This window comes from Cheilinus undulatus, linkage group 2 (genome assembly GCF_018320785.1).
Source record: "Cheilinus undulatus linkage group 2, ASM1832078v1, whole genome shotgun sequence".
In the NCBI taxonomy this organism is placed as follows: Eukaryota; Metazoa; Chordata; class Actinopteri; order Labriformes; family Labridae; genus Cheilinus; species Cheilinus undulatus.
The window spans coordinates 5,268,178-5,340,266 of NC_054866.1; the positions used below are offsets into that span (position 1 = coordinate 5,268,178).

The following is a 72,089-nucleotide window of genomic DNA, read 5'->3' on the forward strand; positions in this document are numbered from 1 at the left end:
TTTGGATAGCATCTTCGTGAGCAAGCTAATGTAACAGTGTAAAAAAAGTTAAGTTGTAATTATTGTGAAATTCCTGTTAAACTGGGACTCCAACTATGATATTACCATTTTGAATTTTATTTTGAAAATCCACAGCGGAAGTTTGCCTTGTGCTAAATGCGGTGCACTTTAGCTATCCCTCAGTAGCAAACCATCTTATGCTGTGGGTAAGTTGCTTCTCTGTTGGCTCAGATGTAAATTCTGCTTTACATGTGTTACGTGCGTCCTGGAGTGCTGCATGTCCTCTCTCTCCCTGGCTCTCTGGTCTCCCTCCTCCCTCTACCTGTGGGCTTCAGCACACCTGTGTGCTGTTAGCACTCAGGGTGGAGGAGGGGGAGTATTTAGAGTGGCAGGGGAGTAGAGCAGGAGAGCAGAGAGAGCAGAGCTGGGCCAGGCCCCCGTGACACTCTCATGGAGAAGCGCGTGAAGGAGGTTTGTTTCCTTGGTATTTGAGTATTTATTTTTTCGTTTAGTATTAATCGTTCGGTTTAACCAAGCGTTTTGTTTCCCGTTTCTCCTTTTCCTCCCTCCCCAGGCATGTTTAGATTGCTGGGTTTTGTTGTTTTAGTTTGGCTGTAGTCGTCGGTAGTCCTGTTTTCTCGTTGTGTTCTTTTCTTGATTAAATAGTTCTTTTGGTTAGGTAGTTTTAGTTAGGGGTGGTGGCTGGTCCAATGGCCCATTGCGAGGTTAGCCACGTCCACCACCCCTCTTTTGCTCTTTTTGGTCGGCGGCTGCTGCCCTTTTGATTTCGTTGATTTGATTAATGTTTAATTAATTAATTGACCTGTTTGTTAAAATATAGCTTGGATTATTTTTGGAACTCAAACCATTTGTCTGTGTCCTTTTATATATGTTATGGTCTCTTTAGATACGAGCCTTAATTTTCCTAGTTTAAATGAATACTTTTTAAGAGGCCGTAACACATGTAAATTCTGAGGATATAAAGCATAAAATCCATCAGTATTGTTGTTTACATGAATATCTAACAGAACGCTGGAATAAACTGTAGTTTTATTGCTCTGCTAGTGACTTTTGGTTCAGTTTGTAAGAGCTAATAATGTTAGCTAGCCGCTGCTGGCTCTAAAGAGTCAACGTGACAGGTACGTCTTTTAATATGGAACTTTCCTTTGTAGTCTGAGCGGGAACAGACGTCTGAGCGACTTGCTGTTAATTCTTCACACTGTGGTTGTATGTGCTGTCCCATGTTTACAGAGAGAATAAACCAGACCAAGTGCTTCATTCATCCTGCCTCCTGTCCACTATATCACACCAGCAACAGACCAAAATAGGAAAGGTCACACTAACGTGATGTAGCATATGGTTTATACAACATAAAACACTACATTGTATTTCATGGTCCAGAGTGATGCCTTACCTTTTCAACAGAAAGACGACCATCTCTGGATCGGTATTTATCCCGAACGCCGAGCCAAGCTCCCTCCATTTCTCAAACGCTCCACCGATATTTATCCTTGATTTCCCCCTGCGTCGGTCACACTCTCTTTTAGCTTGACGGGCTTCAGCAGATAAAACTGTCTTAGTTTTTTATGTTTTCGTGGAGTTTATGTGGGTGTTTGGGCTGAGCTAGCCAGTCGTTTACTTGCGGAGGCAGCCTTCTCCATCCAACATGCCGTTGTCAGGTATAAACAGAGCAAGGGGGCGCGCACATCACGTAGTACCGACATCACTTCCGTTGAGATTTCACGGAAAATTTGGCCCGAATTCTTCACAGAGAAATGACTCCACAGGCTTATACAGGCAAACAAGGAAGACATGAAGAGCCTCATTCTTCACATCGGGATAAAGTGCACACCATTATATAGTAGGAAAGTTATAAAGTAGGAAGTTTTAAAGCAAAAGTCTTACATAGAGCCCGTTTAAGATGAAATTCATCCTGTGAACAAACATTTTTGAGGAGTTATCTACTAAGTCAGTGGTTCTCAAATGGAGTACCTTGAACCAAGTCCTGGTGTGCCGTAGCAATTAGTCCAATCATACATAATTACTGCAACTCTACAATAACTTAAGTTCGGTCAGGACCACACTATTTACGACCACACGTTTTGTGGTCATAAATAGTTTTTCCTTATTAGCAGTTGTAAATTTGCACTTGCTCCTGTTATTCATACTGTATGTGGCTTTTCTTGGAGGGAGGAGCCGGGTAGAGGAGGGTTGTAAGAAGTGGCTTGGAGAGGGCGCAGCAAAGCATAGCCAGGTTATAGCAGTTTAAAAATGGCAGTGTGAGTGCTTTTAGCCAATAGCTTCTTAAAAGTAAATCAGCTGGCCACCAGCTGATGAGGGCTTGCATGAGATCAGCTGATGTCAATTATACAGCAGTGCTTGACTCCCTGGCCTGCTTGAACTAACGCTGCACGCTCGGTCTAGTTAGCAAAACTTTTTTTGTTTTTGTTTTTTTTTTTTAGTCAAACTAAATTTTTCATGTTTATGTTTTTATGAATGCTGTGTCTGAAAAATTAAGACATTTAAAAAATGTGCACACTTAGTAAGCTACAATATGAGACTAATCTGTCAGCATGAAGTTATCTCTAGACTGCCTGGATGATGTACTTTAGCTGAAATATCGGCAGTGCTGTTAGGTGAGCCACAGCCTCAACCCCTATCCTCCCTGCACTGTGGGTCAATGAAATACTGAACAGTTTCTCGGTTGTGTAAGGAGAATTACAGGACTTTAATTAGGACTCAAATTTTATCCTGGGTTAATCTTGATTTTTGTTCATCTGCCTGTGTGCAGCACTGACAACTAGGCCAGTCAGCATTAGCCCAGGTCTGCAGGAATTACAGTCAGTTTTATTCTTTTCTAACTTGATTTTGAAGTTGTTAACTTTATTTTCATTGATGCTAAGAGTAGCCTGGGTTTGTGAATATGGCAGTGAGTGTGTATACATGAACCTGAGTATCACAGTTATGAGTCATATCCTGGTTTTGATCATATTAAAGATACTGTGTTCACATGGGCACAGAGAAACCTGGTTAATCACGTCCCTGTAGACAAGAGAAACACGAGTATCCTGGTTTCTGATCACTGCAGCTTAAGCAGGCTTTATGCTGTTTCTTTTACAACACGAACCGTGGCCTTAGACAACTGTGACCTGTGTTTAACTTTGCACTATTAAATGCCACCATCACATTTAAGATATGGTATTCATCTTAGGCTTTTTTTTTTTTAGAGTTTTAAATCTGAAATGATTTTAAAACCATGTGAGACCACATACATGAGGACAATTTCAAAAGAATTCTCATCTTTAATCCTCTGAATGAACACACTAGACAACTCAGCCAGACTGTCAGATCACTGGAGAACACACACCTGCTGACCTGCCTATGACCTCAGTGATCACGTCACTTCAAAAAGAAAAGATAAAAACAAACACACAGGGATGTCTGTTGATACTCTCTTACTGTCTCTCCACAGCAGGCTGTCCTGGCATGCATTACAGGTGCAGCACCATAAAACATGGGAGCAAGACTCAGGATGAAATCCTGGCTGGAATTAAGTTAAAGTCGTGTTTATGGTTGTGAGCGGTGGAGGTATGTATGAGCCGGCTGTGACGCTACCCCGTCTGCTCGCTCTCATTGGTTGTTGTGGGGACTTTGTCAGAGGCACTAGGAGAGGCACTACAGAGTTTTTTGGAGGCTACAATGCGATTTGGAGCAGTAAAACAATTGTGTTGACACCACACACATGAGGATTATTCAGGCAAACAGTCGTCTGCGACGAGGCTCCTCTCAGGATACGCCCCCACGATCGTTGGGGGAGGCAAATGTTGCCCCAAATCGGGCTTAAAATCCTGTAGTGTGTGGCCAGCCTTACTCCAGCAATGCACCAATTCTTTTATCTTTTAAAAGATTTATTTTTGGGCTTTCGTGCCTTTATTCTATAGAGGACAGAACCAGAAACAGGAGAGAGTATGGGGAGAGACATGCAGCAAAGGGCCACAGGATGGACTCGAACCTGGGCCGCCCGCACACACGAGTAGAGCCTTAGACTGCTAGGCCATCTGAACGCCCCGCAATGCTCCAATTCTTACGAATATGAGGCGGTTATAAATATAATCAATCACTAACATAGTTTGGCTGAGACTCCAAGAAAGAGCTCAGCAATCCTGCAGGTGAATTTATTCACTAAATAACCTTCCTGGAAACAACTTCAGAATAAAAGCATGGTGTGAAAAAGCGAAAATAGCTCAAGCTTTTACTTTGAAAAGAACACTGGAAGAGCTATCGGGCCTGGGACGTATGACAAATTAAGCAGGATCTAAAAATGTGAAATCCTTGGCCCATTTATTAAATGCTATAAATTTAAACATGATTGTCTTCCCAAATTTGACATTTGTGGGTCCTACTGAGGAATACTGGCCTTTAAAGTTGTACATTAAGTCTCTAAATAAAACATTTAAGATGTCATTGTATACTGAATTTGTCTTGCTTTGCCAGAGTATTATAAAGGGTGAAAATTTTCAGTTTTAACAAAACATATTTTCTCCAAAAGCTCAGTTTACCCCTGAGCCTGGAAAGCACTTTTTTTTCTAGAGAGCCATGTTTTTAAAACAGTTTATTTTAGATCCAAACCAAATCTTCCCAAGGATGCCCCACATTTTTAAGTGTATGTCCAGGTTTTAATTACAGACATAACTGTAAAAACTGGCTCATCTTACCCCACTGACCTGATACAGCCTCAGGTGTAAAGGGAGAAATGCTCAGAGCGAATACTCACCAAGGAGAGCGTCTGACTGCTGTCACTAGAACCAGATGTTAATTATTGTTTAATGTCACACACAGAAAGAAGGAAAGAAGTTTGTTAACATTCATTAATGTAGATAAAAATGTGTGTCCAGTTTTGAGCCTCAACCTGTTAAAAATGAGGTTTCCTTGAATAATTTCCCATGATGAGAAAGCCTTTGGGGTTTTTTGCCTATCGTTTGACAGTAGTTTTTAGATGTGTGAGTAAAGATGATCTGTTTCCAGTTACTAACTGGAAGTCTTTTCTTCTTGTCAACTAAGAGAGGAGAGAAAAAGTCAAAGTTGCAGAAGGTGGTAGTATTTTTCCAAACAGAGAAGGCAAATTGACTCCACAGTTCTTTCTCTTGAGTCTGTTACCTTACAGAGACCTCTTACCTCAGATTCACCATAAAAGCAACAACAGTACAGCAGTGATTCACTCCTCTGCTGCTGCCTAGCAACCATGGAGGCCTCTTTACAGCAGCATCACTTCACTCTGCAGAGACACAGGAGAAAAAACATTAGGAGTCTGTTCACATGCCGTTCTCTAAAATGTTTCAGTTATGATTTAGAATGCATTTTATAATTGCTAAAATGTGTGAACCAGTCTGCAGCAGCGGCCATAATAAAAACGCTGTCTCAAACTAACTTTACATCAACCTAAGAGGTGGTCTTAAGCCTCCTGACAGACAACTACTACTGGCTTGTAGTCATATCAGCCCACATCTAGTTATGCAGAACTCACATCCTTCTTCAAACTAAAACAGACAAGTTATACAAGAATTCAGCATGCTTCATCATTATTAGAACACTTAAATGTTGACTCTCTTTTGTTGGCATCCCTCGCTCCAGTTCCACCAACTTTGGTCCACTATTTGGCAATAACATAGTGGAAAAAGGCCCTAACACCTTTGAAGATGATGTCATCCTTTAACCCTGTATACCATATATGGTCACTTCAGTCGACTTCCTTCAGCCTCCCCAAACCCTCTGTGATTAGAACCAGAATGATTTTTCTCAGCCAATCAGAGATGAGAAGTCAACATCACAAAAAGTGACATCACACCGTTGACCTATCAGCAGTAGCCCAGAGCATCTCAAACTTCCTGTTTCCTCCAGAACTCACAAAATGCAGTTTTACGTTTCTTTTGGTCCCTCACCAACAGCTCTAACTAACCATGGTAAGATGATGAAACTCACACAGGATAAAGGTGAGTAGTAGAGCTAAATGTCATGAAAAGTTTTGTTTGCATAAGATTTCTTACATTTACTGCAATTTTAGTGCGAGAAATGGAGGCACCATATCTGATCATCTCTGTGAAGAGATGTAAAGTGGTGTACATTTTAAGACATGATGATTCATCCAGCAACCATACTACGGGTATTTTCTTGAAAAATAATTTAGGATAATAGTTCTCTATAGTGTTGTTACATGTTTGCACAGGTTTATAAAATAAATATATAGTTAAAAGGGATTCAGTGGTATTTTTTTTTTTGAGTTTCATTACTGCTAAAATTCACCTAGGATCCAATATTTGTGATTTTTTTAAGGTTTCCGATGAGAATTATAAGATAAAACTGGTGGTGCCACCATTACTTAAACAGTAATCTGAAGCTAGTCAGGTCATTCATCTAAAAAAGGTCTAAAGACAACATCAGCTGTCTCAGATAGCTCTGCGTGGTTTACCCTGTGTGTGTTTCATGTCCTGATTTTTATGGAAAAGCAACATATTGAGTCATCCTTGAGGTTTCATTATGTATCTCAAAAATATCTGTGTTTAAAACCAATATTCTGTAGTAAGATCAGTTTTAAATGTGTAAGTAAAAACTAATTTGAGTTTATTTTTCCATAAATAACATTCTTATATGCATATAACTATCCTTTTTTTTTTTTTTTTTTTTTTTTTTTTTTTTTACCATGAACGTGGAAGGAACCATAGATGGTCACTTTTTGACCTTGATTCTCACAATAATAACACAAATATAGGGACACTTACGTTTTTTTAAGATCTTGGGATGTCCACAGTTTAAATTCTATGGCTTAAAATTTGAATTTCAAACTAGATCAAAATGCAATTTCAGCTGAAATTGCGTGGAGATGCTGAGAGCTGAATTGCAGGAAAACTGCTGAAATAGCCATAAAGCACAAAAATAGCTGAAAATATCATGAAATTGCTGAGAATAGCATAAAAATAACTGAAAATGACATTCAATAGCTAAAGAAGGGATAAATATAGCTGAAAGTAGATTAAAAAGCTTCAAAATAACTGAAAGTAGCATAAAATAGCTGGAAATAGCATAAAAACACCTCAAAGTAGCCTAAAAATAGATGGAAATAGCATAAAAATAGATGAAAATAGCCTAAAAATAGCTGACAGAAGCTTAAAAACATTTTAAGTTGCCTAAAAAAATAGTTGTAGGCAGCATAAGAATAGCTCAAAGTAGTCTAAGAATAGCTCAAAGTAGCAAATGAATAGCTCAAAGTAGCCTAAAAATAGCTGAAAATAGCATAAGATTAGCTGAAAGTAGCATGAGAATAGCTCAAAGTTGCCTAAAATAGCTTAAAGTAGCCTAAGAATAGATCAAAGTAGCCTGAAAATAGATGAAAGTAGCATAAAAATGGATGAAAATAGCCTAAAAATAGCTGACAGAAGCTTAAAAACATTTTAAGTCGCCTAAAAAAATAGTTGTAGGCAGCATAAGAATAGCACAAAGTAGTCTAAGAATAGCTGAAAGTAGCAAATGAATAGCTCAAAGTAGCCTAATAATTGCTGAAAATAGCATAAGATTAGCTGAAAGTAGCCTAAAATAGCTGAAAGTAGCATGAGAATAGCTCAAAGTTGCCTAAAATAGCTGAAAGTAGCCTAAGAATAGATCAAAGTAGCCTGAAAATAGATGAAAGTAGCATAAAAATAGCTGAAAAATAGCAGAAGATTAGCTGAAAGTAGCATGAGAATAACTCAAAGTTGCCTAAAAAAGCAGAAAGTAGCCTGAGAATAGATCAAAGTAGCCTAAAATAGATGAAAGTAGCATAAAAGTAGCTGGAAAATAGCATAAGATTAGCTAAAAGTAGCCTATAATAGCTCAAAGTTGCCTAAGAATAGCTCAAAGTAGCATAGAAATAGTTCAAAGAAACATCAGAATAGATCAAAGTAGCTTATAAATAGCTGAAAATAACATAAGACTAGCTCAAAGTAGCCTAAAAGTAGCTAACAGTAGCCTAAAAAAAGGTCAAGTAGTCTAAAAATAGCTAAAAGTAGCATAGGCACAGCTCAAAGTAGACTAAAATATCTGAAAGTAGCAAGAGAATAGCTCAAAGTAGCCTAAAAATAGTTGAAAACAGCATAAGAATAGCTCACAGTAGCCTACAAATAGCTGAAAATAGCATGAAAATAGTTCAAAGTTGCCTACAAATAGCTGAAAGTAGCATAAGAATAGTTGAAAATAGCATAAGATTAGCTGAAAGTAGTCTAAAATAGCTGAAAGTAGCATGAGAATAGATCAAAGTAGCATAAAATTAGCTAAAAGTAGCATAATAACAGCTGAAAATAGCAGAAAATTAGCTGAAAGTAGCATAAAGGAGCTCAAAGTAGCATAAGAATAGATCAAAGTAGTCTATATATAGCTGAAAGTAGCCAAAAATAGCATAAAAACAGCCCAAAGTAGCCTAAAATAGCTGAAAATAGCATGAAAATAGCTAAAAGTAGCCTAAATATAGCTTACAATAGCATAAGATTGGCTGAAACTAGCCTAAAATAGCTCAACGTAGCCTTAAGAATAGCTCAAAGTAGCCTTTAAAATGAAATGGGTTCAAAAGTAGGAAAAGGTGGTATTTAATGGCAAAAGGTAGCTTAAATAGGTGAAAGTGTCAAAAATGGTGGAAAAGGGGGCAAAAATGGGATATAGTGGCAAAAACAGGCAAGAAAAGAGGAAGCAAGTGGTATTTAATTGCAACAGGTAGCTTCAATGGGTGAGAAATGGCATCAAAAATGGTGAAAAGGAGCAATTATGGGAACTATGTGGAGCTACATGTATGTGATAGTTAAGGGGAGTAAATCTTTGTGTCTGTTTAGGGGCTCTGCGGTTGCTATGGTGATCAAAGCCTGCATGACATCATTGTTTAATCAAGGCTGAGATCAAAGCATAATTAGAAACACCTGTGACAGCTTCTGTTAAAACTGCTCAGAAAACTGAGTTAAGTGGCCAGCACATGCACTCAAACAAAGTCAATTTAAGCTGTTGTTGTGAAAGCTAGCAGAAAAACGAAGGTATCGTGAGAATCAGCAGAAGTTGACGAACGCAGTGATATGTTTTTTATGTGTGGGAAGTGAAAAATCATGCTACAAGAGCGAGTTAAAAACAGTGGTACCGAAAGCTCTCACTCAGGAGTCTTTGTTCAAAAATTGGATTGCTTCAGATTAGGAGCTGTAGTGGAGTTAGTCACACTTTGAAGATCACTGTGCCAAAATCGTTATTCCTACTGACCTCAAATCTTGTTTGTGAGCAAGAGGAGACGTGTAGCTACGTTTTGCTGTTAAAATTATTTCTTTAGAGCCAATATTTTTCTCAGGAGAGCAGTTTGTTCGCAGGGCTGCCTCTAGTTTTTAAGAGTCCAGCCACACTCTGGCGGTGATGTCATCACTCTAAGTCTCACTCTAAAATGTCTGAGAGACAAAATTTAGAAAAAGTTTGATCAGCAAAAAGCATGATAGTTCAAAAAGTATAAATAGTAGAAAAGAGTATTATAGTTCACAAAATTCTACACAAGAAGCTGAAGAGTATGAGAGTAAAATAGTGAAAATAGCCCAAGGAGTGCCAAAATTATGAGTAGTGGAAAAAAGGGCAGATTTAGTGAAATTTTGCCATCTGCTTAACATTGTTAAACAAAGTTAAATATTTTAAAAATTATAAAAGTTAGAAATGAGAAAAGTCATAGCAGTCGAATAGCGGAGAAAAGGGAATTTTTTGAAGTATGAAAGTATGAAGGAATAGCTAGCCGGCGCGGAGGAATAATAATAATAAAGTTCAAAATGGCCGACGTGGATATCAATAGTGTGGATGCTTATCAGCATCCCCACTAATTATTTAAAGCAGTGAGTGCTCTATAAAAGCTTATTGAATATTCCGTCCTTGCCTTTAAAGTTGATGCCATCCTTTTACACTCATTAAACATTAGTGGTGGGAATTTTGGGTCTTTTAAGTGATCTGGATCATTTTGTTCAGTTCAGCAAGAGGAGCCGCCTCTTTCGACTCCCAAACGGTTCTACATTTTCTACATTGGTATTTTAGTCCAATTATGCTCAGTTTTTTGAATCGATGAAAATATTGTGATCTAGAAATTTTTAAAAAATGTTATAATGATCTAAAAATGGCTCTCAAATGGGATCTGGCTCTTCTCATTCAAATAAAAGAGCTGGCTCTTTAAACCTGCTTGTTCAGGAATGAGCCATCACTATCAAACATTCCCTCCTTGCCTTTTGCGTTCAGACCAGTCTAAGCCCCGCCCTCTTTTACTGTGAAGCCATACTGTTGTAACATGTGTAGAATGTAGCTTGGCATTGTCTCACTAATTTAAGCAAAGGAACCAATGATCATGTCTAGAAAACTGACAAAGAGGGGGAGCTGAGACGGGTCTTAAGCCTTCTGACAAACAGCTACACGCCGACTTGTAGTCCTTCTTTTTTTATTATTATTATTATTTTAACCCTCCTGTTTAGTGTGGTATGACTTAATGCATGAACTAAAAATATTTCACCAAGTTTTCACTTGGAGTGTTTGTCATTATCCCAGGTTTCTGTTATGGAGTCCTAAGACTTGCCAAGCTCTCCACACTGAGCTGAATTCAGCACCACGGACAGCAACAAACTCCCAGTATACATGAACTGTATCTAAAGCTGAACCAGAAAAGGGAACTGGAGAAGGTAAACAACATCAAGAACCTTAGCCAAGCCAAGTAGTCTCTTTATAATCAAAACTTGGAAAATAATAACAGTAATTAATGAGATCCTACACAGAAACCATGAACCGAAGACTAAAGTTTACATTCAACAGAGAAGTGATGCAATCTATCACACCACTGTGTGCAGCCTTTACTTTACTTTTATCATGAAATGTTGATTGTTTTTCCCAGAACAGAGGTTATGAAATACAACCTCATTCCAAAAATGCTGGTTCACAGAATCTAAATAAAAACAGAATAAAATGATTGTGATTTTATTCACAATAGAACATAAACAAAATATCAGATGTTGAAACTGAGACATTCTATAATTCCATGAAAAATGTTAGCTAATTTTGAATTTGATGTAGCTACATATCTCAAATAAGTAGAAACAGAGCAACAAAGTGCTGGAAAAGTAACAGCTGAAAGAGTATTTTGCAACTAAATGGGTTAATTGGCAACATGACTGGGCATAAAGGGAGCATTTTAGTGAGGCAGAGTCTCTCAGAAGTAAAGATGGGCAGTGGGGCTAGGCTGAAGGCTGGTGATCACGGGGCCCTCAAGGGCCACTACTAAACACAGGCATGGTTCTGTACTGGAAATCACTGTATGGGCTCAGGAACACTTCCAGAAATCATTGTCAACACAGTTGGCCGTGCCATCCACAAATGCAAGTTAAAGCTGACTATACAAAGAAGGAGCCATATGTGAACAGGAGCCAGAAATGCTGCCATCTTCTCTGGGCCAAAGCTCATTTAAAATGGAGCAAAGCAAAATGGAAAACTGTTCTGTGGTCAAAATTTGAAAATCTTTTTGGAAACCAGGGGCGCCGTGTCCTGCAGACTAAAGAGGAGAGGCACCATCCAGCTTGTTATCAGTTCACAGTAAAAAGCTGCATCTCTGATGGTATAGAGTTAAAAAAAAATGCCTATGGCGTGGGCAGCTTACACATCTGTAAATGAACTATCAATGCTGAAAGTATAGAGGTTTTAGAGACAACATCTCTTTCAGGGAAGGCCTTGACTATTTCAGTAAGAAACATCTGTCACAACAGCATGGCTTCACAGTACAGTACAAGAGTCTGAGTGCTGAACTGGCCTGCCTGCAGTCCAGACCTTTCAATATAGAACACATTTGGAGCCTCAGAAAAGGAAAAATCCAGCAAAGAAGATCCAGGGCTGATGAGCAGCTAGAATCAGACAAGAATGGGACAACATTCGTCTCCCTGAAATCTAACAACTGGTCCTCACTTTCCAGACATTTAAAGACAGTTGTTAAAAGAAGAGGGGATGCTACACAATGGTTAGCTGTGTCCCTTCTTTTTTGAGATGTGTTGCTGCTTCAAATTAAAAGTGAGCTAATAATTTTCATTAAATGGTAAAAAGTCTCATTTTTAACATCTGATATGTTGTTTAATTTCTATAATGAATTAAATATGGGTTTATGAGATCTGACAATCGTTGCATTCTGTTTTTATTTATTTGGGCTGTAGAACTCTGGTATTGGGAAAAAGTCCTAGCTTTTCTCCATCTGACCAAGCCTTTACTCCTTCAAAATAAAACCATCATAATGATTATGGATTTATAAGGAACTATAAAGACCTTTTATTAGGAGATGCAGAGCCTCTGTAGTACTTCAGTGGTGCATATGGAGGTTGATTCTCGTTGCTGTCATAATGCTGACCACTAATAGTCGGCTACTCCACCTCTGCTCCTCCTAATGACCTCAGACCACTTTGCATCCCTCTCTTCCTGTCTCCTCATCTTCTTTAATGCTCCTTCCTCTCCTCATATCACTGCTGGTTGTTGATGCTGAGTTTTTCCGTCTCCTCCGTGGGAATTTTTCTCTCCTTCCCCCTTTCCTCACATCCCTAATCCTTCATATCTATCTGCCTCCTGTTAGACTCTAGTATCAAAATCAAGCTAACAGTGTCACTCCTACTGAGTGTTTCCCTCTGTTATTTCCCACCATCCTCTGCTTCTGCCTCCCACCCAGGAAAGATGGATGGAGGAAGGGACTGAAGAAGGGAGGTTGGGGTGGTCTCCTCTTAATATTTTGTTTGCCTGCACGGCTGCCTGGTTTTCCTTAGTAGAGACAACAAACAGACATTTTCTGGAGTATATTCCCTCTGTGGTGACTTACTGATGGAGACAGAGCGTGCTGACACTGCGCTCCACATTCTTCTGTTCTTGTGGGATTTCAGTGAGAGCAGCAGCACATGGAACTAGACTTCCTTCCAAACAACGCCACTATAATAGCAGAGTTTGGGCCTATTATTATTGGTAACAGTACGCAGGTGTTATTTATGACTTTTATCATTTATACATGATTTGTTCAGTCACAGATGAGCCCATCAGTGATACTTTAACACAGTCATTAACCGCCCTGGAGATTTTCTCTTTTCTACATAAAGACATCTGCAGGAACTGCACCCAAATCTCTGGATTACCCTCTCTACTCTTCCTGTTACTGTTGCCTTGGCTGGGCGAAGCTTTTCGAAACTGAAACTAATAAAGACAGACCTCACAAGAATGATTAAGTCAGTGTTATTCAACCCTGCTCAACCAAAGAGCCAAATTATTTTTAAAAAATATCTTTGCAAGAGCCACAATCTATGCAGTGAAGAATGGTGAAAATGGGTTAAAGTTGTGGCAATAAAAACAATTTAAAGTGGTAAAATGGTCCAAAAGCAGCAAAGAAGTGTCAAAAAATGGATGAAAGTTACCAAAAATGGGTAGAAAAAGTGGCAAAATGGATTAAAAAATGAGTAACAGGTGGTACAAATGGACAACAAAAGGTAAAAATGTGGCCAAAAAAAGAGTAAAACAAGAAAAAAGCAGGATAAAAGAGGCAAAAACTGGTGGAAAGTGGCAAAAATGGGGTCAAAAAAGTGTCAGAATTTATGTTAAAAAAATGAGTTACAGGTGGTAAAAAGAGCAGGATAAAAGAGGCAAAACCTGGTGGAAAGTGGCAAAAATTGGAAGAAAAAAGCATCAGAATTGATTCAAAAATAGGTTACATGTGGTAAAAATGGCCCCAAAAAAAAAGGGTAAAAAAAAAAAAAATAAAAAAAAAATTAAAAATAAAAAAATAAAATATTGTAACTCAAATGGGCAAAATTGGCAAAAATGGTCAAAAAGGCAGCTTAAATATGCAAAAAGGGGCAGAAAGGGGGAAATTTGAAAATAGCAAAAAGCGGGATACAAGAGGCAACTGGTGGTAAATGGCAAAAACTGATAAAAATGAGTTACAGGTGGCTAAATTGGTAAAAAATAAATAAATAAAGGTAAATATTTGGCAAAAAAATGAGTGAAAAGGGACTAAAATGGGAAAAAAAAGAGAAAAAAATGGCATTCAGTGGGAAAAAAGGCATCTTAAATGGGTGAGAAGGGGCAAAACAGCAAAAAAAAAGAGAAAATATATATTTTTTAATAAAAAAAGCAGGACAACGAAAGCAAAACCTAGCGAAAAGGGGCAAAGGAAGTGGCAAACTTGGGCTAAAAAGTTGTAATGATAGATGAAAAGTGGCAAAAAAAAGGAGAAAACAGTGCAAATAAGGGCAATGGAAATATACAAACAAAAATAAAGGCTCACAATTTAAGCCAACTGTACAAGAGTGGGAAAGAAACTGATTAAAGGATCATTTCTGAGCTTAAAGTTGACCTTTTTTAAGGTTTGCTGGGGGAAAATTTTCAAAATAAAACATAAAAGAGCCACAAATCATCATAAAAGAGCCACATGTGGCTCCAGAGCCACGCGTTGTGTATCACTGGTTTAAGTGGTCTGGCTGTCATCAGCATTAACTCTAAACTGACACAGCAGCTGTCATACGACAACCTTACTGACGACTTTGCATCTAGAAAACGCAGATCTATTAGGCAGCAGGGGTGGAAGTACCTGATTACATTTACTCAGATTACTGTAATTGAGTAATGTTTTGGGTACTTGTACTTAAACCACAGTAACTGTCTTCAGTGTTGGAGTTATCTGACAGGGTTGATTCACCAGCGTTAGCTTAATTCAGGGATGTCAAACTCAAACACAGAAGGGGCCGGATTCTGAATTAAGGTCTAACCTGAGGGCCAAACAGGGTCCACATTTCACCAAACTGCTAACCTCATTTTCACCAGTAAGAAAAAAATCTAGCACTAATAATAAATGATTTTGAGATTTAAAAAGTCAAAATAATTTGTTGAAAGGCTCATAATCTGAGATTAAAAGTCAAACTTATTAGTTCAAAAGGTCAAAACACAAAATTAGATGTTAAAATAATGCTTTTAAAAGGTAAATATATAAAAAAGAAACTCACAATCACTTTTTTAAACAAAAACATGACTTAAAATTGAAAATGGTGAACCTAAAAGGTCAAAATATGAGATAAAGGTCGAAATAATAAATTGAAACGGTCAAACAATTAGATAAAAAGTCAAAATTATAAATTGAAAAGGTCAAAATAGAAGATTAAAAGTCAAAATAGTAAATTAAAATGGTCAAAATGCAAGCTACAAAGCTAAAATAATAAATGTAAAAGGTCAAAATATGTGATAAAAGTCAAAACAATAAATTGAAGTCATAACTGTGTAATGCAAAGTTGAAAATTTGAAATGAAAACACAAATTCATTTCTTTTCCCACATTTCTTTTTATATAATTATTTTTACTCTTTATTTTTTAAACATTTTTATGATTTGAGGATATTTCATATCATCAAGGTTACATTTACATTTTCACACTGGAGGAAATCTGCAGACCTCATATTTTAGGGCCAGTTATAATAAGAACAGGATATGATCTGGTGGGCCGGGTGTAACTGTACCACGGGTCGGATTTGGCCCCCCAGCCTTGAGTTTGACACCCCTGGCTTAATTAATGTAAGCTTCGCCTACTGATATTTAAACCTGGGTGGATGTGTGAGCAGAGTTCCCATCATGCCCTTGGGCAGAGAGTTTCGATGTGTTAAGCAGTGTTTGGAAGCTGCTGGGGCTCTTTTGCTCATGTTTGTTGTTGTCATTGATCTGAGACACATGTGCACCATGGGTGAAGTTATCCTATCTGGAGACAGGGCTAATGGCAGAGGTCTGCACTCACTGAGTGCTTTTGTAGTTACTCTTATTATTATTATCAGTGGAGGACTGCAGTGATGGTCGTCACGTCTGATCTCCACACAGGATCTCTGGAGCTCAGTCAGAGTGACCATCAGGTTCTTGGTCACCTCTCTCACTGAGGCCCTTCTGCCCTGATTTCTCAGTTTGGCAACCAGCTCTTCTAAGAGTCCTGGTCCGTAATCTTCTATGTGAGAATTATGGAGGCAACTGTGCTCTTGGGAACCTTCAGTGCATCATAACGTTTTCACCCATGAGTAAGAGTACAACTCAAAGTCTCTCAGCAGGGTGTAACATAATAAATCTGTGCTTATTACATGGTATTAAATCAGTTCTTATACCAAAATAATGTTAATAAATTTATTTTACCTCTATTCATGTGTTTGATATTTCTGTGTAGATTTGTGAGTATAATAGATGAATTTAGATGCATATCAGGGTCAGCAGGGGTCCTAGTGTCCCTCTCAGGGAATGTTGTGGACAATCAGACTCTGTTTGAATGATTTTTTATTCACTCTGTGTACTTTATTTACTCATTCTGACTATAAGAATGTTTTAATGGCCATCATGACATCCCCTGAGGTTTCTGATAGTGTGTCTGAAGGTGAAACCGCCTTCGTGCATTATTGATGCCCGTTTGTTCATGTTTGAGGGAGCCATCCTCCCCATGATTCCCCTGTACTTCCTGTACCGCCCGCCCTCCTCCATCACAAACAAACCGACAACCGTGAGACCAACCGTCATACGGCTACAGACACTGCCAGCCATGTCCTGCCTCTAAAACAAAACACTGTTTATAGCATTTAACGCTCCAGCGAGACCACGCCTGCTCCTTTTATACTAAATATATTTTTCCTCGGGGTAAACTACGGTGTTTTTTAAAAACCAACGAAGAAGAAGAAGATGTGTTCCCGCGCGCTGAAGAGGAGCGGTGGCGTTGAGCTGGTGGCGGCGGCGCTGCTGCTGCTCTCTGTCTCCGGTAAGACGCAGAAAAAACAGACAAACCGATCGATGCTTCCAAACACTGATACGAAGAACAACAGCTCGATTATAGCGACCGCAGATTAGTCCTCCTTCATCCGTTTTCTCTCGCATTTCCCCGCATGTATGAGTGGGGAAGAGGGAAATAGCTTGAATGTGTAATGGAGACAATGTCGTCTAATTATTTCTCTAAAAGCCTCCATTAAACCAGACTGGTTGGTTTTACTCAGCTGCTTTAACCCTGATTTATTTACAATTGGTGGTGTCAGATCTCTGGGGACGGTTTCCTCTCTGATGTCTCTATTTACAGGGCCACTTTCACACATTTGGAGGCCCCTGGGCTGAGACCAGGAAGAGGCCCCTCCCCAGTTAGCTCACAGCAATCACAGCAAGTAAAGATACTGAATACTGAAATCTATGAATACCACCAATACTAAATAACAAATACCCTAAACACCAATACGCAACTAAACCGCACGATATCAATTAGACGAGTAATTTAGAGGTGAATTTTAACGCACCTTTATGTTCGGGGTTCCAAAAATATAACTTTAAACCTCTGATGGTTCAATGAAATACACTCAGGGTGGTCCTGATGAAAAATTTATTCCAAATAGAGCTAAAAATTAAATATACATTTTCAATAAATCTTCTATTTTTTTCAATCAATATCAGACCTGATCATTACTATCAAATATCAATTAGTTAGGGAGAAATTTAAATTTCCTCAATTTAATAATTATTCTTTAAATTAATTATTCGGTCTGATCTTGATTTTTAAAAAGTTTTTTTTCTTTTATTTTTATTTGGAGTCACCCTGTTTGTAACTATTAAATGATAAAATATAAAAATGCATTAAAAATAAAGTTATTTCTCTTTATTTACATTTTCATTTTCCAGGCTGTGATAATCCCCTTCAGGTGAATCCAATTTGCATGTAGTATATGGACAATATTTTGTTATTTCCTGTTTGTTTTTCTGTTTTTTTTTTTTTTTTTTGGGGGGGGGGGGGGTGTTTTTTTTTTTGCACATAGACTGGTATTTAAAGAGCCTGTTTCAGTACAAAAACCTTACTTTGATTTTTTTTATATACTGCATGTAATTTGGATTTCCTTGAAGGGAATTTTCTTGCCTTGAACATGTAAATAATAAGCAACAACTTTTATTTCTATGCATTATTTTTTTCCAAATGTTTAGAAATTGTTACACACAGAGTATCAGTGACCAAAACTGGCCACCAACATTAAAAAGAATAAAAAATATTATACATATTTTTTCACTTTTTATAAAGTATTTTCAATCAATATCAGACCTGATCATAAAAATCAAATATTGGTGAATTTTAGAAATTCAACTCTTTAATTGCCAGTTGAAATGCAAAATGTTTCTTGAGTCGCAGTGTAAAAAACACAAAAATGAATTATTTTCCACACACTACATGCATATTGAATTTCTTTAAAAGGATTATCACAGCCTTTAATATGTAAATAATAAGTAAGAACTTTGATCTTTATGGTTTTTTTTTTTTTTAAAGATTTTAAAGAATTGTTTCTCTCAGGGTGTGCTGACAAAAATTGAATCCATACAAGCCTGATGTTCGTAAAGAGCACTTTAGAGAAACCTAAATTGCTCCTTGCCAGCTTTTACCACATTTGCAAATGTTGCCAGCTTATTTTTTATGTTGCCAACTTCTGTGTGCAGTTTTTCAAAGCCCTGGTTTCTCATTAGTTCCAAACACCATTTTGATAATGCCAAAAACTGCATGCAAACTCCTGCATATTGTTTAATTGCACAAATATGTTGGCAACATCTTGCTTCACACTAGTCTTCCCACTTATTTAAATATTGACAACTTTGTTGAGCAATTTAGGGAAATCTAAATTGTTACTTGCCAGTCATAACCAGGTGACAAATGTTGGCAACTTATTTGTGCAATTGCAATGCCCTGGTTTCTTACTACTACTTTTTAGTTTAAATGTATTTTTTGATTAAGCCAAAAATTGCAAGCAAACCTACATAGTATCTAGATTGCGCATATATGTTTGCACCATCTCGCTCTGCACAAGTTCTTCCACTCATCTAAATATTGCCAACTTTTTCGAGCAATTTAGGGAAGCCATTGCTCCTCACCAGGTTTTCTTATGTTGCCAACTTATTTGTGCAGTGAAGGGAAACTCTCAGTCCTTGCCTGTACAAAACTTGTTGCCGAAGGTTGACAACCTATATGTGCAATTTAGGGAAATCTCACTACTTGTGAGACCCAGTCGCTTTTTCAAATATTGCCAACTCATCTGTGCAATTTTGCAAAGTCCTTTCTCACTAGTTCAAACACATCTTTGGAGGTATCCAAAAATTGCAAGCAAACTCCCACAGAGTCTAAATTGCGCATATATGTTTGCAACATCTCGCTCCGCATAAGTTCTTCCACTTATCTAAATATTGCCAACTTTTTTGAGCAATTTATGGAAGGCATTGCTGCTCACCAGGTTTCCTTATGTTGCCAACTAATTTGTGCAGTAAAGGGAAACTCCTTGTCCGTTCAAACCTTGTTGCTGAAGGTTGGCAAACTGAATCTGCAATTTAGGGAAATCTCACTCCTTGTGAGACCCAGCCACTTTTTCAAATATTGCCAACTTCTCTGTGCAATTTTGCAAAGTCCTCATTTAGTTCTAACACATCTTTTGATAATTCCCAAAACTGCAGGCAAAGTCCCGCATATTGTCTAAATTGCACAAATATGTCAGCAACACCTTGCTTTGCACAATATTGCCAACTGTTTTGCTAAATTTAGGGGAGCCATTGCTCTCTTGAAGGTTGCCAAAAACTGCAGGCAAACTCCTGCAAATTTTCTTAACTGCACAAACATGTTGACAACAGCCTGCTCCTTGCCAATCCACCCACTTTTTAAAAATATTTCTTTGACCTGAAATGTGTCTAAATACCAGTTTGACACATTTTTCCCAGCATAGATTGCCTTCTCTACACATCATGCAAAACTTCAAGGGTCATTTTTTCTAAAAGTGTTGGCAAAAACTCCTTCTTTCGTTATTTTTGTATGTTTTCTTTAGAGGGCATTAGACAGGTCAGTGTAATTAGCTTGACTTGAACTTTATCTCCAGACCCCTTGCAGCACTGGGTCCCAGACAATTGCCTACGTTTACATAAGGCTAAAACAGCCCATGCTTATGTAGGGCCTGTTTACAGCTAAATTAGTGCTCTGCTTCATCACAGCCTTTAAACAGGATCATGATGCACCATATAAAAATAAAAATTGGCTCCTGCAGAATCATAGTGTACATTACAGCTGCTCTCTATGAGTGATGGATCCAAATATTGAACTATAATAAGAAGCTAACAATGTGCTGTGTGTATTCAGGCCTTGTATTCAGCAGCAGACATATAAGCTTACATAGGGGCCCTGAATAACAGGTCTTTGTTTACATGGCTCTCTGCAAGGGCTGGGCAAAAAGGATGCAAATGCATAAACCCAGGCTGATTATGCACCTCTCTGTCTGCTGGCACAACCTGCTGTTGTCATGACCTGTTCAGCCCCGCTGGCAGTGATGGGACCTCTGGCTATTTTTAGAGGCTTGAATCATTTGGCTCAGCTCGGTAATAAGAGCCAGTCAAACTTGATACTATTTTTAGCTTTTTATGGATTTTAAACAAAAGACATGAGGAAAAAGGAAGCTGTCTTTCGAAATGTTAAATTTAGGATTTTTTTGCCTCCACACTGGTGACAGTCAGATTTGTTCTAGGGATGTCCATACGGGCCATTCTTGTGAACTTGACATACACTACTGTATATCAGGGGTGTCAAACTCAATCACAGCAGGGGCCAGATTCTGAACTTGGGTCTGAGCTGAGGGCTTAACAGTGTCAATATTTAACCAAAAAATGTCAACCTTATTTTCACCAGAAATGAATTATGGGGGTAAAAAACTTGGCACTGATGATAAAATAATTTTGTGATTACAAGGTGAACATGACAAGTTAAAAACTCAAAATCTGAGATAAAAAGTCAAACTTATAAGTTTAAAAGGTAAAAACATGGCATTTAAAGTCAAAATAATGTTTTTATAAGGCAAAATCTGGGATAAATATTAAAACCATGAATTTTAAAAGTCAAAAACAGAGATAAATTTCAAAATCATAATTTTTAACAGATAAACATTGAAATCATGTATTTCAAATATCAAAATATGAAATAAAATTTAAAATCCTGCATTTTTAAAATTAAAGATGAAAAAAGTCAAAACGTGACATAAAAGTCAAAATGATGATTTTTAAAGGTAAAAAAACTGAGATAATATTAAAAATCCTGTGCCTCAAAGGTAAAAAAAAAAAAAAAAAAAGAGATAAAAGTTAAAGTTTGGAGTTGAAAAAGGTCACAACATAAGATAAAAGTCAAAATCATGATATTAAAAGGTCTAAATAGGACTTGAAATCTAAAATTATTAATCTAAAAGGTAAAAATATGAGATTAAAAGTCAAAGTTATGAGATGTAAAGGTTAAAATATGACATAAAAAGTCAAAACCATGACTTTTAGTCATAACTTTGAGATGAAACATTGAAAATATAGAGAAAACACAAATTTCTTCCCCACATTTGACTTTTTTTCAAACTATTTTTACTGTTTACTTTTTCTAACATTTATGACTCAATATAAATCATCAGGCTTAAGTTTACATTTTTATACCAGAGGAAATCTGCAGACCTCATACTGGTGGGCCAGGTATACCTGCACCACAGGCTGGATTTGGCCCCCGGGCCTTGGCTGGACACCTGTGCACTATATGGACAAAAGTATTTGGTCACACCTGGTAATTACTGAATTCAAGCGTTTCAATCAGACCTGTTGCCACAGGTGTAGAAAATCAAGTACCTAGCCATGCAGTCTCCATTTACAAACATTTGGGGTCCTAAATGGGTCGTTCTGAAGAGCTCAGAGACTTCAAGCATGGTACTGTGATACGTTTTATCCCTGCTGGATATTCCACAGTCAACTCTTAGTGATATTTTTAGAAAGTGGAAGTGTTTAGGAACAACAGCAACAAAGCAGAAGGCCAGTGCCTGACCTCATTAATGCTCTACAGAATGAATGGGCAAAAATTCCCACAGAAACACTCCAGAATCTTGTGGAAAGCCTTCTAGGAAGAATGGAGGCTGTTATAGCTGCAAAAGGGGGAAACTCCATATTAAAGTACATGTATTTGAATACAGTGTCATTACTGTCTATGCTGGTGTGATGGTCAGGTGGCTGAATAGTTTTGTTCATATAGTGAATCAAGAATTATCTGAGGGATTCTCTTTAAACAGTGCACAAGTGTCAAGTCTGTCACAGTGATAAATACAGTAGGTTTTGGAGGTCAAAGGTCAAGGCCATTAGATACATTTCCATCCCTTTACAGTACAATCTCTAAAAATGACTTTAAGGGACATTTTTTTTTTTACTTCAAATACACATGGATTCTCTCTCATTTCCGTTTTTATTGCTCTAGACTCTTGGTTCTCAAGTGGAGGATCAGGACCCAAAAGTGGGTTGTTGTTCCTTACCAGTGGGTTTGGATGTTTGCTAGGGAATAAGAAACGTCTATATTAACTAATTACTTTGAGGGAGTAAAAGATAGGTTGTAGGTTAAATGATGCTGGCTGCCATCCACCAATAAAGAATAAAAACTAGAAAGACTACCGTAAAGAAATGAGGGATTTCTGTATATTTTTTAATTTGGGTCACAAATTGTCATTTAGGAGGTGATGGTGGGACCTGATGTTAGACCTGTTTAGGACCAAAACAAAAAATGGGCCCGCAGTTGGTCGAGTGGTTTAAGGGCCTACCCATATATGCAGGCAGCTCGGGTTAGAATCCAGGCCGTGGCCCTTTACCGCATGTCTCTCCCCAATCTCTTCCCTGTTTCCGAGTCTATCCACTGTCCTTACTCTATCAAATAAATGCATGAAAAGGCCCAAAAAGAAATCTATAAAATAAAAGAAACCAGGGCAGCAAGCAACACTGATGGACCCTCGCACCCTCACTCATTTCAGGGTGACGACCACCCTGCTGGGTGTTGGTAACCCATGCAGTGTGCTGCAGCACAGCAGAGAGATGAGCAGATCCTCCCTGTACTGTCATTAAAGTCAACATCATGAGAATATTGCATATTGTCTATGAGGTAGTACTAGCTTTTAACCCTAGGTGGCAGTATGAGAAATCAAGATGCTATTTTGTAGGTGTGATTGGGCAGGATAAAATAAAGAGAAGATTGGACATTCTATGTTGCAGGTGTTACCTGCTTCTTACAGTAAGTGGCGCTAAAACAAAATCATAAAATTTATCTGAAAAATTAGAATGAATGAAATTTGAATTAAAATCAGATTTTTCATATAAGAGTTAAGTCAACTTTCTGTCAAACTGGCGAGATATTAAAATGTTTGCCATTGCTAGTGAGGTGTCCATCATTTAAATATTTCAGTGTTGTGGAGAAATACTGAGGAATATCCGAGCCTGATAGGTTCAGCACAATAAGAGGAATAAGCAAATGACCCATTTATGTTACTTCCTGTTAGGGGAGGCTATGGTACGTTTGCATATCGGCGTGTTTAGTGTTATACTGTTGTCTTGCCAGAAACTGGAAGAAGACAGAATAATTTGTACCAAAGTTAAAACAGATTAAAGTCATTTGGCACCATCAAAAACACCTTATTTTGAAATCTGGATGAAGCTGGTGGACTTCCTGTTGAGATTTGTGCATGGGTCCAAAAGGCTTTTTTGTAGTTCTGATGATGACCCATGTGCAGACTAAAACTCATAAGGCTAGGCTGAATGGTGTGAGGAGGAATAATGTTTAAAGGGAAAAATGAAAAGTCAGAGTAAGAAATATTCGATTTGCAAAAGGGGGGGTGCTGTGTGGTTATATTGATGTCTGAATGTATTCAGGGTCAGTGTGTGATTATCCCTGTGAAGTTTGGTGTGGATTAAAATAAGCATTTTAAAGTTATAATTGATGTGCCAAAAAAACAGTGCAAAAAGGTAGTAAAAATAGCCCAAGCTTGGTTGCCCATTGCCCTGTGGTGAACAGTTGGAGGTTGGTGCTTGGCCCCTTTTAAAGAAAACCCATTCATCAAACAGGAGCCTGCTCCTGCCATTCTAATGAAAGATAACCGGCTTGTTATCATCACTACTCACTACTTGTGGTCTTGAGTTGTATTGTTACTTAAATCTAACTAATTTAAAGGCTAAATTTGGTTTGATTCGACCATTAGGTGCACAAATACTAATGCTGAGAGGAAGAATTCAGACTGTATGACTTCATGTCTGATTGAGTTTTGCAGCAGACTGGTTCAGGACAGCCGTGGGGATCTTTAGTGTATTTTTAGATGCTCCAGCAGCTCGCTTGACTTCTTTACCTGTGCAGACTGAAAGTAGATCCCCACAGGTGGACTGTTGACTGAGAGCTTGTTGCTCAGAGATGCTCCTGTTGCTCCATGGGACGTTATATCTGCTAGCTGGAACACCTCTGTGGTCTCAATATTTTCACCTTTCTTTGACAAACTTTTGTTTAAAAGTTTTCACACATTGCATATCAACCTTTATTTATTTAGCACAAATTTATAACGAATGCATTCTGCAGACGGATAATTTTACAAGGAGAGCTGGCCTAGATTGTACCCTTGGTATCTGAGTAAATTAGTGTTAGTTTAGTAACAGAAGAAGGCCTACTTTTAAACATCTGTCCAGGTAAAAAGAGAAGGGGAGGAATATTAACAAAAAAAATGCTCTGTTAGAATCACAATCCAGTTTAATTGCCAGAAATATTTTCACTGATTAGGAATTTGACCTGGTGTTAACAGATAACATAGAAGAAGAAGAAAAACAGCAGGGCTTCTGCTGGAAAGAACATGAATAGATTTTGATATTGAAAGATACAATAGCAATATAAAATAGAGAATTAAAACATGAAAAATATGTCCAGTGTTGCAGTGGAGGAGTTCTACAGCAGATCTCTGAATGATTTGGTTTTAGTGCAAATTATTAATATAGAAATATAAAATCGAAGTGTGCAGTTATAGAAAATAAAATATGTGCAATAATGTCACAAGTGTTCTAGTAGCAGACAATAATTCTCTCAATAGTTCCTGCTATTATTTGGAGCTGTTTGGAGGTTTTTATAAAAGAGTTGTAAATCAGGATTAAATCTTTGTCAGGTTTTTAAATCAGCTGTTCAAGCAGTAAACAGAATCCTCTCATAAGATATGTTTAGAATGAAATTTCTTTATTATCCTGTCTATATTTTTGCACCAGATTAAGAGAGTGAAACATTAAGAGTATCATCTATAAGCAGTATTTGTATCGATTGTATCGATATTGATTCTATGAAAGCCCATCTCTGTTAACCTTGCAAAGCAGATGGATTCACCCGTTTCCATGTTTCTCACTGTTGGATCCATCTTGCAAAGCTCCCGTCTGAACCATTTGAGCCCGGTTAGAAAGTGACGGGACCAATCAGCGACGAGGGGCAGTACTTTTGGGTGCAGCGGAGTCATGACGTATGCAAGCAGCAACAAGAGACCGGTGCAGTTGCGGCAGAAGACATTCGTGTGGATGCTGCTAAAGCGCCAGTTTTATCAGAACTTGACATTTCTTTGTCAAAAGAAGAACAAAGAACAGCAGTGAGTTGTTTTCTTTTCAAAAACAGCAAAAGTTGTGTACTGACATGTCTACAGTCTCCATGGTTCGCGTTTTGCGGTTCTCTATGGAGTTTAGTCCTTGGTAGGGGCACAGGCACAGCTTGGTAGCGGCTATGTCACATGGTTTGTTGCTCTGATTGGCCTGTAGAGATGTGACAGACAGAACATTCATCCAATCACCCTCTGAGTTTTTTTTTTCAAAGTCTCTGCCCTTTCCCAAATGCTGTCTTTCAGTGGTTTTCCAGATGGATGTGTGACACAAATTCATCTGGTGTGCCAGGTTACATCTCTGCCACTTAAGTAAGAAAAATATGAAAGTTATGTAATATAAAAATAAATAATCAAAAGTCAAAATTGTAAAATAGAAAGTCCTAAATATGAGATAGAGTGTCAAAAATATGAGATCAAAATGGTCAAAATTATGACATTAATTAACTGACATTATGAAATAAAAAGCCATCCTGACTGTGACATAAATCTTATTTTTAACCCTCCAGTTTGGGAGCGTTCCTGAGCATCTCCACAGAAGAAGTAACTGTAAAGAGCCACAAGAGGGCAGCAACACCTTACAGAGAAAAAGCATTTATTCACACTGGACCTATCAGGATGAGCTGCAGTGTAGCTTGGAGGCCAGACTGCTGCAGATGAGTCAAACATCTCAAAAATTAAACAACTAAATTTTTTTTAATGCTTTAATTTCCACTGGTTTATAATTATAATAAGCAGTAGAGGTACGAGAATACTCAAACACTGTAGTAAGGCCATATAAAAATAAATGTGCAGGTTAGACAGGTGGTCAAAGGTCTTATCTTTCCCTCTGTCAGTGATTCTAATAAAGTAGACATGACTACAGCATCTTCAAATGGCAACATTTTCTAAATTTAAAACTTTCAGTGATGGTCTTCAACTTTACATTGGCTGACTATTCATTAAGCTATCTGGAGAACTATCTAGAAGCTATCCTGATTGGGTAATCTAAACAAAAAGAAACTTGAAATTTTGTTCAAGCAAGAGGCAAGAGCACAATTTCACCAACAAATAATTGTTTGCAAATGTATTTCTTAGTGTGAAAGTCAAAGGGTTAATTGCACAAATAATTTTGCAACATCTGAAAGCATGGTTGGTCCTTGCGAAGAGCAATGGTCTCCCTAAATTGCACAAGTCCATATGCAACATCTGGACAAATGGTCATCGCTGGTAAGGAGTAGTGGTTTCCTTAAATAGCTAAAAAACATTGGCAATAATAAGATGTGCCTATGTGAGAAGAATTGATTAGAACAAATATATTTGGGCAAATTAAGACAATATGCAGGAGTTTACATGCATTATCAAAAAAACAAGATTTGGAACAAGCAAGAAATCAGGGCTTTACAAATTGCACAAATAAGTTGCCAACATTTTGAAATGTGGTTAGTGATGGCAAGGAGTAATGGTTTTCTTGAATTGATTAAAAAAAAAAGGGCAATAATGAATTATGTGAGTTGAGCTGAATAGGAGTGTGATGTCCCAAAATGTAGGAGTTTGTGTGCAACTTTTGGCGTCATTAAAAACTGTTTGGAACTAATGAGAAACCAGGGCTTTCCCTAAATTGCACAAATATGTATGCAACATCTGGAAACATGGCCGTAGGTGGCAAGGAGCATTGGTTTTCTTAAATAGCTAGAATTAAGAGTTGGCAATAATAAGATATGAGTAAGACTGATGAGAAGAAAAATATTGCCAATGCATTTGTGCAATTTAGACAATATGCAGGGGTTTGCATTTTATTGCATTACGAAAAAATGTATTTTTAAGTTGCGAGAAAGCAGGACTTTGAAAAATTGCACAAATAAGTTTGCAACATTTGAAAATGTGGTGGGAGCTGGCAATGAGTGATGGTTTTCCTAAATTGCTCAAAAAAGTTGGCAATATCTAGATAAGTGGATGAACCTTCATTGCACAATTATGTTGGCAACAACTGGAAAAGTGTGTGGGAGTGATGAAGAGTGAACTCTGAATGCATTAATGAGTTTTCTTGCAGTTTTTCATCATTTAAAGCAATAAATTTCCAAACAGGGTGTTTGGGAACTCTTTTCTGTTGACTAGCTAACAGGCATTAATATCAGAAGTTACTTATCATATAAATGTCCCTAAATTAATTAAACAACATGATATTTCCCCATTCAGTAGAAACTTTTCTAATAGATTATCTTATGATCAATAAGCGTACTTCTGTCAGTGATTCGTACTTTGAGCCGTCTCTTTATTGAACATAAGCCCTGACAGAAATTTCATCCTTTGAATCAACATCAACAGACTGATCTAAACTATGTTCACATACCTGAAATCTCGGCTGAAAATATATCCACATATTTACAGAGTTATGGACTAAGAGTTTTCAGTCAGACTCCATCCAGTCAATATTTCCTGTGTTTTTATGTTTTCTTTCTGACATTATTGAAAGAGGGTAGTCTTGGGCTGTTATGCCTGCAGCAGAGTGGGGGAACAACGTCAATATCCTGATGTAGTCTTCCTGTTTGTCTACATCTGTTTTTTTGTCTTCTATATAAAGTCCTGTTGACATGCTGCTTATAACAGAAGATGCTGCAGGCTGACATGCTACTGTCTCTCTTTACTTCTATAGCTTTGTATGACTGATTGTAATCTAGTTAATCACATAAAGGGGCTTTTAGCCAGCACACTTCCTGCAGCTTCTTCAGACATGACTGCCTGATGTCGTTTTTCATTGCTGTTACAAGCTGCTATGTATGGGTAGCTGCACTGAGTGCTGCAGTGGGCAGAATGCAATGAGGGTTTCTCGACAGCAGGTGGCATTAGAGCCCAGCTCAGCAGTGCAGAATACAACTGAAACATAGCTCAGCAACACAAGAGCTGAACACATACTGATGGTACATTGCAGCGTGTTAGTAATAACTAGTGAGTCAGGATAAAAGAATTCAGGTGGCAGACAGCAGGAGAGGTGAAAGCTGTTAAGAAATATCTGCTCCATTATGAAAGCATCTTGGTCTGAAAGCGTGTTCAGAGGTCAGACCCAAGGTAACTCAGTGTGATGCATCATCACTAAGCCAATGTAAGCCCAGGAAACACGTCATGAAGTCATAGGTGCTGCTACTTTACAAGGTCAGCTGTGAATTTATGCAAAGACAGGACGGGACGTTGTAACGAGGCTTAACCTTTTCTAATACACAGTTGAAGCAGAGACTCATTTTAAAGAGTACCTAACCCCTCAGAGCCTGGTTTTCAGATGTAAACCCATCTTTCTGTAGTGGAGCTGCTGATCAGTTTGGGTCCAGGGGTCTCATTTTAAAAAACAGTGCATGGAATCCAGACTAAAAGTGCACATGTGCCCAAGTCTCGGAGATTGAATGTGCTAAAAATAATTCAGATTTATAGAACTGTGCACATAGACATCTTAAGCCAATATCCTCTTTATAAATCCCAATCCACCATGAAATGTGCGTACATAGATCTGCCTCCTGTTCTGCCCTTTGCACACCCACATTCAGACTTTAACGGTCAATGCAAAGCTCTTTATGAATAAGACGAATAAAAATGAGCTGGCTGAAAGAAGTCAGAGAAAGACAGTTACACAACAATCATAAAATCCTTCTCAAAGTCCAGGATCCTTCCTCTGAAGGAAAGTACAACACTTTCAAAGCATGAAGCGGAGTTCCCACTAGAATTTTTTGGCCTCCAACCAAAATGACCGTTAGTCCTCAAGAATTTCAGCCATTTTTAATCAACCACCGGACATTTTCTTTGACTGAATGACATTCTTTTATTTGTCTTTCTGGAAATAGAGAGATTTTCCTTACACACTTGCAGTCAGTTGCACAATATACACCTACATTTAACACAAACAAAGACAGCATGTAGCTTTACATTAGCACTGTTAGCTATAAGTTAGCCTGTTAGCACATTAGCTATGACCATAACTTAGCAGCTTACAAGAGGAAAATACCATCCTCCTCTGAAAACACAAAAAAATCATAACAAATAACTAACCAGAGCGCCGCCAACGCCACATTACAAATGAATATTGAGTCTTACCATTACTTGTCTCATACAGACTGGTGATCTCAACTGTAACCTCCACTAAAACAGTTAAATCCAATCATTTCTGTTTATTTGGAGCAGTCCTGAGGAAAAACAAAAGTGTCCCCTGTGGATAGTCCAGTCCAGTCCTCCTCTCATCAATGACTCTTCTTACTATCAGCCCCAAGAAGTCTATGCCATTCTGCATGACATATTTCCTGAGTTAATTACAGTTCCACTTCATCTGAGGATTGGTTATAGGTAGTGTCACCAACTCAGTGAAGTCCACAATTTAACATTTAATTTGATGCAAAAAAGGGGCTTGTTGTTTAAACTGAGGGCAAAAAAAAAGGCAAAGGTAAAAGACTGTGTAAATAGTTCTATACAAGGAGGAAGGAACATTTGATTTCTTGATAACTATAGTTTTTCCAGATTCCACCACATGTTCCTCTTTATGCACTTAACTCTATTGTATTTTCCATTTCAAATTAAACATAAAACAAAAAGTAAGGACATTTGTGTTTGGTACATTATTTCTATATTGTAACAATGCTTCTTGGTAATAAATCTTGGATTGGATGATTGAAGTTTGAAGAAACAAGACATATTGACAATTATACAAATTATTCATTTAACAAACAGGAGCCTCAGTAGCGTGTGGAAGAACCATACACAGCCACAACAGCCTGGCTCCTCCTCATGCTGGTCACCAGCCTGGTCACACACTGCTGTGGGATGGCATCCCATTCTTCAACCAGCATTTGTCACAAGTCAGCCAACGTGGTTGTGTTGGTCACTCTGGCACCAACAGCACGCCCAAACTGATCCCACAAGTGTTCAGTGGGGTTAAGTTCAGGACTGCTGGTTGGTCATACCATCCTCTCATTCTCAAATTCTGGAGGTAGTCTCTGATAAACCCCACTCTTTGGGGGTGAGTGTTGTCATCTTGGAGGATAGAGTTCTTGCTGACAGGGTAATAAAACAGTATTCTTGGGGTGTTGTCTTCTTGGGACGTCCACTTCACAACCTGTCTCTGACATTCCCTGTTATATGGAACTGGACATGCCCTATCCAGATCAGTCAAATGTGGCATGCCAATTCTTGAAGCAGACATCTACTGACCACTGTAGAAGGGCTCATGCTCACAGGTACTGACAATCAGGCACCTGACTGGCAGCACCTGGGGGTACCAGAAGCTTAAAACAAGAGTCAATAGCAACAGCAAAATAAGCTGTTTAGCATTTGCAGAGAAGATTTGGCACATTTTTCATGGGTGCAACCCACATACTCAGCTCTGCTGCTCATCCCACATGCACAAATGCATGATCCTTACAAATGTGGCATCATTTAAAAGGGTAATAAACAGGCTTTCCAACGGTATAAGATTTATTACCAAGAAGCATTGTTACAACAAAGAAATAACGTACCAAACACAAATTTCCTTACTTTCTGTTTTAAGTTTATAATGTTGTGATATATTGCAGTTTGGGTATTTTTTGCTTCATACTGCGGTGGCATGTATTGTCATTAACAGTCGATAGCCTTTATTGGTATGTGCGGTAGACATTTCCATGGTAACCAGAGACGCCACCAATCAGAGACATCCCTGTGACACTCCAGCATTGTGGGTATTGTAGTATCAGGAGATTGTGAATGAACTATGTTTTTTCTTAAAATGAGGTTGATATCTTATGAATTTTTGTCTTCTACAGGGCTTAGACCATTTTTCACTCTCAGGTAGCTCGTGATAAAAGTCTGACTTGAATACTTCTGATATTATGGCTAATAATCAAATTCGCAAAACCAAGACCCAGGTACAAGTGCTCCATTTGTTGGAGGGCACAGGAGCGACCCTGTTGGATAATACACAAACCTTTACACTCGGAACCAACTTTAACCCTGTGAAATTACTAATGAATGGCATATGCAGCAGCTCTCATACCCTCATTAAGTCAAATTTATCTTTAACACCAAAACACTACTAATACTTTTAGAGACAGCACATCTTGAGTCAAGTCATGAAAACAGAGCCCTGGGTCTTAATTTTGGTAATATTCTATAAATACTGAGCAGCAGGTTTTACAACATGTCCTTAAAGCAGCTTTGGACTATTTTAGAGAAACCCTCAAAAGGATTAGTCGTAGATTTGTCATGTTGTATCTTCAGTGGATTGTACCGTAGCTCTGAAACTCTGATCCACAGACGCATAAAGGAAACCAGCAGCAGAGGAGTAATAATTAAATCAAACGTAAACTTCTTTGAATGAAATAGCCATCCTTCACTAAGTTAAACACACATTCTGTAGGTTAGGGTTTGGCCCGGGGCAAAGCATCTCGACACTAGACAGACAAGCCCCAAATTACTTTGCACCTTGTGCTTTAGACCAAGAGTTCCTAGTCTATGACCCCCAAAAATAACAGTGCCTGGGACTGGGAACCCCCACTGTCTCAATTAACCTTTGACAGGTCACACTTTGAAATATTTGGAAATTTAAAATCTAAACTGAAAAATATTATCAGGAGACATCCCAATACTTTTTTACTTTGGTCACTTATATGTTTGATTATTATTATTATTATTGTTATTGTTATTATTATAGAAGTGCAAATCAAGGTCAATGATGTCACCATATATGGTTCATTTAGGGATGCACCAATCCACTTTTTTTTAGTTCCAATCTGATTCTGTTCAGGGGTTGAATAATTTAGAGACTGGAGAGACAGTTGAAACATTTGTTGTTTTGAGCTTTTGCAATTGGTTTGTTTATTGCAAACAGCTGAAAGTCTGTAAACTTTTACGATAAACCTGATTAGCATTGGGGTTGAATATTTTGATTGCAATTGTATAACTGCCAGGCGGCAGTACTAGTTGATGGAACCCATGCAATTCTATTTTTCAGGTTGGCCTGCAAAAGTCTGTCACCCCTGAAGAACTCCGCCGGTCTAGATGACCTATTATTTTATGATTTTGTATTTACACAGATTGCCTTCCATGTAGTGATGTTCTTTCAGGTCTAAATCTCTATTTAGAAAAGGCTTACAGGTGTAAAAACCCGATAAGAACGTGGTCACGTAATGCAGAGTCAGAGGAGAGGATCGGGGATGGCACAGGAGCGATGATGTAACAGACCTACCTACGTTTCACCTTTTTCTCTGCAATGACCTTGTGAAAGTAAAGGGAACAATGGTGGGCGAGGGAAGGACGAGAGGCAGCAGTACATGGAGTTTAGGGGATGTGAGGGAAAAGAGTAATTTTAAGGCTAGAAGAGGGTTTGGAGAGAAGAGGAGCATGAAAGGAGGCAGAAGAGGTGAACAGTGATGGGAGAGGAAAAGAGGGAAGGGTAGAGAGAGGGAGGAGTCGCATGAGGCGGCTTCACTGCAGTATTTCATCTGTTAGCAATTCTACGTCTCTCTGTGTGTCTGCATCTGCCTCTCTTTCTCACTATCCGCAGGACTGCTGAGTCAGCAGAGCCTGCATCATGCTGTTTCTGTCTCTCTACCTTGTATACATGGATGTATAGATGTGTTTGTAGCAAAGACACTCGTATTTACAGCGACTACATCTGTGTTTGTGGCGGCGTCAGGATGCAGCCATGACATTGACATAGCATAGCTAGCATGCTTAGCTCACTGCTGACAATGCACACCTTGCAGAAGGGGGTGGGATGGGGAGGGGTGTGTGCACGTGTGAGAGCAGGACGCCACATCACCAGCCGCCTGGCCGTGCTAAAGCGCATGCAGTGTAAAATTGGGAGTGCTTATGTGGTTAAATTATACATATGGACGATGGGAGGAGATGTAGAAGTGCATGGGCGAGTGTGTGGGTGTGTGTGAGAGTGTGTGGTGCAGAGAGGAGAGGCAGGCCGGTGGAGTGGTGCAGCAGCAGTGGGAAGGGAGCCAGAAACACCCGACTGCAGAGGAGAGAATGGTGCAGAGTCCCGTCACACAAACAGAGAGAGAGAGAGAGAGAGAGAGAGGCAGTGATTCTGTCTGGGGAGTAAGAGCCCGAGCCCAGACACAACGTTAGAGAGCAGAAGGAAACTTAGGAAAGATAAATCAGACTTAAACAGCATTTTTAACAAGTTAGACGCCCTGAACTTGGTCATCATAAACTCATTTTTCCTAAAGTGCATCAGTGAAGCAGTCATAGCGGCAGTATTCAGGCTTTTACAGAACAGTTTTGATGGAGATGGGTGTCAGAAGTTGGAATCAGTTTTTAATAGGGATGAAATTATATCATTTCCTAACAGTTATCAAATTCTAACATTCAAACCGTTAGTCATAACTGCTCTGCTATACAGGGAAGATAATGTCCAGACAGCATGCTGGGAAGGTTTGTTTACTCAGGTGTATGGAACAAAAGGTCCACAGGTCAAACAGGCACATAAAGAAACATTTCAGGGAGGAGGAGACATCATATTAGGCTAATCAGTGGGTTCTCTTCAGGTACTCCAGCTACCTCCCACCACCAAAAACATGCTCATCAGGTCAATTAGTGACTCTGAATTGGCCGTAGGTGTGAATGTGCCTGGTTGCCTGTCTCTATATGTCAGCCCTACGATTGGCAGCCGACCAGTTCAGGGTACGCCCCGCCTCGCCCAATGACAGCTCGGATAGGCTCCAGCCCCCCCTGACCCCAAACGGGACAAGCAGTATCAAAAATGGAAGGATAGATGGAAGTCAAGTTCTACCTCACTATACGTTCAAAAGTTAATTTTATCATTTTTCTGTCGTTACACAGCAGGAAGTAGACACAATTGGGCTATTTCTTTATACCAGTTACTGTGTTTCACCTATTAAGCTCAGACTTTCATAGAAAGGCCTCAATGTTTATCCACAACACAGATATGTCTTAATAATGGACTCCTCACTTGGGATGGCATACTTTTTGATATCTTGCCAATTTCACAAGAAGTTGGCATGATTCTCATTTGAAAAATCAGATTTGTTTCAAAATTCTCATGCAACATCAAAGTCTACCCATCTACACATTCAAGGGTTACTGTCATGGTTTTGCTGTAGCACCACCTACTGGAAGAGTTTGTATCAATTCTAACATAATGTATGATCTTCGATTTTTACAAGATTAATATCAGTCCTGCAATCATTACTTCTACATATTAGCATCTTGTTTTTCATACTGCAAACTGGTGTTGACAGCCAGTATTACCTCAAAGTATACAAAGTGCATCATGCTCAATATTTTTAATTTATTGACAGTCCTGGAGGATGTCCATGGCTGCTCAGTTGTACTGAAACATACTGCAAAGACCCTCCAATGCTGCTTGCAGCCCTAGTGTTAAAAGTGGATTATTTTGCTTTTCAGTCAAACAACAGAACAGTATTGATAGTGTCACTGACTGCGTTTACAGGGACTTGAGTATCCCGGTTTCTCTTTGTGCGTGTGTACGCCTGCAGAAACCGGGATGTTACAGTATCCCAGTTTTGAGAAACCTGGTTTTGCTAACCGGAGAACTCCACAAGAAAATGGGATACTGTGCCATGTATATGCAGTATCCCGTTTTCTGGCTGCTGTAGACTTACGTGCGCAGGCGCAACTTTGATTGAACTTAATTTAACTTCAGATACTGTAAATACTGCGTCTGTGTGGTGGAGGAACAGGTGATCTGCTCTGCCTGAAGAGAGACAGTTGAGCGGCTGTGTGCTGCTGCCGGTATCAGTCTGTGAACTGACGGCAGTCAAAACACGCTCATATTTAGATAAAACGTGAACTGAACAGTTTAAATTTTCAGCCATGAATGAAACATGAGCATAGTTTACTGTAGAGACAGAGAATGACCGCTCACGCCATGAGTTAGAGCTCTGTGATCTGAAGATGGAAAGAGGCCACTCGGTAAGCGACCTGCACAGCCCGTCAACTCCTCCCAGTCTTGACATTTAGAAACGATGACTTTTCCGGTGTGTTTTTCGAAATAAACGTGTAGCCTTTTTAAGACCCACTTTGAGCTGACCCCGTTTCACAGACTTTTATTTTGAAGTTGTTTCCAGGAAAGTTATTTAGTGAAGTCAGTCAACTGCAAGATGCTTCGCTATTTCTTGGCGTCTCTGCCAAACTTTCGTAGTGTTTTATAATAAGAATAATATTAATACTAATAATAATCACCTAATAGTGATAAAAATTTGAAATATCAAGTTATAATAAGCTTATTCATTTGAGATCTCCCTTTCACTCCTTACATCCTCTCAGTCTCTTTTCTTCTGCAGATGCTTTATAAGCAAGCGTTCTTAAATATAAATGAGATTAGTTTTGTTTTCTCCCATCGTTGGAACGAGGTGGGTACCATTTTCGCAGCGTAATGCTGGAATTTAACTGTTTGAAACCCTAAATAACAGTGATCTAATTTTTCTCAAATATCAAACTTTCTGTTGTTGTAAAATAACATCAACTATCTATGCAGATATGATTCAGTGATCAGAAACCGGGATACTAGTTTCTCTCATGTATACAAGGATATGAGCAAAAGGGTTTCTCTGTGCACATGTAAACACAGTATCCTGAATATGATAAAATCTGAGATATGACTCATAACCGGGTTACTCAAGTCCATGTAAACGCAGTCATTGTTAAGGGCTTAGAATGATAAGAAGCTTTGGATAGAAAATGACTCGTGTTTCTGTTTTTTCTTTGATAACTGTATTTTTCTGTGTAAAAAAAAAAAAAAGGAAATTAAGTTATTTAAACAAAGAAGCATCCAAGTATCAAAAATGTTGTCAACATTAAATAAAGTACCTTCGTTAGAGCACAGATTTATTTTCAGCTGATCTCCAGGGTCAGCCCTGCACATGGGTCTGAGTATGTCTCACCGACTGAGTGACTCTACTTTCAGAACCGTGCATACAGAGGAGCACTATGGGCGGGGTTTGGTTGTACTCAAAGCCGTTTGTAATGGCTGCCTCCACTGCAGTGACTACCTCAGATGTAGCTTTAGCATAGCGTCAGTTTACTAGAACTGGACCAGAGCCTGCTAGTGGACTGATTAGCCTGGACTTAGGCAGTTTTGTCGGAACTGGACAACAGGCAACACTGAAAGCTTTTGGTGACAGAAAAGATGTTTTTGCTCTTCTCCGGTCATGGGTTTACAATTGTTACTGGTTGGGCTTGCCGCTGTATCCAAAGGCTGCTGCCACGGTAGCTGTTAGCTTGGATGTAGCTGTAGGAAAGTGGCAGTTTAATTGGAGCTGGACCACATTTCTTTTAAAAACAAGAACAAAGAGCCATACCGAAAACTTGTCTTGGCAGAGAAGACGTTTTTGCATGTCCCTTGAATGGACGTGGCATAAATTTTATTCACAGAGAATGTCTACCATTTACAATCAAAGACAGGATAGCCTGTTAGCTCAAGAGTAGCGCATTGGCACGTTATTTTGCCTTGATGCTCTGATTGGCTCGCCATAAATGTGACAGAAGGTTCCTCAAATTTACTTCAAAGAATTTTTTGAAAGTCCTGCCCTTCTGAAACCTTTTCTATGGGAACTTTCCCAGATGACTGTTTTATATATTCATGCAATGAATATATAAAACAGTCTATCTGGTGTGTCAGGTTAGCTGTTAACTGGCGACAGGGCTTTTTGTTTTACAATTATTACACACCCTTAAACCCAGTCAATCTGCCAGAACACACAATTCAGTCTGGCATTTCAACAGGAATCCCAGATAGTTGCAGTCAGTGATATAGTAGACCAGGGTGATACTGGTCGGACATAAGCTTTTACAAACAATTGACCATTCGAATGGAAGCTGTCAGTCCTAGTTTTAACCTAGTCTTTTTTGTTTTTGTTTTTGTTTTTACACTATTAAAGGGATATTTTAGTATTACGGAAGTTGGGTCGAATTATGTACTTGGAATTAGTTTTGGCTAACCTTGCAACCTTATTTCCATGTTTCTCACTGTCGAATCCATCTTGCAGAGCTTCTGTCTGAACCGTGTGGGCCAGGTTAGAAAGTGACAGGACCAATCAGCGACGTGGGGCAGTACTTTTGGGAACGGCGAAGTTGTCACATAAGCAAGCAGCAACGAGAGGCCAGTGCAGTTATGGTGGAAGACATTGTGGATGCTGCTAAAGCGCCAGTTTTATCAGAACTTGGCAACATTTTCTTGTTAAAGGAAGAACAAAGAACAGCAGTGAGTTGATTTCAAAAATGACAAAAGTCGTGTACTGACGTGTCTACAGTCGCCATGGTTTGCTTGAGTTTACTCCTTCAGTAGGGGCACAGCTGCGTCACGTGTTTTGTTGCTCTGATAGGCCTGAAAAGATGTGACGGACAGAACATTCATCCAGTCACCCTCCAAGTTTGTTTTCAAAGGCTCTGCCCCTGTTTATGAGTGGTTTACCAGATGGATGTGTTAAACACATCCATCAGGCATGCCAGGTTAAGTTTTGGCATTGTCCTCCAGAGATTTCAGCGTGCACTGGCCCTTTAAAGAGTGAGCCAGGGGCTACACAGGCTACAGACAGGTAACGTTTATGTGCATAAGTGGAAAAATTAACAAAGGGCCATATAAACAATGTTGGCTAAAATGTAAACTAAATGTGCACTCAGAAATGAGAAGTAGGGTGAAAATTGGACTGAGCTTATATCTTAAGGCCCCTAAGAGCATGAAGGTCATTTTCTCTGCCTAATGGTAAATGCCAGTACTCAGAGTTATCTCTAGATGAAGGCATTGATTGGAAATCCAATACACCAGTAGACCACAGTTGTAGACATTTAGTACAGTATACAGAGGCCTGTGCTGATTGACGTTGAAGAAGCTCTATTTACTGTTACATATATATCAGGTATACTGATTTATCTAAAACCACTCCATGGGACTTACCCACTTTAAAACCTGTGCTGAGAAATTCCCATCAAATGACTGTCAGCTTGAAAGACAGTGCTCTCCAGACAAAGAGCCAGTCAGCAGGAACATGGAAAGCCACATCCTCACTACATACTGAGCACCTAAAACAGCTGATGGAGAGCACTTTATGGTCGTTCTCTGAAAATTCTGTCTGGTTTGCAGTTTGTTTGGTGAACATGAAGCCTTAAATGTCCCAGCCTGCAGAGATGAGACTCCGTAGTGGTGTGGGATCTGTAAAGTTATGTTGGTACTTAGATCTGGACTTTAAAGATTTACAGAGATATTTTTCAGACAACATAAAGGGTTTGACAGCATCATTTATACTGATAAGTTGATTTTTATTCAAAAAAGAAAATTTCTATCAGTGTAATGCATGAGGTATACGACTAAATGATACTAAGCTATCAGGCAGGGGTCAAGGAGAGGCTGAAGAAGCATTTTATTCTTTTTATAGTTAGTTATTTTTTTCAAATTTGTTCAAAATCCCTTCAAACATTGAGACAAATGTGTCTCTGCCCTTACAGCTTTAAAACATCACTATAGTTGTTGTACTTTTACCAACATTGGTGTTATTTTCATTTCCAGGTTGTTCATGCATGGATGTGACGGTGTCCAGTAAAATAAACGCTCTCAATGGAACAACCGTTAAAATCCCCTGCACATTCACTTCCTGCTATAGGATGGATGCTACCAAGTTTGCCATGAACTGGACCTACCAGGAATCCCTGAACGACACGGAGGAAATGGTAAGCTGTCTCGTCTTTGTGCTGAAACACTTGCGTGCCATCATCCTAAAATCTGGGCCTTTATGAACTCTCCCTTTCCTCTGTCTCTCTCCTCATCCATAGTTTATGACATACTTTAGGAAAAAAGGAATGGTGCCTCTGCGCTCAGACCGCTTTGGAGACAGGGTCACGTTTGCTGGTGTCCTGGAGAAGAACGACCTGTCCATCACCCTGTCGGATGTTCAGCTGGATGATGAAGGCTTTTACAACTGCTATGTGAGAAACCCTCCAGACCGCAACCAGGGACACGGCGTCATAGAGCTCATCGTTGTTACAGAACGTAAGGAATTCACTACAGCAAACATCACTTATCTACAAAGCCATAAGATTTGCCTTTAGGATACACCGTTGGAATTGAAATATATGTAAATAGCCTAGTACCTCAATCAAGCCCAGGTACTCATTTGACAAAGATGTTAATAACAATTACCAGGATGGATGAGAACCTACACGAATTGCTTGTTGGCCAAATTGACACTTTGATTTTTCTCTGTGGCGTATGAAACTATTCATTCCTGCTTTTTGATCTTTTGATGAACTAACCAATAGGAAACAGGTAGAGGATGGGCCAATCATGTTTGCCCGTTGTTGCTATGCTTTTCTCCAGGAGACATTTACTTTGATCTCAAAGGCTGGCTTAGACTACACAAATTCAGCCAGATTTTAGCCTGACTGCAACCTCGATTTAGAGCATCAGGAACCACAAACGGTCTTGTTGTGTGACATAATTAGTGATGCGTCCAAGACGTTCCACGACCACGATTCAACAAGACTAGCATGTCAGAATTTTTCTTACATTGTCGTCTAGTTTGACACCCTGACCTGACATCAACGACGTGAATCCTTGATGTCTAACAACAGGAGAGCATTTGCTCCTTATCTTTGCATCATCATTTACAAGAATCCCCTTTTCTCCCTTCAGAGGACTAATGTGTACATTTTATTTTATTTTATTTACTTTATCCCATGCATACCTTAAGTTATATCTGAAGGAGAGCCAGTCCATGTGTCCTCCTCTTGATACATCCATACTTAATATCTTTAATCCAATCCATGATTGTTTCTTATTTACCTTTTCACAAGCAAAAGATGACTACAATCACATAGAGCCCTTCTGTTGTAGAGTGATTGACAGGCTTTGACCCGCCCCCCAGACGACATATGAACTTGCAGCATACGGTGAGCGGTCCGGATCCCTCTAGTAATGTGGCCAGTCTTTCAGCCAAGACGGGACAAGATGTTGGTCACATAGTCTGACACGATCGTGATCGACCAAAAAATTTGTGTAGTCCGAGCCGGCCTTAAAAGAGTCCCAACATTCAATCATATTCACACATATGGTAAAAGTCTGAGAGCCAAAAATCATCCTCAAACTTTAACACTAGGTATTAACAATCTTTCGAAGATAACAATTGAATTCAGCATAAATAGCTGAGTTATGGACCTCAGAAGTGTGTGTATGTGATAGAATGTTGGGACTCTCTTAGTGAGATCAAAGCAAATGTCTCCTGGAGAACAGCATAGCAACAACGGGCAGAGCAAACCTGATTGGTGCATCCTCTGCCTCTTTCCTTTTGGTTGGTTTATCAAAAATCAGAAGCAAAAATATTTTTTTCAGCAGATTAGGTTTCGTACATGCTCATATGCTGGATTCACTTTCTGCTATCTATCACAGATTTCTAGTAATAATTATTGTTAACGTTTGACAATGATATTTGGCTGTCAGACTTTCACAGTGTGTGTATGTGATAGAATGTTGTGGCTCTTGTGAGATCAAAACAAATTTCTCCAAGAAAAACACATGGCAACAACAGGCAGAGCAAACCTGATCGGGTTATCATCTTATTCTTTTCAAAGAACTCTTTCTCAAATTATTTCATTTTCTCCATAGTGGATCTGATTATTAGCCATTTTGTCTAAAGCCTTGGCTCCAAACTGGGGGTCCAGGACCCCTTAGCGGGGCGCCAGAGATCTTGGGGATCTCAGCTGAAGCTGTTAAGATTAGATTTAACAGAAATCATAATATAACACTTAAAAATAATTCATACAATGGTTGTTGGCTAAAAGTATTTGTGTTCAGGGCTACTTTAGTTGGATTTACACACAAAAAAAAAAAACAAAAAACAAAACCAACAATAAAGTATCACTACTTTTTTTCTTTTTTTGTGTCAGTCCTGGAAGGGTTAAAGTTTTCTTAGATTCAAATAGGGGGGCTTAAAGGAAAAAAGGTTGGGAACCACTGGTCTAAAGTATCTAAGTCAGACATAGCTGAGTGTGAAATTATGGTATATGTTCCTGTACAAGGTAAAAGTTCAAAATATATCAACCTCTTTTAGCCAGAACTACATAAATACCCACAGTCCTTGAGTTTAACAGCAACATCTCTGATGTGAGAGTTTCTGGCAACCCTGTGCTGGATGCTAACCCCATTGGTGAATGGTGACTGTCTGCTGCTGATGACGTTATTTCATGCCGGCGTAGTATGAAGCAATTTATACTATATGCAAACTATAATATATTTGGACATTATCATTTAAAATGTAAACACTACAATAAAGGTAAATGCAGAAAAAGGTATATATAGGGTTTGAAAGTTTGAAAACTATTGTTAAAAATGAGTAACATGGATCACAATGGATTGTGGGATACGCAGTTTCTTCATTGGCTTAAAGAAATGTACACAGTATGGTACTATTGCCTTTTTCTGTTTCCAGCCTTTTTTGGGCTGGATCAAATTTTCTTAAGTAATAAGTATGGTGCTTGGTTCATACATTGGAAATGTTTTATGTATGGAGCTATTATTGCTGCAAACCTATTTACAAATGTGTACAGAGATCTGTACACAAATCCACAAATGCATGCACTAATCTGCGAATATGTAGATTGTAGACCAATTTGTAAATGTGGACTTAATTCATTTTGGTGCAGAAAACTCTATTTTGCTTCAAGTTGTGAAAATCCTCACAAGCCATTAGTTACAACCTCTCAATTGGCTGTCATGCACACGTGACTTCTGCAACACTTCTACCATGCAAGAGCCAAAAATGTGGACTCAGATCCGTAAGCGTAAGCACTGGGTTTGTTGCCCTCAGCGCAGGCTCTGAGGGAAAGCTGCCTTCCTCATCGCATATGCATCACACAGAAGGCAGCAGTTTAGTTAGTAAAGGCTCTATATAACATCAATGTGAGAGGAGAAATGAACACACATTTGCAGATATATGCACGCATTTGTTGGTTTGTGCATGCATTTGAAAATCTACTTATGCATTTGCAGATTTCTGTACAGAACTTTTTACGTATTTGTAAATACTTTTGCAACAATAATAGCTCCATATGTATGAAGGATTTGGTAAAATGCCTCCCGTGACGTATGCGAAACATGATTGGCCATTTGGACCAAACTTGCCTCATTTGGGTGATTAGCACTGCACATTCACAGCATTTACGACCCCCCAAAGTAAACTTGCATCCACTCACATCTTTACATTGACTTCACTTGTAATTAACTCACTCAAATGATTTCTCCCATGCCAAAAGAGAGTCCCAATATTCTATTACATACACGCATCATCTCAATCAACTTTCGGGTTCTATAACTCCAACTCAGTTCCTCCTACAGACTTCACTTTGGATTGAAAAAGTAGACAATTTATTTAGCTATTTATGCCATATTCATGTTTTTTGCTACCTTTTACAGATTTTAAATAATTACTGTTACAGTTGATGATATCTTTTGGCTCTCAGGTTTTTCAATGTGTGTATACGTGATAGAATTAGGGCTGCAGTAATTGATTCATCTTGTAATCGAGTACTCTATCAGTTCTTCTGGCGATTAATCAAGTACTCTAATAAGAAATATTGCTTTTTTTTTTTACCAATCATTTTTTTGCTTTTTTAAGAAAAGTAGTTCTTGACAAATGAGAAAAGAAGCTGGGCCCCTTAAATGAACTACTTCTATATTAAAAATTGTAGGGGTGCACTGATTGCAATTTTCTGGCCGATCACCGATCACCAATCTTTAAAAAGCCTGATCTGCCGATTCCGATTTTGGCCCAAATGGATTTTTTTTTTTTTTTTTAATAACTGACAGCATACACCTTCAATGTTCCAATCTTATTTTATTAAAAAACATTGAACAATACCCATGAAATAATACAAACTTGTTGTTTTAACAGCACATGAGATAGTTCTCTCAAATATAAATGAAAAGTTTTGAGCATTGCTGTCCAAACTACTAAATTATATCAGTTCCTTTAGTCTTTCATTTTTCACATTTTTGTAGGTAGAGGTAGATAAGATTGGTGGATAAGATCGGTTTCATATGCAAGTATCTGACGATTGCTGATCCCCCAAAATTAAGGAAATCGGCACCGATCGATCAGTGCACCCCTAAAAAAATTGATATTTACAGGTTCTCTAAAGAAAATATATTTTACAAAGTTCTATGAAGTTCTGATGGCAATTTACATTTATTAAAGTTAAAAGGAAATGAAGTAAAATAAACCTCACTTCACGCTGATTGGCACGTCTCATTTGATTGACAAATAGCTCAACAGGCAGAGGCTACATTTCTGTCCACCAGAATGCTAGCTACCTAGCTGACAGGAAGTCGCGCTTAGTGGGGGGGCCGTGAGGTTGATCCAAAGTTCGGTTGAGACTGCGATTTCAATATGGAAGCCACCAAGGATTGGCTTCCAGAGCTGTTTGAGTCCGCCTATTGTAAGCAGATGGCTGATGTCACACGGGGTTTGTCCAATTCTTTCTACAGTCTATGCGTGCAACATACGGCGCACTAGGAATTTTTTGTATTGAATTGACCCGAATAATCCGAGTAATTGTTTCAGCCCTAGATAGAATGTTGGGACTTTCTTAGTGAGATGAAGGCAAATTTCTCTGGGAAACAGCATAGAAACAAACAAGCAATGTCCATCCTTTATCTGTGTCCTATAGAGTTGTGCAGTCGTGACATAATTTTGTAGGCAAACCCGAAAGTTCACATCGCATGGGTTCCCTCTGCGTCGAGCCAATGGGACTTTTCAATGGGTTTTTGGAATATTGCTCACAATAAGGTCTGTGTCCAATAAAAGTTCATGAAACTTACACGTTTTGTTCATAAAGATAATCTTCAAAAGTTGATAATAGAAGCATCATATCTGGTTCGTTAATCTAACTGATGAAAGTAAAAGCTAACGTCATGCTATACTGAACTACAACACGGTAAACTCAATTTTACATCATCACCCGTGGATACAAGTAAACAGCAGGCTCAGCTGCTGCGCTTCGGATGATGACGTGTAGTCTTCCCGACAAACACTGTTGTCTTTGTTAACTGTCTTTTAGCAACCGCCTATTAAGACGTGAAAAGATACACAACTCAAAGTTGGGGCACATTTCAGATGTATTTTATGTTGTAGAATAAAACGTTTAACTCTCTTTAGCTTGTGTTTACCACAGAACCGGAAGTGCTAAAATGCAAACTAACTTCCATATTTTAAGACTCATTCCTGCACCACTCTATTGGTTGGTTCACAAAAAATGCAAGGACAGAAAAATATGTTTAAAACGCTCAGAGAAACTTTCGTACGCCACAGAGAAAACTCAGAGTGTCAGTTTGACAAATAAGCAGAATAAACCTGAATGATAGAACGGTTTGAGCATGAGCACAGGAAATTTGAGCAAGCTGCTAAAGATTAAAGCTCAAGCAGATTGATCACAAAGAGAGAAATCAGACATCTGAGCTCATAATCAATAAGTCATGGCCTTTAAACATAAAAATGTGCTCTTGAATTTGGCAGCAACAGTGACTCCATACCAACATTTGGCTCAGCATTCATTTGTGTCTCTGTATAACACACTTCTGCTGACATTTCCACATCCTGATAAAAACTTAGAATGAACTAAGAATGCTCATATTTCTGGGAAATAGGGCCACAAACATGATCTCCTGTTATCTTGTTATAATTTTTCCACTGTGTTGTTGAAAGTGTTCCTGTAAGTGGCGTGTTAGTGATCGCACTATCACTGCTGTCTTCTGCGACTCGGTGCTTTAAGGATAAATACTATCCCATCAAATATTACATGCTGTTTGTTTGACTGTGTGTAAGTATCACGGAGTGTGAGCGCCTGCTGGTGATGAGTCAGCTTTTTACTTATTAATGACCGACAAGAGCTTGAACATAGTCCCCAGCATCTCTTTTGCACTCGCACGCACCACCTTCCCCTATGAGGCAAACTCAGCAGCACTTTCCTTCTTTCCACTCTGTTTAATCAGCCCAGAAGAGCTTTTAGCCAGCGCTGCATTTGTCTCCATCTTTTGTCTACAAACTATTTTAACCCTCTCCTTTCCTGTCTGTAGTTCCCCCTCCCAAAGATTCGACTATTGCTGTTGCAATCGGGGCATCAGTGGGTGGATTGTTAGCCCTGCTGATCCTATCCATGGTTATAGTGAAATGTCTTCGCCGACACCGGAAACCAGAGCTGATTTCAGAGGAGAAGATGGAGGAAGAGGGAAAGCTGGAGGCTGAAGGTGTTGCGGAGGAGGGAACAAAGTAAGAAATGTCCCCGTAACATCCTCAGTCCTCACACAGAAGCTGCCACTAGGATGAAAATCTGAGTGTAGCTGATAGAGTTTCACTCATGTTTTATAGAAACAGGCTGATTCTTTAAGGCAGCCCGGCACATACATCCTTAAAATGACATGTCAGTTTAGTTTCAGCAGATAACACTTCTCCAGGATCAGTGTAATTTATGGCCAACAGATTTGTAATTCTTAATGAGAAATCCAAAATCCCAATTACATTTTAAAAATAGAAAAACAAAACAATGAAAAATGCTGTTATTCCATTTCCTGTTTGAAATGAGCCTCAGAAATCAGGAAATACTAAAAATCAAATAACATAGTGGAAGATGGAAGAACACACCATTTTCCCATTTGTTTTGTCACAAAAGATAAAAAAAATCAAATAATTAAAAAAAAAAAAAAAAGGTTCAATTTTGTATTTTTCAAATCTGTTTTTAAGTTTTCTTGTTTTAATAAAGACTTGAGGAAAAGGAAATCATGTAACTATATGGGACAGGTGAAAATTTCAAATAAAAGCCTCTATGTCAGAATCTGTTGTGTTTTACAGTGATGCACTCCTCTGCTTGTTGTTTTATGTTTTATTTCTTCCGCCAAGGAGGTTATGTGATCGGGTGGGTTTGTTTGTTTGTTAGTTTGTTCGTTTGTTAGCAACATAACTCAAAAACTTATTTTCATGAAATTTTCAGGAAACGTCTAAAATGGCATAACAAAGAACTGATTAGATTTTGGGAGTGATCCGAATCACCGTCTGGATCCGGGAATTTTTTAAAGGATTCTTTACAATTGGGAGATAGGACTAATGGCAGAGGTCTGCGCTGTTAACCACTTTACACCAGGAGATGGCGGACATGAATAACTTCAATCCCAGCAGCATTTGTTGCTGTGTCTCTATTTAAAGTTTTGGAGTTTATAGAGTTTGAACGACGCACGCCTGGTTGAGGAGAAGAGTCAGAGCGTAACAGAGAGAAAGACAGCGAATTGTAGCAAGAATATTCACAATGCTGGGAGGAACAGAGGAATATTCACCTTCTGCCATGATTTTCAGTTGTCCAGTGAGACCATGGGTGCTTCTGCCATGACAGTCCACCTGTAGCGAAGCCAGTGCTTTGCCTCACTGTGTCTCCACCCCACCGGGGAGGTAGTAAATGGCGAATTCAATTTCGGGAGTGATCCGGGTTGCCGTCTAGTTCCAGGAATGTTTTTAAAGGTGAATTTGATTTTGGGAGATAGGGCTAATGGCAGAGGTCTGTGCTCTCTGAGTGCTTTTCTAGTTTATTTACTTATTTAGTTTGTTCTCACAATAATGAATAAACCTTTCCAGCAAACAATACAATCAAGAATTTAAATTTTACTTCTGCTGTGTACATGGATAAATACCTCAAGCAGTCCAGGTTTTTCTATTCATATTAATTAATTTTCCTCCTAATATTAATAAAGTCCATTAAATCACTAGTATTTTACCACTGGTGTCATGTTTAATACATTGTAAAGTGCAACTAGGGATATTAATATCCTGCAAAACACATGTAGGCAAAAATTTTGACATGAGGGTTTTTATTTTGAAATGCTCACCTTTCCCATTGGGTCACATGATTTCCCTTTTCTCAAGTTTTTCATTAAAACAAGAACACATAATAATGGCTTTGGGGGAAAAAAAACAAAACAAAACTGGACACATTTTTCGAAATGAAAAACTGAAAAAAGTAGTGCAAGTATTTCATTCATTTAAATAGTCCCAACTTTTTAGAAAATTACTGAAAATCCCTAAAAGTTTGAATTACACAGAAAGTCATTTCAGTTTTGCTTTGAAGCGTTCACAGCAATGCTCAGTGGAAGTATAAATGAGTTTTAATGGTTTTTAATGAGGGTGAAAAATGTGTGATATTTGCAGTTGATCGACTATTTTGAGTATTCTACCCATTTATTTGAATAGTCCTAACTTTTTTAAAAATTGCTGAATATCTCAGAAAGTCTGAATGACAGAGAAAAGTAGTTTCAATGTTGCTTTACTGCATTCATAAAAATGGCAGAACTTAGTCGACCCCTGGTGATATTTTGGTGTGTTTTGTATAAGTTGTTTGAAACTCTGTATACTATATGTCTGAATCCATCAGCCACAACAGCAGGTAAACAAAAAGTTTATTTCTAGTCCTGCTTAGGTGCTAAAGTGTTGAGACTACTCTGGCTCTGTTTACATGGATATAAAAAAAAAAGTGCATTAACACATGCTTTGAGACAATTTTGAGAACTGAAGTTGAGGCTCAGATAACAGAAAGCTAAGGCCTTGACAGTTTAGTTTATAATCTTATTCCTATCCACTCTCATTGACTAAAGCTGACCTTGTGTTGTTCTTTCTTTCAATAGACAACCATAGCGGAGTCGTCTGGTTGAATCAGTAGCTGGTGAAGTGCTCATCCCCAACATTTCCCTGGTAAATACCTCCTAATTATATTTCTTTAATCAATTAAAGATTTTATTTCAAATACGCTTTTGTGAATGGAGCTACGTATGTACCATACATCTTTTCTCAGGGAAAAAAAAGTTTTTTTAGTCTGCACTTTCATTCAAAGTTGTAAAAAAACTAGAACTAGCATTGTATAATACTGACGAAGAATTTAAGTCATTTAACTGGAGCATTCCCACAACATCAGAAATGATTAAAAAAAGACTGTGAAAGCTTCCAAAAGTTTTCTTAATTGAAATTTAAAATCAGAACACTGATTGGATGAGACAGGATTTATGTTAATTAATCTTCTGTGAGCTTGACGTCAAATAGAGGTTTACTCTGTTTGAACCCTCGGCTGTATTCAGCAAGGTTAAAATGTTGGTACTGTGACCACACTACTGTGTCAGGTGGACAAAAAGTGTTGCTGACACTGAGGCATTAAAAGGTGTGCATGCTTAAGTGATTTTTTCATCGTGCAGTGTTAAATAACAACTGATATGAGAGGCCTTCCTTTGCCCCAGATCCTGATGTGATGGTTTCCCTGTCATCATAAAGAAGCTGAAAATGATTGTATTCTCTTCTCTCTTGTTGCTTTCTTTTCAGACATGTGCAGCCCCCTCCTGAAGATCCGTAGTAACCACAGCTTCAGCCATCATCCACTGATACGTCCGTTCATTCTGCATGTGTGTGAGAGTGTACTGAAAGTTTCTATGTGAGTGTGTTTCTAAATGTCCGTGTGAGGTGGGTCCACTTCCTTCAAATAAGCCAGGGAAACGTTTTTCTGCCACTTCACCATAAAACACATCAAATCAGCCATAGCTGCACCTCAGATTCAAAAAGTAGTTTTATGATAAAGAAAGACATTATCATGGCAAGCAAACCAACACAACAAACTAGGGCTGGGCAGTAAGAACTAAAATTTATACCACTGTATAGACATGAAAAAACCCTTCAATAATGCAGTATGTAACATTTTTCAGATGAACTTATATAAGTGATTATTAACAACAATTAAAGTGGATTTAGATGCAGAGAGTCATTATTAAGTTGTGTTAACAGTTACATTATTTTACATTGCACAGCAGAAATTTATGTGACTGTCAGTTTTATGTTTGTTAATGATGGTTAATCATCCGCTGTCTTCAATGACTGCAGTCAGCATTGAGATTTGTTCAAACAGCCGTGCTCGCTCGTCATTGGAAGCAAACATATGTGGTAGCAAGATGAAGAACTAGGAACATAGTTCCTACCGAGAAGGATGAGGGTCACCAAAAGAAATAATAATGAAACTTTATTCTCTAATTCTGAGATTAAAGCCAGAATTCTGGGATTAAAGCCAGAATTCTAAGATTAGAGCCAACATTCTAAGATTAAAGCCAGAATCATGACATTTAAAGCCAGAATTCTGAGATTAAAGCCAGAATTCTGAGATTAAAGCCAGAATTCTGGGATCAAAGCCAGACTTCTTGGATTAAAGACAGAATTCTAAAATTAAAGCCAGAATTCTGAGATTAAAGCTAGAATTCTGAGATTAAAGCCAGAATTCTGAGACTAAATCCAGAATTCTTGGATTAAAGCCAGAATTCTGAGATTAAAGCTAGAATTCTGAGATTAAAGCCAGAATTCTGAGATTAAAGCCAGAATTCTGGGATCAAAGCCAGACTTCTTGGATTAAAGACAGAATTCTAAAATTAAAGCAAGGATTCTGAGATTAAAGTCAGAATTTAAGACAAAATTATGAGAATAATGTCAGAATCCTGAGATTAAGGTCATAATTCTGAGATTAATGTCAGAATCCTCAGATTAAGACTGAATTCTGTGATTAATGTTTAATGTTTTGAGGCATTTTTAACATTGGGGAAACTACGCAATTCTGTTGATATGTTAGAAATCTGACCTTGACTCAGAATTAGCAAAAAGAGCCGTCTACAAACATTTGAATTTTTTTTTTTTTTTTTTAGTGGTCCTCCTCCTCCTCCTCTGTATCTTCCCTTTTGGACTCAAACCCAAGTGGCAGCTTTCTTTATAAAAACTGAGTTTTGCCTTTTCATCAACATGATAAAAAGTCAAATTCGCTGTTAGAATGACCGGAGCTCTGACAGAACCTTTCTACACCACCCCAACAAGCATTAACCAAACAGTGTGTTTGTTTACATGTGGGCTAGCATGCATGGCTCAAGTTGGATCATAAAAAAACAACAACAAAAATAATTGCTTTAACAATCAAGGGTATGGTTATACTTTAATGGCTGGATCAGACTACTTCTGTCTTCTACGTTCACTAGAAAACTTTTATCCTGTCCTGGTCGACAGACTCAGCACAATGGAGTAAAACGCTGAGACAGAACACTTCACTGCCTTCGAGTTGTTTCGGTCAGATTCCACCCTCTAACACACCTGGACCCTCGATTCTGCAAGGCGGCACATCAATTCAGATTCATTATACATCACGCCTGCATTGCACATCCATACGTTTCATAAGCAACTACATCATGCACAAACACGAGTCTTTCAGCCGTGCAAGGGCAAGGGGGTGTACCGTGCCACGACAGTGCGGATAACTCAACCTGACTGGACTTTAGGGGGTCAAACATGCTTGTGCACAGTACAGATAGCCTAGTATGTGTAGAAAAACAAGACAGCATAGCAAAGTGCAATAAATGTTGAAAGTAGCAGCCTGTGTTATGTCTCATGCCTATTTTCATATTGGTTTTTTTTAGATCTAACCGAGGCATTTTGGTGCCTAAACCTCATAAATGGCAACCATTTCATACTTCTTTTAGCTTCTACCATCACATCCAGCCTGTTACTGATTATTATTGCTTCATGGGACCTCGTGGTATGTCAGGTTGGCTCTTTGGAAGCTTGAAATGGCTCAGATAACTCATAAAGCAGCTGTTAAATGGTTCAATCGTGGTTTCATTCGTACAACACTGCCTTAAATCCATGTCTCTCAGCCGCCGGTATGGGTTAGTACATTCGTGCACAGTCACTGCATGTGTGATGTTCTTCCTACACTTTCAGAGTCAGTGACTCAGCCATATTATGTCTATACTGCATGTCTCTATGTTGTTTACTTTCACTCATCATGCCTGCTTTTTCCAAACTTTATCCACAGCAGTTATCTAATGTGTCACAGAAGGAAAAGCACAGATTTTAAATATTATTTAACTGAATTATCGTTTTCTTTTCTTCAAGCCATGACAATAGCCGAGGCCAGTCACCCCTCATGTATAACGTATTTCATTATAGAAACATATTTTTTAATATATTCTGAATACTAAGAGTGTAAAATGTGAATATGCAGCAGAAGTGTATTTAACATGGTAGAGATGGGGCTTGATGTTCAGATAGTCAGTGATGTACTAAAGTTTTAGATTTCCACAGCTCCTATCACGTATACAAAATATACTTTATCCCTGTGCATGACTGTAATACCACCAAAAGCTGCCTTACATAGCTAAGTAGCTAAAGCTAAACTTACAAAGCAGTAGGTAGCTACGTTATCTATCATATCTACGTTATCTACATAGCTAAGGTAGCTTTAGCCATGTTACCTAAAACTCATTGCTGATGCTAACTTGGCTATCGAAAGCTTAGCTAGATGGCTAACCAAGCTAATGCTAAGCTCACAAAACAGCTATGTAAGCTACTTAGCTATGTTAGCTACAAAGCCACATAAGCTTTAGCAATTTTTCTGATGCTCAAGTTGCTACAGCTAACTTGGCTACATTTGCTTATGTACGGACATTAATTATGTACCTAGCATAGCTAGGTTAGCTTCAGCCAAAACTAACAAAACTAATGCAAGGCACTGTTTGTTTTACAACTTCTAAAATGGGTCCATACACATTTGATTACAGATAAGACATCTAAACTTTTTTATTTAATTCATGAAATGTTGCTTAGTCTGTAATGTTTGCAGTGTTGTTGTTGTTAGCTAGCTGCCGTTAGTCCACAGAACCATTTATTGTGTTGGCAGCATGAAAATTTACCTGACCTGGAGGTGATCAAAATCACAAATGACTCAGTCCTGCAGGCCTCCTAGCGTCATTGATCCAGATCAAGGGAGACAAGTGTCTTAAGGAGTCTTGTACTGATCTAAAAAAGGCTAGCGGAGCCACTTCAGCATAAAGAAAATCCTAATTTTGTCAAAAACATGTTTTTAATGGAAACAGTGATGTACTATCAATCGAATAAACTTTGAGATGATGAGCTGTTCACCAGTGAGCCTGTTTTATGAGACGGCTCTTTAATGTGAGCCACAGAAACTAGCTCCCATTTAAAAAGCCAAACTGGTTCTAAATGAAGAGCCAAACAATCAGCTCTACTGAGCAGAGTCAAATGATCTGGACCTCTAAAAAAGGAGACTGATTTCCCATCACAATGAGCAAGACTGGATGGGCATCAGCTAAGCTAAACTAGGGCAGAACTGTACTGTACCCAACCATATCAAACCATTTGTTCCTTTTGCCTGAATATTTCACTATTTCTGGGACACAAATACTGCTCAGAATTAAAAATGGTTTTCTTTTCACACTTTGAAAACTTGGCATAGTGATTAACAGCTAAAAACATGGCGTTTTTGGTAGCATTTCTCTATGCAGAAATCACAACTTGCTCCCCAAGGGGAGTTTTCTGCTGCTGAGTGATGTCATCTATAAAGAACGTGTGTTTATATGGACTATGTAATCAGAATAAATGCTGATCTGAATAAAAATGATTCATATAAACACTTCATTCAAAATAAAATCATATGATCCAGCTCATTTGGTAAGACATTTCATTGAGCTAGATGGGTAATGCCAGTGGTGTCCAAACCATGGCCCGGGGGCCCAGTGTGGCCCACGATCCATTTTTGACCGGCCCTCAGTAAACTCTTTTTATAAAATGAAACATAGCCAACATTTGAGCATAAAAATTGTGTTCATTTCGAGCGCTAGCTCTTTAAGGCGGAGCAAATCACCTGAATCAGGCTGCACAGCGGGTGTGCTGAGGGCTGAGACAGCCGAATCAAGCGCTCCCTTTTCAGACAAAGTGGCAATTATCTCAGATTTTAACTCTTGTTTCTTACTTTGTTTTGAAACATTAACACCAAAATGATCGGCAATAGTAAATAACTGTTCTTTCTTACAACGGTTTAATGTTTCAAAGCTCGGATGAGCCGCAAACTCGTCAATATTAAACTCCATTTTAACTTAAACAAGTTTTTGCAAATGAGAACAAGTTTACATCTATCTCTACAGCCAATCAAAGAGAAAATTTAGCTGCTACACAAAAAAACATCTAATGAGAGCAGAGATGACAGAGCACACACTCAAAATTCTGAGACAAACACAGAAGCTGTGTCCTACGATACGCGTGCGAAAAATGGCTACAAAAACACACGGAAATGAAGTTACCAAAAAGTAGACAAAACGTGCTTAACAATAAGGTAAACAAACGAAGTATTAAAGTAACTGTGACAAAAAATCTCCAGTTAAATAAAACACAAATTAACGTGGAGCAAAACTGGAACTACAAATGATACAGTTTACCAAAAACATGCAAAGCAACGAACAAAGACTGATAAAGATAAACAAGCAAAATTATCAGTACTTAAGTGCTTAAACAAAGTCTACAAAAATGTTGCAAATGTGAAAAACACGTTTTTGGCGAGCCCCCATATATGTTATGGCCTCTTAAAAATTATTTATTTTAACCAGGAAAAATTAAGGCTCGTACCAAAAGAGACCATAACATATAAAAGGACACAGACAAATGGTTTGAGTTTGAACGAAAATGTCCAAGCTTTATTTGAACAAGCAAATCAATGAATTAATCAAACAGTAAATAAATCAATGAAATCAAAAGGGCTGCAGCCGCCGGATAAAAAGAACAAAAGAGGGGTGGTGGACTGGCTAACCACGCAATGGGCCATTGGACCAGCCACCACCCCTCACTAAAACTGCCTAACCAAAAAGAAACTACCTATTTAATCAAGAAAAGAAAACAAAGAGAAAATAGGACTACCGACAACTACAGCCAAACTAAAACAACAAAACCCAACAATCTAAACATGCCTGGGGAGGGAGAAAAAGGAGAACGGGAAACGAAACACTTGGTTAAACCGAACTAATTAATACTAAACGAAAAGAGAAGGTTAATCAAATACAATTAAGAAACAAACCTCCTCACGCGCTTCTCCATGAGAGTCACGGGTGCCTGGCCCAGCTCTGCTCTCTCTGCTCTGCATGTTCCTCTCCCCTGCCGTTCTAATACTCCCCCTCCTCCACCCTGAGTGCTAACAGCACACAGGTGTGCTGAAGTCACACAGGTAGGGGGAGGAGGGAGATCAGAGAGAGCAGGGAGAGAGGAAACATGCAGAGCCAGGCACACCTAACAGCATACTCAATAACATACGATTGTGTTGAGAGAAAAAGGACTTAGCTAAATAACAAGAGAGGAGGAGACTATAAATCTCTTATTAGCAAAAATGTTGATGAAATCTAACTGTACCATAAACTCGCCACCAGCATGGCAGCATGCACAGTAGCACCGTCAGAGATTAGATATGATTTATCTGCACTTTACTTTTAAAATCAGTGCTTTTCCTCCTACCTGCCACCAAACTCATATTTCATCTGTGTATTATCTTTTCTTCCATCCACTTTTATTTTGCACACTTACACAGAATATTTTTTAGTGTTAAAGGAGAGTGATTGGCTCACATTTCTATTGGCCGGTGAGTGCAGATGCCTGAATTTGTAAGTGCTCTAGTTAACATGCAGGGAAATGTAGTTCTGTTGTATAACTACCTTGTCTTTTGATACAGCCATAGGTTAGTGATGGGAAATGCCATTTACCAGCCTAAATGCCAGGGTCGGTTATGGTAATGGTTGGAACAATTCTTAATGCAATTTTCACATAAGTCTGTGTTAGCAGCACTATGGCCGTGTCACAGTTTTGCTCACCCACCGGGTCTGATTCTTAATTCAGAAAATTAATCTGAGATCACAGGTTCACACAGGAATAGAGAGAAGCATACAGACAGCATCTTACTTTCCCTGTCTCAGGTGAATTTGCTGTGTATTTCCTCCTGCTTTAACATATTATTGATTTAGCAAAGGGACAAACTGTCTCTAGCAGCTGTATTTTATTTCAAAATTGACCGGATTCTCCATGAGTTCTCGTGTCTTGACATCCTGCTTTGGTCAATCAGCTAGAGATCGATTGTGGCAATTTTATTGAAGACAATAAGCGCCAGCGGGGAAAACAAACATTATAACTTTTTTTTTTCCTTATTTTGACAATAATGTCAGAATTTAAAAAGTTACATGGCACTTACATTCATGAAATAAGCACATTGCAAACATTACGGACTAAACATTTTATAAATAAAGCAGAAGAATGGGCAAAGGTCTGACCAAGGATTGAGTAATGGATAGATCCATTTTAGAAGTAGTTACACAAATGGTGGCCTACATTAGCTTTATTAGCTTTGGCTAAAGCTAATAAGCCAATGTAGCTATGTTTGTTTTAGCAACATGAGCTACAAACATAGCTAAAGCTTACATAGATAACATGGCTGCTTTGTGAGCTAAGCTTTCACTACACTAGCTGCATAGATAGCTTTACGATATGGGACAATGTAGCTTAGTTAGCTTGAGCAATGTGAGCGTCAGCAAACTATCAGACAAAGCTATGTACTGTAGAAGCTTTGTACGGTGTGAGCTTTGCTTCAGCTACAAAGCTATATTAGCTTTGGCTAAAGCTAATAAGCCAATGTAGCTAAGTTTGTTTTAGCAACATGAGCTGTAGTTAAAGTTTATGTAGATAAAATGGCTGCTTTGTGAACTAAAGTTTAGCTATGCTAGCTGCGTAGTTAACAATGTTAAATAAGACAGTTTAGCTTATTTAGCTTGAACAATGTGAGCTTTAGCAAACAGAGCTATGCACTGTAGATAACACAGCTACTTTATGAGCTTTATTTCAGCTACGAAGCTATGTTAGCTCTGGCTAAAGCTACGTTGAGATATTCGTAGTGACTGAGTATGTTCAAATGTCTGATAAATGGCTGACAAGGCAAGTAGTCAATAATGTAAAGGATTTTTGGGGGGGTCCAGTCAGATTTCAGGGGCCCCTGGTTAGCCCTGGTTAGCCCTGGCTACGCCCCTGAAACCTATTGGTTCTGCCATTTGCTGCAGTAGTCTATCAGGGTCTTAAATCAAGGCAATAATATTTTGGTTACCACTCAAAGTGTTCTTTCAGTTTAGACACAATAAAGCAGCACATCTATAGAGTCTTCTTGTCAAAATGTTTGTTTACAGAATGAGCATGGTGGCGCTGCCTTGTGCTAAAACTAGGAAGTACGAAACAGTCAGGCACAAGCTTTGTGTTCTGATGGGCCATATTTCATTTTATTTTTAACATTTGCTGTGGTCAAATCAAAAATTTACTTATTTGGATAGTTTGGACACCCCTGCCTTGACCCTTGACCTATATCTTACTAGAAACGTAACCTGATTTCTTTTTCGAACGTTTAAACATGTATTTCCGTTCTGACAGAGACGGGGTCAAACATGAATGGTCTGTGAAAGGGGCTGTCTGAGATGTACGATCTATAGCCAGACCCCTCTCGAGTTCTGACAGTAATCTTAGAACTCAGGGACTTCTGAGTAATTTCAGAATTTCTGAGAGAGAAAATCAGATTTCTGAGATTCATGTCAAAAATATGGGATTTAATTTTCTGGACAAAAAAGTCAAAATTCTGACTTTGAAGTCCAAATTCAGATATTAAAGTCTGGATTTTGAGAAAAAAAACTCTGAACTCAGTATGAATTTATGAATTCATACTGGAAAAAATAAAAAGTTTTTTAAAACTCTCAGAAAAAAGTCACTCTTTGAGAAAAATTCCAAGAAATTTTACTTTGTTTCACAGAATTTGAAAAAATATCAAAAATTTTAGTGGCCTTAGTCCTCCTCTGTAAAAGCCAGCTACTGTTCATGGTCCATTATAAGCCAGTGTTTGTTATCAGGGCTGATATCTGTGCAGGATTTTTTATTTGTTAAAATCCAAACTGTGACTAACAGGGGCTGGTTTCATTTTTCTTAATGCCTGGGACAAACAGAGTGCTGCACAGCCCTATGTGGAAATTGCATTTTAGTCTTTAATCAAGCAATATCTGTGTAATAGATTTGCTTAAACTTTGCAGGGAAATTGTTCAGCAATTCTTCTAAGCTCTGCCTCTTTACAAGACAAAAATGCAGTTTATAGATTAGGAGTGGGGGGTACAGGATAAAGGGAAGTGCCATTTTGTTAATGATTAAAAAAAAATCTTAATAATGTAAATGAGATTGTTTAAAGTAGAAAAAACTTTGCACCAAATACTCCAGGCCGGTACCAACTTCTGATTTAAAGTCCATTGTAACATTTATAGAAGAAATTCAGAGTCATGGACAGCTCTAACATGTGCAGAGATGCACAAGAAGTGATAAAAATGATTAAAATGAGTATTGCATACAAGTAGAGAAATAAAGTTTACAAGAGTTAGACTCTTATTTGTTTTATGAGATGTCATTATCCATCACCAACAGCTCTGTTTACTTTTTTACTTGTGAAGCATGTTCAGTGTCTTATTGTGCCATGAATGCATGTCAGACAGTGCACTATTATATCAAAACTGAAGACAAATGCTTTATTTTGTTCATTTTACCATAAAAACCCAGTGTTCTGGGTCAGCCAAAGCATGTTTAAGGTTTCATCAAGTTATCTGGTTATACCATTGTTGAAATATTGTGATGCCTAAATATTATTTTCTAATATATGCTATATATTGCTTGTATCTGGAATCATAAACTGTCAGAGGTATTCGGTTGCACTTTGACAGGTTTCTCTGTGTGAAATATTGAGAAACAATCTTTATTAATTAACATCCTTAAAGAGACACTTTAGGACAGCCTCTTAGGCCGAGTTCAGACCAAAGATTCACCACCAGACAAGCTGAAACTGCTCTCAACAAGCCGCTCTGCAGCGTTCTGAATACCTGTCAGTTCACACCACTGCAACTGGAACAGATGAGGCGCGGTGCTCCCACCAAGGTTAAGATACTTAGGAATTTTTCATTATTTTTTATTTTGTTCTCACTTTTTGTTTTCAATTTTGCTGTATTCTAATAAGTTTGGATTATTAGTTTTATTTAGTAATTTTTTAAAAAACCATCAAGAAGAAAAAGAGACAATGGAGTCAATCCTGCCACTAGCTATGCTTTTACCATTTTTTATTTACTCAAACAACGACCATCTTCCTACTTCGACATCTATCCTGCAGCTCCAGGGATGGAATGAGCCAATGCTGCATGGATATGATGGGTTTTTTTTGGACAGGAGGTCTATCTGGTACTCGGGTATGGTTTCATTCGTATCTCCCATGCCAGAGTCCACATGAACTGTGCCTGAAACCACCTCTTCCAAAAAAATGTATTGTATGTAGCCCATTTTTGCCAAATAAAAAAGAAAAAATGTGGAAGTAAGGCAATTCTTGAAAAGAAATCCTAAGTCATAGATATGAGATTAAAGTTGAAATTATGAGATAAAAAGTCATGACTTTTTATCTCATAATTTTAAATTTTATCTGATGTTTATCACTTTTTATCTCATAATTTGTACTTTTTATTTTATATATTATGACTAATCTCCTAATTTCTACTTTTTATCTCATAAATATGACTTTATATATCATAATTTTGAGTTTTTAATTTCATAATTTCTACTTTTTATTTTATATATTATGACTAATCTTATCATTTCTACTATTAACCTCATAATTATGACTTTTTATCTATAAATTTGACTTTTTATCTCATAATTTTGCCTTTTCATCTCATAATTTCAGCTTTTTATTTCATGGTTATGACATCTCATAATTTTGTCTTTTTATCACATAGTTATGGCTTTTATTTTAATGCTTGAGTATGGTAAATTTATGCTAACACTAACCAAACAGACTTTGAGGTCAAGTGTACTTGAACCCAGGCCTGGAACTCTAATGAATAAACTGAATTGCAGACAAATCTATCAGCCGGCCTGATCTGAGCTGTAACAGTCGTCCTCAGTGGTCTTGTTGTGTTATGAATCTTTGGTCTGAACCAGACTTTACAGTCGTCTTTGTCCTTAAGCTGGTGATAAAGGAAAGATTCACATAGATTTATATAAAACATGTTTGATAGCTCATTCCCCAAAGTAATGCCGTTACCTCAACAGTTCCATTTACTGCTGTAGATATTGTTTTGCACATTGACACATTTACACCTGGTGTGGTTTAATCATAACAGAGAGCACGTGTACATAAAGCTCATGTTATTATGAAGGTATATCTAAATGTGGGGTCGTTTTAATGGAATCATGGCATGGTGATTGTATGATTAAATGGGAAATGTATCTGTGGTGCACCTGTATATAAAATTGTTTAAAGCACCCTAAATGTAAAGAAAAATTATTAGATACTTGATCACTGTTCTAGTTTAATCCCCATGTTGGAGCATGTGGGTGCTGTTCACCTCTGAATGTCTCTGTTTTTGACCCACCATGTTGAAAACCATTCAGCTCTTTTACTAATGTGTGATTCTGTAACGTGTTGGACTGTTGAGTGTTGTTCTACAGCTGATGGAGCGTGCTTAGGACTTTTAGATCTGGTGGCTTGGCCAGTCCAGTTTACGACCACGTTTGAACAAAACTGTGTTTACATGAATACTTTGTTTACTACCATTGTGGGTTAGTTACTGTGCACTTTCCTTAACTATCAGAAGCACATCTTTGACAACACATTGTAATTAAATGCATCATAATTTATTTCTGTGGTTATCAAACAAGGTGATCATAAATCAATAATAAACAGCCACTCAAGTTTAAGTCTGAACTGAGTTCTTCAGGGTCAGTGGAGATTATGGCCAACAGATTATCAATCTGAAATGTGAAATCAAAAATGAAGAAACAAGCTGTTTCATAATTACTGTTTAAAAATAGGAAAACAAAACGTAGGAAAACTCTTCCCTTGGCCCTCTCAGGTTGTTCATAGTAAACAGAGAATTCATTTTTTCAGTGTCCCTGTAGTGCCACATTATGTAATAACGCCGCATTATGTAATAACCCTAACCATAGGGCTTAGTGTGGGATCCAAGGTATGCCCTACCCAAACTACCTTGCCCTAACTAACTGCTTAGTGACTTATGCCTAAACCTAACCCCCCTTCAGGGCTCTAGACTAAACACCTAACCTTAACCCTAGGACTTAAGGTGGGTTCCAGGGTATACCCTACTACCTTGCCCTAACCCTAACCGCTTAGTGGCTTACAAAATGCGGCATTATTACATAATGAATTGAAAATTTATAACATTATTACATAATGCGGCGTTATTACATAATGTGGAGCTAAAGTCCCTTTTTCTCAAAAATAGTTTAAAAAAAAGAACTATAGTTTTTTTTTTTTCATCTTATTGTTTCTTTTTTTTTTGTTCTGATCCACGAGAAAAATTAAAGAATGGAAAACTGATGATGTAACATTCTTTTTCCACATCATCCGCAGAGGGTCACACATAAAGGACTAAAAGAATGTTAAAGCCCCGTCCTTTGATCTTCCTTTTGTGATCAGAACACAAAAAAAAAAAACAGAAGAAAGAAAAACAGAATGTTTTTCTCATGCATTTCTTTCTGGAAAACAAAAAGACAGAATCAGAAAAATTAAACAAAACAAGAAATAAATAAGATTAAAAATGAAATGTTTTTTTCCACCTTATTTTTTTTAATGTTCTGATCAAAAAAGATGATCAAAGAATGGAGCACTGTTGATGTAACATTTTTTTTCAACGCCTGCAGAGGGTCACACACATGAAGGACAAAAATAATGCTGCAGCCCCAGTGTTCAATCCTTGGATCTTTCTTTTGTGATCGGAACAAAGACGCAATAGAAAGAAAAACAGATTTTTTTATTCAGGCATTTCTTTTTGGAAAACAAGAAGAGAGAGTTGGTTTAAAATAAAAATAAAAGGAAAAAATGTACCAAAAAAATCACCTTATTGTTTATATGTTCGGATCAAAAAAATGATGCTCAAAGAAAGGAACACTGGCGATGCAACATTCTTTTTCACAACACTTGCAGAGGGCCACACATTAGGGACAAAAATATTGTTGCAGCCCCAGTGTTCAATCCTTTGATCTTCCCTTTTTTGATCAGAACACAAAAACAATAGAAGTAAAAAAAATATAGTTTTTTTTAATTCATTAACTTGTTTTTGAAAAACAGATTGTTTTTTTTTAAAAATTGAACTGCTTGAAAGGGCCAATGGTAGGATTTTCCATGTTTTTCCTATTTTTAAACAGTAATGGGGAAACAGCTTGTTTCTTGATTTTTAATACCTCATTTAAATAAAAACCTGCTGGCTCTGCAGTTTAGAGAGCACAGATTCTCGCAGGCTTTGCCAGCTTTACCCAGAGAGTGCTGCAGGGATGACATATTCTGCTGGCTTCCCTGGAAGTTAGGGTCATTGTCCATAGTTCTCAGTCTGCATTACAAATTTGCTTCAATCAATGTCTTTTTTTTTTTTTTTTTTTACTCACTGGAACTGATTCTAATGCAAAGAATATGTAGAGCACCTGGATCATGAGTTAACAAGCTCATGCAGGAATAGTTTGTTTACTTCCTGATGTGACATATTGTTTATGTTGTGATGATAAATGAATGGTCTGCTACCCGACTTGTCTAAAGTGGAGAAAATGCTCTGAAAACTGTCAAATTCATTGCAGGATCACGGTGGCAGTGAGTGTATGATGCAAGGCTGGCATGCTTAGTAGAGTGTGGCTAAAGTTAGCGGCTAGCTCCTCCAGCCTTTGTTCCTCATCGCTTAATGTGGCTACTCATCACTTCAGTTGAGTGTTAATACACAAGCATAACCTTCAACAGCCCATATACAACTTTATTTCCATTTTCTATTTCAAAATACTGCCATACTGCACTGTTCCTACAGGATGCTAACCGCTAAGCCTCTAAGCCTCATTATGGTTCAAAAATAATATTTGACTGGGATTTTTTGCCAGTGTTTATAAAAAATTATAATTAGTCTGGCCAACTCGTAAATCTTGCATTGGCTAATTTCGTTAGCCAGCTAGCTACGCTCATCTTCACTAAAAATAAACCCAATGTGTATCTTGTGTGTTTTAGAGTGGCACTTCTAACACACACTGAAGGCGTGGTTAGATTGTCCAGAAAGGGTGCAATTTGTGGGTTTGTGATGCAGATCAAACGCTGGACTGACGGGCCATGTGGAATTTACAGGTTAACGTCACAGATTCCATGGACAAAAGGCCTTTGTTTTTTGTTTTCTTTTCCCATGCGTTTGACGGTTATGCTGAAAATAAGCTTTGTATTTAAAAAAAATATAAAATTTGGACTAACTTGATACGTCCATCAAGGTATTCCAAACAACTATTAGGATCCGTTTTTGGAACGTTTTGTAATCAGTTAAGTAGTAAGCTAATGTTAGGAGGGGAATCAAAACATGGTAGACTTACTTCAACATCACCATTATTAAGCCTTCAACTTTTATGGTGTGGAACTTTAAGGCATGTTCGTGCCAGAGAGTAACTGCGTAAGCTCCCTTAGAGGCCATCAGGAGGATTGAAACAACCCCAGTCATGCTCTGGATGTCTTTGCATATTAACAGGTGCAAGGCTTGACATTAAAACCTGCCAACTGGCTAAATGCAGATGGATTTAAGCCATGGCAGATAGTGCAGGGACTCCCACTAGCTACTTCTGTGGGCAAAATTTATCGGTGACACATCCTATGCTTTATTCTAAGGTACGACTGCTAGTGCCAGTAATTATGCACACTTCCACTGATAGATGCTTATTACAGTTAGGCTGTTTTGCACATAAGGGGTCAGTTTTCCCCCAAAATAGTTGCAAATCGCCACTTAATATTAAACCACAAATTTTGTTGGTCAATTTGTGTTTTCTGTAGAGTCTAAGTGGGACTACAGTATTCATTTACATTTTAAAAGATCTACTTCAAGTTAATTTTAACATATCATGTTTTCTTAATCACAGATAATGTTATTTCCAACAAGAAAATTGTGGCTAATGAAAATTCAGAGTGGCTAACTTTGGAAAACTACTTGCCAGAGTGGCTAGTGAGTGAAAAAGTCCAGGTTAGGCCCCCGACCTGGGGCATCAGAAAATAATCTATGAAAAAATAACTAAGTCTACACCTTCAGGGTGGAGTAAGGTGTGGATGTGGCGAGTAAGAACGGCCTAGGGCACTGTGGGGTGGGTAGTAGGGTTGGAAGAGCCCCTGGTAGTGCTGTAGATGTCCCAAGGGCCTGAAAACCACCAGCAGTCTCAGGGTGTATTATCGGGGTCAACTGACAGAAGAAATGCTGTCGAGCTTGACCTTGACCTAGGTTGACCTTGACTTTGCCCCCCTCCTCAAGCCCTTGTTTGGGGCACATCAGGCCCCAGGCCCCCAAACCTTAGAGCCTACATGCCTAAAATTAACATCAAATCCAAGGTTACTGAGGTAATATTTGCAAGTCTAATTTCAAGGTGATGTTTTTTTTTTTTTTTTTTACAGGCATCACGGAATTTCCAACTTCCAGAGTGTTTTGCTCGAAGTTTTTAGAAAAAGCTTTTAAGAAACAGTCTTGGTCCAGACATTTCTCTCATTAGCCAAACAGCAGACCAGATCTATTATAAAGCTTAAGAGCTATTTTGTGCTTGTACCTTTTTGAGATGAAGCTAAATGTCCCAGACAAACTCCTCATTGTTGGCAGCCACCTTTGTAAGACGTAAAAAAGCCTCAGAGTTCACTAGCAGGGCACCTCCAGTTTGTATTTCCTGTTCTAAAAAAATCTTCAAAGCTTGTGTTTACCACAGACCTTATTTTAAGCATCTAACCGAAAACTCATTGAAAACTCCCATTGACCTCGAGATGGAACTGAACGCACTAAATTCTGGGTTTTAGAACTGCAGCACTCTCTCTGATAGGTAAAAGTGAAGCACAGATTCTAGGATGGCTCTGTTTCAGCAATATAAAGTTAAAAACATACAAAGCTATGTTTTACAGTGTATTTACCAATCAGGAACAATGAGTCACAAACCTCCAGTGCTGATTCCTCTAACAGTACAATGATTGTGCATCACCCACCTCTGGCTATGAGTTTGCCTGAATATTTGCTCTTTTTTTCACTTTAAATGTTAGCAAACACCAAACTAATGCTTGCACTGTGCTGCCTCAGAGGCGCAGCTGTCATTACATGATGTATTTTGAATAAAGATGATTTAGGAACATGTCAAAGTTTCTGGCTTTTCTTTCCTTTTCATGTGTTAATGTGTCTGTTTACCTGATTATTCTGTTAGTCTGTAACAGAGCTGACAATCTTAGACCCTGTCCCATTATTCAGAGTCAGAAAGTCACTATTTTTAGATTAATTTTCAACCCCAATTTCAAAAAAGGGAACACTGTCAATAAGTCAATAATAGTCAAATCTCATAAAGCCATATTTCATTCACAATAGAACATAAACAACATGTCAGATGTTGAAACTGAGGCATTTTACTATCTTATGAAAATATTAGCTCATTCTGAATTTCATGGCAGCAACATATCTCAAAAAAGTAGGGACAGGGCCATGTTAACCGTTGTGTAGAATCCCTCTTCTTTTAACAACAGTCTGTAAACTTCTTGAACAGCTGCTCGAGTTTTAGGAGAGGAATGTTGTCCCATTCTTATCTGATGTAAATTCTAGCTCCTCAACAATCCTGGGTCTTCTTTGCTGAGTTTCTCCTTTTATGATGCTCAAAATCTTTTCTATTGGTGAAAGGTCTCAGACTCTTGTACTGTGAAGCCATGCTGTTGTGATGGGTGTGGTATGTGGTTTAGCCACATCTTACTGAATAGTCGAGACCTTCTCTGAAAAAGAAGATTGTCTGGATGGGAGCATACAGTATGTTGCTCTAAAACCTCTCTCTACTATCCAGCATTGATGTTTCCTTTCCAGATGTGTAAGCTGTCCCTGCCATAGGCAGTAATGCAACCCCATACTATCAGAGATGCAGACCTCTAAAACTATTTACTGATAAGCTGGATAGTTCCTATCCTCTTTAGTCCACAGATACAGTATCAATGGTTTCCAAAAAGAATTTTAAATTTTGATCCATCTGACCACAGAACAGTTTTTTTTGCCTCAGTCCATTTTAAATGAGCTTTGGCCCAGAGAAGAGGATCGTGTTCACATACGGCTTCTTGTTTTCATGATACAGCTTTACATTGCATTTGTGGATGGTACAGCCAATTGTGTTGACAGATGATGATTTCTGGAAGTGTTCTTGAGCCCATGCAGTGATTTCCAGTACAGAACCATGCCTGTTTTAATGCAGTCCCGCCTAAAGACCCACTGACTCTTTTGATATTATTGACTGTGGATAGTGGGATATTCAAAGGCTTTATAATCCTTTGTTAGGGAACATTTCCTGAAATTGTTCCACAATTTTTTGATGCAGTTTTTTACAGATCACTGAACATCTGCCCATCTTTACTGCTGTGAGACTCTGGCTCTCTAAAATGCTCCTTTTATCTTACTGAACTGTTGCCACTTAACCTAATTAGTTGCAAATGCACCCCCAGCTGTTTGTAACTAGTGATGCTTTCCCAGCTTATTGTTGCCCCGTCCCTACTTTTTTGACATGTGTTGCTGCCATCAAATTCAAAATGAGCTAATATTTTTTATAAGACAGTAAAATGCCTCAGTTTCAACATCTAATATGGGGGGTCTCGGCCCGCTTTCAAACAAATCCTGGTGTGGTTCGTTTGAGGTGTGAAAGCAAAGCGGACCAACTTGTGAACCAAAGGCAGGAAGTGGCATAAAGTGTAATGATATATGGATTTATATCTGATTTAATATACTCAAATACATGTCAGTACCTTGCTTAGCATCTGTGTAGCCATAGCAACACGTCGTAGTCGGTGCTGACTTATTCATCTCGTGAAAAAACGACATGCTGGACAGCCTCGCTGGCTGCTCATGATGTCCCAATGCAAGAGCAGAAACCCCAAGACAGAAAAAATGGGAGAAAAGACCGGCAGAAAGAGATGGATTTCCAGTTTCGTCTCCTTCTATGCCTTCTTTTCTTCTTGGTTGCCTTTTGTTTGTGACAGCGCCCCTAAAGGGCAGAGGTTGCAGGTGTTCAGATGGTTTGGTCCGTTTGGCCAAGAGCAATGTGAATGTGAACCAAATCAAAGAAAAGTACAACAATGTGGCGACGTTCATTCCAAAACAGACCGAGTCCCCCCGGACTATCAAGTGTGAAAACGACCTTAAGTACCACCTTTGCGCAAAGCACATCTTTGCTAATGTTAGCAAAGACGCTGACAACAACACGGGATCAAGCCATGGTCATACCACTCTCTTCAGCTGCTTCAGGACAGTTTTCTTCTTCAGCTGCTCAGATAAATGCTGAAAAGTCCCCTAAAGCTTTGAGACAGTCCTGTTTGTTAACAATATTAATCCAGTGTAGAAATCTGCGGTGGAATTGGCAAAATTGAAGTTAATTAGTGAACTTTATGAGCTGAAGACAGAAAATATGATGCGTTCAGGTAACCTCAGTAAATTAGACGACTGTTAAGTTAGAGGAATTAGGATCAATAAAGTTATTATTGTATTGTATTGTATTCTATGTTATGATATGTTCATATGTCACATAAAAATGGGAAAATTTAGTTTTTGTTGAGAAACGACAATTAATACAGTTGTGAATGTGTTTATATTTGAGTGATATAAAATAGATGTTACAGACTGAATCATAGCTTTTAAACTCAAGCTCTACTCAGCTAAGACCACTTGTAGTTTAAAAATTTGCTCTGATTTTGTTTTTCTACCAAACTATAGAAAGTATCGATAGTGGTATTGATAAGGACTCAGATCAGCACTTTCAATGAGCTGGAATTAAAGAATAAAAATAAAACACTTGACAATAACAACTTTTAAAAATCTAAAAACATAAAAATTTATAGTGCTTAACAAATATATTAGACCACCACCCAAAGTAAGGTTTATGCCACAGCTGCCCTAAATTAACATTATTGGTAATTACAAAAATCATTTTTTCTGCAATGGTTAATACACCAATATGTAGAAGCTCTTTAACCAAAATGATATTGTTAATGCTAAAATATAATTATTATTGTTGATGAATTTTCAAATTTACTGATTTACAAAAAAAACTGAAAAACTAGTAAAGCACATTTATATTTCTTGATTAATATGTCAAATTATAGTTATTTACTTGCATTCCTGATCAGAAAAATGAGTTTTAGTGGTTGAATGTTATGCTTGATTCCTTTCTGACTTCTCAGAGAGGCCCAGTGAGCCGGCTCAAATTTGGGTATAAAAAGGTGAATTCAGTTTGAAATTCCTCATTCCCGTTCAAAACGGTAAAACATGGAGAGCTCACTGAAAATGAAAGAGTCCACATTAAAGCACTTCATGATGCTGGATGGTCTCTGAGACAAATATGACAGGTGGTCTAATAAATTTGTTAAGCACTGTACTTAAACTATAAAAAATGCTGTGATTAATCATGATTAATCACAGGGTAGTGATGTGACTAACTTAATTATTATTTTTAATCGAGTAACAGGACTAATAAAAATGTAAATTATATTTTTTAAAAAAAGAATTAAAATGTAAAGTTCTGATTAGGGCTGAAGGTTATAAAAACATTTTAACTTGTGGAAAAAATATTAATTTATCTGAAGTGACCAGTTCGGGTCCCAAGTGTCCTAAATGTGAGTTTTTCTGGAGGGGCCCTGGGAAGTTAATAAGGTGATACAGATACAGATGTTTGCACCTCTTCCATTGAAGCACAAAGTCTGTCCTGTAGAAGAAAATCTCTGTTACTGTGAGAGATTTGTTTTAGAAAATGACATAGAAAAGCCAACATTTGACCCCAGAGTAAATGGTAGACATATTTTTTTTTCAAATGCAGACATTCAGTTATGGATAACTTAGATTCATTCATTTGGATTTAATCTTTTATACATGCTAAATATATTTTTTACAGAGTCTAACCAAACTTAATCTACCTTTTAAATCTGCTGACAGACTCAACGACGTACAGATTTCACCTCATATAGTGAAGCATTACTGTGCATTCTGCTCTAAATATCATAAAGTTCAATATCATGCTGATAATATCATTCATCCCGTCTAATGATGTTAGAAGTTTTTCCACTATTAAATAAAACTACCTCAAGTCAAAGTCTTTCAAACATCTTCCCCAGATCAAAAACCAGAACCAGTTTCAAACTCCCTCTGTAGCCTCCAGCTGCAGACTAGGACAGCAAAAAAAGGCACCAACAAAACTGCAATCTTTGAAACCTTCAGCACAACATCTCAAGAAGGAGGCTGGCTGCAACATCAGTCGAACACAAGTCTAACTCAGAGAGGCAGAGGCGTGCATGTGAGTCAGCATGAACCGCAGAGCCGCTCTTAACTTTGGACAGGACAGGACTCACCTTTTGATGGTCTGCCCCCCCGACAGACGGACGGACAGACAAGTGGAGCACAGGACCGCGGGGACAAGACACGTAACCAAAAATAAAATTCAAAAAGAGACGGAAAGTGGAAAGAAAGATGGAGAGTTACAGACATGCAACATTTAAAGGAAACACCAAAAAAGTCATGGCATGTTGGAGGAAACAGATCGACCTGCTCAGACGGAGAAAAAGAGAAAGAGGGAGGCCCACCCAACTTGTCCTTCTCCACTCAGGACGGTTTCTGAAATGTGCTCACTCACCGGCTGGTGCAAAGACAAGAGGGGGGGTGGGGTGGGAGAGCGAGAGAAGGGGGGATGGAGCAGGTTGGCGTGCGGGGTGAGAAGAAGGTTAATCAGTGAAGAGAGAGAGAGAAGTGAGAGCTCAGAGTGGCTCGGTGGATGTGTTCGGACCGGCTCAGCGCTGTGACTTCACTGCAGCATTTCACTGCTTTGGCCGTCCCAGAAAAAGATTCTATGCTCCCTCCCCTCCCTCCGTCTCCCATCTCACTTCCCCTCTCTGCCTCCTCCCCTTGTCCCCCACATTCCTGCTCCCACCCTTTCTTTCCCCTCCTGATCCCTAACATTCTCCTCTTTTCTCATCAGTGTAATGTCCTCTTTAGCTCCGCCTCCCCTCTGTACCCGCTGTCCAAGGTCACCCTGTCCAGCGGCAGGTGTGATCACATGTGACTCTGGATGGTGTGAATATGCAAAGGCGCCTGCGTGCATGCATCCCTGGTGTTCTCTGTTAACTCTCCCGCCTTATGAATGGCATTTAGTTCATTATCTCAAATATTTATCCGCTTGCATATCAGACTATCTATCACTGCCCCCACACGCACTCTTCAACCTGGAAATGACATCAAACGCCAAAAGATGGATCACCTGACAAACGCGTGTGCATGTGTGTATGTGGGAGAGTTGGGGAGGTCACGCATCCATCATGTCAGCGAGGATAGTTAAGGAAAAACATGGCAGAAAACCCAACAGGACCTGGCAGACAGAGTGAGATCGTGGGAGACTTTACATCCTGGGATGCTTTATTTAGATATAAATTCAATGCATTGTATAAATTAATTAAGGTCAATCTAATTTTTTTCTTCTTGACAAAAAAATACAAAAATACCTCTTCAATGTCAAAATGAAAACAGATTGCTTCAAAGTAATGTCAATTAGATAAAAAAATATATATATAATTTAAATAAGTGATTGCATAAATATTCGCCCTCTTCAAGTTAGTCTTTTGAAGATTCTCCTATGGCTGCATCAAAGCACTGAGTCTGCGCGGATAGGTCTCCATTAGGCTTGCACATCGGCAATTTTACTTCATTCTTCTTTGCAAAACTGCTCAAGCTCTGTCAGGTTTCACAAGGACCAGATGTGAACGGCCCTTTTTAAGACTTGCCACAAATTCTCTTGGATATAGGTCTGGGCTTTGACTTGGCCAATCCAGGACAAAAAATCTTACGAGGAAGTTCCTTCCCTCCAATTTCCACAAACAGCGTCTGAGCCGCGATCTGCCAGCGAATTGTACAGCGCAGCCGTTCTATGTGGAAGCTGCAGGTGAAGCACCAATCTGCTGCGCTTCATTGCAGGTCTATTTACGGCGCTGGCCACTGACACTGCATCAATTTCCGTTGATCAGAAAGCTCCAAACAGGAAGTTAAAAGTGCAGACTATCAGCTACTTTCAAAATGTGCACAATGCACAGACTCTGTAAATAGTCACCATATCAACATTATGTCTCATCCTGAAGCAAGAGCAAAAGGTCACCGGGAGGTCAGTGGGTCACAGAGCTACAATGGCGCCATTGACGAGGAAAAGTTAACTTTTGAGGTAAAAAGCCAGAGAATTTTAAATAAAGCCAAAAATCCTCTAAGCAAACGTTAACTTTTTAACTTCCTAGTCAAAGCAATAATATCATGGACTCATGTTGGAGCAAATGTTGCTGCTGTCTTACTATTCCTCTGTGAACTCCCTGTCCCTCCATGATCTCTGCCCTCTGATCAGGGCTCCGCTTCGTTACGTAGCGCTCTGGACACGCTTCCGTTGTGCAAGTTTGCTCGCCTTCGTTCGAAGCATATCAACAGGGCTGGGGAGTGAGGCGCAGCTGTTGTATGTAGAAATTGTGGGTTCCCTGGCCAGCTGCAGAGAAGCCTCCCCACAGCATGATGCTGCCACACTGTGCTCTACAGTGGGGGTGGTGTGTTCGTAGTCTGCCAACAGCATATTGTCTGACGGCCAAAAAGTACCATTTTGGTTTCACCAGACCAAAAAAATTTTTCTTCCATTTGACTATGGAGTCTTCCACACGCCTTTCAGTGAATTCTAGTCCAGATTTAATCCGTTTCCTTCAACAGTGGCTTTCTCTCAGCCACTATTGAGTGGCAAATAATCCAGGTAAGAGTTGTTGAATGCAGAGTCTCTTGACTAGGGCGTAATAAAGAAATTAAAGTCACTTTTCTGACTTTTAAAGATTTTAGAAGCAAGAATTCAGAGATCAAAGCTAGAATTCTGACATCAAAGTTAGAATTCTGAAATGAAAGCTAGACTTCTGAGATCAAAGCTAAAATTCTGAGATCAAAGTTAGAATTCTGAAATGAAAGCAAGACTTCTGAGATCAAAGCTAAAATTCTGAGATCAAAGTTAGAATTCTGAAATGAAAGCTAGATTTCTGAGATCAAAGCTAGATTTCTGAGATCAAAGTTAGAATTCTGAGATCAAAGCTAAATTCTGAGATCAAAGTTAGAATTCTGAGATCAAAGCTAGAATTCTGAGATCAAAGTTAGAATTCTTAGATCAAAGTTAGAGTTCTGAGATCAAAGTTAGGATTCTGAAATGAAAGCTAGAATTCTGAGATCAAAGTTAGAGTTCTGAGATCAAAGTAAGAGTTCTGAGATCAAAGTTAGAATTCAGAGATGACAGTAAAATTCTGAGATCAAAGCAAGAATTCTGAAATGACAGCTAGAGTTCTGAGATCAAAGTTAGATTTCTGAGATCAAAGTTAGAGTTCTGAGATCGTTAGGATTCTGAGATCAAAGTTAGAATTCTGAGATCAAAGTTAGCTTTCTGAAATCAAAGTTAAGATTTTGAGATCAAATTTAGGATTCTGAGATCAAAGTTAGGATTCTGAGATCAAAGTTAGAGTGCTGAGATCAAAGTTAGAATTCTTAGATCAAAGCTAGAATTCTTAGATCAAAGCTAGATTTTTGAGATCAAAGTTAGCTTTCTGAGATCAAAGTTAGGATTCTGAAATCAAAGTTAAGATTTTGAGATCAAAGTTAGGATTCTGAGATCAAAGTTAGGATTCTGAGATCAAAGTTAGAGTT

At 38.4% G+C, this 72,089-nt stretch overlaps 1 protein-coding gene and 1 long non-coding RNA gene across 2 annotated transcripts; one reads left to right on the plus strand and one right to left on the minus strand.

Annotated features, from left to right (window-relative positions):
- Positions 1–4,879: 4,879 nt before the first annotated feature.
- Positions 4,880–54,889, minus strand: LOC121525844. The gene is made up of 3 exons (XR_005993273.1): positions 54,368–54,889; positions 5,176–5,275; positions 4,880–5,056 (listed from the first exon to the last, which is right to left on the minus strand). It is a non-coding gene; the product is annotated as an uncharacterized LOC121525844 (long non-coding RNA).
- Positions 16,717–48,170, plus strand: scn2b (sodium channel, voltage-gated, type II, beta). The gene is made up of 5 exons (XM_041811999.1): positions 16,717–16,800; positions 38,973–39,133; positions 39,236–39,452; positions 45,528–45,720; positions 48,117–48,170. The coding sequence occupies exons 1-5, from the start codon at positions 16,725–16,727 to the stop codon at positions 48,124–48,126; spliced, it is 657 nt and encodes a 218-aa protein (XP_041667933.1). The 5' UTR covers positions 16,717–16,724; the 3' UTR covers positions 48,127–48,170.
- Positions 54,890–72,089: the final 17,200 nt, after the last annotated feature.

Coding starts and splice junctions, on each gene's coding strand:
- scn2b (XM_041811999.1), top strand. CDS start 16,725: ATGTGTTCCCGCGCGCTGAAGAGGAGCGGTGGCGTTGAGCTGGTGGCG. Junction 16,801..38,972: donor GCTGCTGCTCTCTGTCTCCG/GTAAGACGCAGA, acceptor TTTCATTTCCAG/GTTGTTCATGCATGGATGTG. Junction 39,134..39,235: donor TGAACGACACGGAGGAAATG/GTAAGCTGTCTC, acceptor CCTCATCCATAG/TTTATGACATACTTTAGGAA.